Source organism: Solanum dulcamara, chromosome 2 (genome assembly GCF_947179165.1).
Source record: "Solanum dulcamara chromosome 2, daSolDulc1.2, whole genome shotgun sequence".
NCBI lineage: Eukaryota > Viridiplantae > Streptophyta > Magnoliopsida > Solanales > Solanaceae > Solanum > Solanum dulcamara.
Window position 1 is genome coordinate 26250380 of NC_077238.1, and position 72089 is coordinate 26322468.

General features: G+C 35.6%; 3 protein-coding genes across 5 annotated transcripts; 2 read left to right on the forward strand and 1 right to left on the reverse strand.

Moving 5' to 3' along the window:
• Nucleotides 1-26326: 26326 nt before the first annotated feature.
• On the forward strand, nucleotides 26327-33318 carry LOC129880472 (uncharacterized). Of its 2 annotated transcripts, XM_055954513.1 has the most exons (9): nucleotides 26327-26580; nucleotides 26879-27534; nucleotides 28166-29322; nucleotides 30064-30349; nucleotides 30461-30685; nucleotides 31044-31217; nucleotides 32047-32235; nucleotides 32315-32428; nucleotides 32810-33318. In XM_055954513.1, the coding sequence occupies exons 2-9, from the start codon at nucleotides 26881-26883 to the stop codon at nucleotides 33143-33145; spliced, it is 3135 nt and encodes a 1044-aa protein (XP_055810488.1). In that variant the 5' UTR covers nucleotides 26327-26580; nucleotides 26879-26880; the 3' UTR covers nucleotides 33146-33318. The 2 variants fall into 2 exon arrangements, with proteins under 2 accessions (XP_055810488.1, XP_055810487.1); XM_055954512.1 differs by having other exon boundaries at nucleotides 26327-27534.
• An 8354-nt stretch (nucleotides 33319-41672) lies between these two features.
• Nucleotides 41673-43706, forward strand: LOC129880474 (AAA-ATPase At3g50940-like). The gene is made up of 2 exons (XM_055954516.1): nucleotides 41673-42781; nucleotides 42864-43706. The coding sequence occupies exons 1-2, from the start codon at nucleotides 41798-41800 to the stop codon at nucleotides 43353-43355; spliced, it is 1476 nt and encodes a 491-aa protein (XP_055810491.1). The 5' UTR covers nucleotides 41673-41797; the 3' UTR covers nucleotides 43356-43706.
• A 66-nt stretch (nucleotides 43707-43772) lies between these two features.
• Nucleotides 43773-49315, reverse strand: LOC129880473 (U-box domain-containing protein 45-like). Of its 2 annotated transcripts, none has more exons than XM_055954514.1 (6): nucleotides 49122-49315; nucleotides 48264-48352; nucleotides 47788-47973; nucleotides 47153-47260; nucleotides 45737-46908; nucleotides 43773-44867 (listed from the first exon to the last, which is right to left on the reverse strand). In XM_055954514.1, exons 2-6 carry the CDS (start codon nucleotides 48321-48323, stop codon nucleotides 44081-44083), a joined length of 2313 nt encoding a protein of 770 aa, XP_055810489.1. In that variant the 5' UTR covers nucleotides 48324-48352; nucleotides 49122-49315; the 3' UTR covers nucleotides 43773-44080. The 2 variants fall into 2 exon arrangements, with proteins under 2 accessions (XP_055810489.1, XP_055810490.1); XM_055954515.1 differs by lacking the exon at nucleotides 49122-49315 and adding an exon at nucleotides 48782-49029.
• Between the last annotated feature and the right edge of the window lie 22774 nt (nucleotides 49316-72089).

Below are 72089 nucleotides of genomic sequence, written 5' to 3' on the forward strand. Positions count from 1 at the left end.
TTCAAATAGTATTTAGACATGTTTGTGATTGTATTTATAAACGACATACTGATTTATTTGAGGAGTAAGGAGGAGCATGCTAATCATCTCAGAATTTTCCTATAGACTCTTAACGATAGAGAGTTGTATGCTAAGTTTTCAAAGTGTGAATTTCTTGTTGCTTCTGTGGAATTTTTAGGCCATCTCATATCTAGCAAGGGTATATGAGTCGATTCTCAAAAGATTGAATCAGTTAAGAAGTAGCCAATACCCATATCCCAAATTGACATATGAAGTTTTTTGGGTTTGGCCGGCTACTACTGTAGATTTTTTGAAGGGTTGTCATCTATATCTTCACCATTGACTAAGATAACTCAAAACAAAGCTAAATTTCAATGGTCAAATGCTTGTGAGAAGAGTTTTCAAGAGTTGAAAACAAGGTTGACTACTGCTCCAATGCAATCCCTACCCGAGGGAATAGATGGTTTTATTATTTATTGTGATGTGTCCAGAGTAGGACTGGATTGTGTGTTAATGCAGATGGGTAAGGTTATTGTATATGCTTTCAGACACCTTAAGATTCATGAGAGGAACTACCCGACTCACGACCTTGAGTTGGCAACTATATTATTCACTTTGAAGATTTGGAGTCACTATATTTACTGTGTATATGTTGATGTGTTCACCGACCATAATTGCTAAGAAGGAGCTAAACTTGAGGCAGAGAAGATGGATAGAGTTGCTCAAAGATTCTGATATGAGCATTCTCTACCACCTAGATAAAGAAAATATTGTTGTTGATGCTCTTAGCAGATTATCTATGAAGAGCATTGCCCACATAGAAGAGGGAAAGAAAGAATTGGCTAAAGAGGTGCATAGAATTGTATGTTTGGGAGTTTAACTTATTTACTTGAATGAGTATGGTACTATCATTCGAAATAGGGATGAATCATCTCTAGTTGCAGAGGTGAAGGAAAACAAAGATCAAGATCCCATTATACTCCAATTAAAGGATGACATTAACAAATAAAAGTTAATGGCTTTTGCCAAAGGGGGAGATGGAGTGTTAAGGTATCAAGGGTGATTGTAAGTTCCAAGCGTTTATGGTATTTGAGAGAGGATCATGGAAGGGGCCTATAAGTACAAGTACTCCATCCATCTAGGTTCTATAAAGAAGTACCATGACTTGAGGGAGGTATATTGGTGGAGTGGAATAAAGAGGAATATAGCCGAGTTTGTGTCCAAGTGCACAAACTGCCAACGAGTCAAAGTTTAGCACTAAAGGTCTTGTGGAGTAGCTCAGAATATAGAAATTTCAGAATGGAATTGGGATATGATAAATATGAACTTTATTAAAAGTCTATCGCAATCCCACAGACAACATGACTCTATTTGGGTGATTATGTATAGGATGACCAAAGCAGCCTATTTCTTGACAGTTAAGACTACGGACACCGCCAAGGATTATGCCAGACTGTATCTTCCAAAGATTATTAGACTGCATGGAGTTCCTTTGTCTATAATTTCTAATATAGGAGCTTAATTCACTTCCTAATTTTGGAAGTTTTTTTAGAGAGGTTTGGGTTCAAGAATGAACCTTAGCACTGCTTTCCATCCGCAGACAAATGGTCAGGCAGAGCGTATAATACAAAATTCGGAGGATATGTTGAGAGCCCGTGTTATTGACTTCAAAGGTAATTAGGATTATCAGTTACCTCTTATTGAGTTTGCATACGATAATAGCTTTCATTCGAGTATTCAAATAGCTCTTTATGAAGCTATATATGGGATGGGATGTAGATCACCAATTGGTTGGTTTGAAGTTGGAGAAGATGAGTTGATTGGGCCAGACTTGGTTCACCAAGCCATGGAGAAGGTGATGATCATCTAAGATAGGTTAAGAACTGCTCAGAGTCACTAGAAATCCTACACTGATGTTAGGAAGAGAGGTTTGGAGTTCAAAGTATATATACTTGAAGATTTCATCCATGAAGGGTGTAATAAGATTTAGAAAAAAAAAGGAATCTTATTCCCTGCTACCTTGGTCCTTATTAGATTGTGAGGAGGGTTGGTAATGTAGCCTATGAAATAGAGTTTCCACCAGAGTTAGCAGCCATTCACCCAGTGTTTCACATCTTTGTGCTTAAGATGTGTTTGGGAGATCCTTTGCTTTTGTATCGACTGAGAACATTGGGGTGAAAGAGAGTTTGAGTTATTAAGAGATTCCAATTCAGATTCATGATCGTAAGGTTCGCAAATTGAAAACCAAGGAGGTAGCATCGGTCAAAACTCTATGGTGAAATCAGTTTGTTGAAGAGGCTACATGGGAAGCTGAAGATGATATGAAAGCTAGATAGCCACATCTATTCATGCCTCCAAATGATGATTTTGATGGAAATATTCCGTTTTCCTATCTCTGAGTTGATGTTCATTGCGAGTTTGAGTATTTGATGTTTATTCTTGAATTCGAGTAGTGATTGTTTTATTGATTGAGTATTTGAGTCTCGATTGTATTCGTGCCTTGAATAAACCCTTAGCTTGTGCTTCATTTGAGGATGAATGATCCCAAGAGGGAGATATTGTAACACCTTGTGTTGTATTAGCCTAGATAGAGTCCGAAAACCCTGAGAAAAGTTGAAATAAATTGAATAGTGGACCAAAAGGTCTACCTACTATTGGTAGACAGTTCTACAAGTCATAAATTTGACTCATAGACCTCCTCAACATTTGGTAAATTTCAGATCCTGAGACCCTCCCTATAATCTACCTTTATGATTTGTAATGGTTTTTATGAATCATCGAACTGAATCGTAGAACCCCTTGACACTTAGACAAAATCCATAACTTGAAGTCACTCCTACGAGTGGAGTTAACAAGTTGTCAACTAGACCATGAGTTGTATAAATGACTTGTAGAAGAGATTCAAAGACTCTATTTTCTCAGAGTTCCCATGACATAAAGGAAAAGTCGATTTTACGACTCATTGAGTGGTTTACGACTTATAGACCAGAGTCATAGACCCCTTCTCTTTTTCAGTCCAAGTTTATGAGTGGGTTTCTATGACCTGTAGAAGTTTCTAAGAGTCATAGAACTGACCTGTAGATGACCAGAGTCAATTTTTATGAAGGATATTTGTTTTTTTCCCACCCCTTTTATGTAAAAACCTCAAAATTTTGGGACTATTTTGAGTCTCTTAATAGTAACTGATATGCCAAAAGCCCTCATTAACATTTAAACTATTTTGAGAGCAAGGATTGGAGGAGAGATAGAGGGCTAGGGTTCAAGTTCTTCAAGTGAGATCTTCAAATTTTTTATTGTTCTTCGAGTCTAGATATGTAAGGCTGAACTAAAACATGGACGTTGTTCCTCCATGTGCCCATAATTGTTATAGATTGATTGTGAATGGATTGAGTCCCTAATTAAGAGGTTCTTTCTTAAAGTAACATGTTTTTATTGATTATTGATAAATATATGCTTCTCTATGGATCAGTTTCTTAAACAAATGATTTGAACTACGTGTTTTATAAACCCTAATAGCGTATTGATGAATATTGCATATAGACTCTTAAGAATTGAGTGTAGAGCCTTGAATTTGTGAATGCATGATTGTGATTAGGATGTGAGTATGATGATAATGTTATTGAACTTGATAGTCCTTAATATTTTCATAACTGAACCCAAGTGAATGGTCTCAACTGAATGTTATTATAAATGATTGTCCAAACTTCTCTTAAATAGATGATTGAGAATGATTGGGAAATTGATTAGTTGAACAACATGATTTGATAGAATTGGTGAACTGATAAGAGTCCACATGAGACTTACTGATTTGGTTTGATTTGGATTTATTTTCTTATGAGATTTGAGTATTGTGAGGAGTATCGAGCACTGAATTGGATAAGAGTAAGTAATAACCCAAACCCAATAACTATGTTACCAAACGTAAAAGAGGATTGAACCATTAAGTCCGATGTTTCCTAAATTATTATTCTGACATGATAGGACTCTATTGGTTTTGAATCCATGATTGGTTAATTTGTTTTTACCTTAGCAATATATTAAACAGATATGACAACAACGTCAGCTGGTTGTACTATCACTGGCTCATAAGTGATGGTTGTCGTATAAGAGAAACTCTCATATAGGTCTTGATAGTACTCTAATTGGATTGAATTGGATTGAATTGTATATTATTGGTTTCAGCCTACCTTATTCTTTTTTTAGACTTATGACATTCTGATTGAGTTACTTAAGTTGATGTTATTCTACCTTACACATGTTTTATTCTGCTATTTTATATACTCGTATATTCCATGTGATGACGTTCATTTAGGCCTGCATTGTTCATGATGTTGAGATAGGTGTGAGGGATAATCAATAGGCGCTCTGTTGAAGATCGACTTTTTTCTTCTGAGGGATCATGTTATTTTCATCTTTATTTTAAGTATTTTCTTTGGGTAGCCATGTAATGACACTTTTTTGATAGTGATAGAGGCTTCATAGATGGATAGTGATGGTGGTGAGTATGTGTTCTATTTTTCAAACTTGTTCTTGAAAAACTATTATTTAATATGGAGTTGATTGGGGATTTGTTTCTAAGTGAATGTCTTTTAAATTCATATTGAGTCTTCTGCTGAGTGATTAGATGTGTGATTGGACCAAGTGGTTCGCTTGAGGATCAACAATGGTCTTCAAGTGCAAACCATGCTTAAGGTACCCTCCCAGGGTGTACAACACCAGGCTTTGAATCACCCAAAATAGAGCTAAGAGAGAGGAGAAATTAAAGTTTGAAGTTCTTAGGACTTAGCTGATCGCGTATGGTCTTTTATATAAAAGACGTGACATAGTTTCTCATCGTGATAATAAAGGGAAAGGTCGTGATTACATTCCATTGAGAAAAAGACCCTCGCGATTGTAGAGGTTGGAATTTGTGATCGCTATGACCAAAAATATAGTCAATGCAGATCATCCCTTCTTCGCGAATGCGGGAGGAGGCTCCACGATTGTGGAAGGAAAGGAAACCATACCCTCGCAATCATAGCCAAGGGCCTCACAAATGTGAAGGGTACTGAGGTCTACAATATTAGTTGATGCAACATCTGTTTTTGGATGTTGCCAAGTCCCCGACAAGGTGCTTGGGATTCATTTGGAATCCCATGTGCGCAGACGAGATATGCTACCCCCACCATATTTGATTCTTCTGACTCAATGACACAATAAAAATTTCCATTCGAGGTCATTTTGACAAAAGTGGGTCCCACACCCAAGTATTACTTTTATCCAATTCCACAACAAGCCTCAAGATTAGATCAAAAGCCTCGAGAAGCACACAAAAGGTCATTCTAGACCAAACTCAATATTTTGAAACTAACTACGCTAACAAAATTTTCATCCAAGTGCGATTTCCAAGATTGTTTACTAAAATCAAACTTAGGCCAAATTTCAAAGGCTAAAATGCATAATAGTGCAAACTCACCCTGAATGCCTCGAAACTCATGCAGACCATGCTACTAGCCTGAAATGACCATTTCAAAGATGAAGGAATTATCAAAATTATATTCTGAGGTTATTTTCCTGACATTTTTACCAAAATCAATTTTTTAAGGTTTAAAAGCTCCCAAACAAAGACCGAGCAACCAAACAATCAGTTCTATTAAGTCACAAATGACTTGAGGTCACTATAGGAATGCTGTGAATGAAAAAAAGAATGCATTTACTCAAAAATGACCTGTCGCCGCTATAGCGAGATTGGGTTGCTATGGCAGGGTAAGTCACTAATAATGTATTAAATTCTCCAAAACTACCCATTATCATTCAAGAATGTTTTGGGGAAGTGCAAGGGAGACCTAGGGCAAGTTTCATTTATTTTACACCAAAACCATCTATAAAAGTAAGTAAACTACTCCCCTAACTTGGTATATTGATTCTTAGGCCTTTGAATTCGTAGTGGTGACTTAGGGGAGGTTTTGGCTTAATTTAATGGTGGAAAAATCCTTCTTTGGGTGGATTAATCATGAAACAATACTAGGGTTTGGGATTAGGATATAATCCAAATAGAATTACTCCATTTTTTCTAATTGTTTTGTTGCATTATTGTTATAGATCGAAAACAAGCTAGACTTCATAACAAGGGGAAGACTCAAGTTCAATAGAGGTTTCAAGATTGATTTAAGGTAGATGATGATTGCATTGTTTCTCATTTACATTATGTGTGCATGTTAACTATTTCATTAGTATTACTTGTACAATACGTGATTACAGAGTTAAAAAGGGATGAAACTGAAATGATATCTTGTTTTCAATCTCATGCAATGAACTTGTCTTATTTGCTTGTGGTTTTACAAATGTGATTGTATTCATTGTGAATGTGATTGTATGATGTGTGATTCTTAGTTGGCTCGAGTACCATGCCTGTTAAATATTATTAATTGGCTCGAGTACTACGTCTGGTATAGATTATCGATTGGTTTAGGTACCATTCTTGGTACATATTAAAAATTGGCTTGGATACCACACCTAGTACAGGTTCATATAGGTTGGCTAGGGTACCATATCTGATATATGTAATTATTTTCTGTGTGTTGTTTCTATGAGTGAACTTGGTTTATTTTATTACAATGTAGTTAGGCATATTTATTGTGGTTGTTATGTCAAGATGAGGACAGAGTGTCATGTTTATGTTATGAAATAAACTCTAGCTACTAGAAATTGACACTCTTCAAGGGCCCTCCTACGACCCCTATCTACGGACCGTAGGACCTTGTACGGTTTGTAGATCCCCGTCGTCTGCTGATCTGATACTTAGAAAAATTTTCAAACCTCAAGATCTCTCCTACGAGACCTTTCTATGGTCTATAAGACTTTCTATGGCCCGTAGGTGGCTCATGAGAACTGCACAATAAGCATTTTCTACAATATTTCCTTTTCGTTTTACTTTCCAACTTTAGAGGTCTAACAGTATCTCCCCCTTGGGAATATTCGTCCTTGAATGGGACTCAAGCTAGCATGAATAGAGTAAAGAAAGAGGTCTAATATCCCAATATGAATACAACAACACATTACAAACTAATAAACCAAGGAGTAATCAACCCCAAGCTAAAACATGACTTAAAAATCAATTCCATTAACATGCATGCATACAAATATATGAGAATGACTGAAACGTATGAATCTGAAAGAGTGAATAGGTGGAAACTAGATACCTCAAGCTGGAATGGAGGGAAAGAGATAAGGATAGTGCGACATCATATCGGCTTTGGCCTCCCAAGTAGCACCATCTACTAATTGGTTCTTCGAAAGGACTTTAATGGAAGTGACTTCCTTATTCTTCAACTTCCAGACTTGACAATCTAAAATATCGACCAGAACATCTTCATAAGATAGACTCTTCTTCACATCAACACTCTCCAATGGCACAATAGAAGCAGGTTCACCAATACACTTCTTCAACAAAGAGACATGAAACATTGGATGCACCGATGTCAATTCCAAAGGCAAATCTAACTCATAAGCTACTTTACTGAAATGTCTCAAAATCTTATATGGGATCATAGAATAGGGACTAATCTTCCCTTTCATCCCAAAATTCATCACACCCTCCATAGGTGAGATTTCAAATAAATCCAATCATCAACCTCAAACTCAAGCTCTCTTCTCCTCACATCTAAGTAGAACTATTATCAACTTTGGGCAATCTTCAACCTCTCTGATGAGTAAAAATTTCTTCATATCTTCACAAACCAACTCTCACCGTATCAACGCAACCTCACCAACCTCAAACTACCCAATATGATATCTACACCTCCTACCATAGAGATCTTCGAATTGAGCTATTTGGATACTTGATGATAACGGTTGTTATAGACAAACTCAATCAATGGAAAATGGTCATCCTAATTCCCTTTTAAGTCTACTACACAAGCCTCAACATATCCTTCAATGTTTGAATAGTTTGTTCATCTAGACCATCGTTCTGAGGTTGAAAGGCTATACTAAGCTTAACTTGAGTACAAAGACCCTTCTAAAACAATCACAAAAACTGAGATATGAATTAAGTACCTAGGTCTGAAATGATAGAAAACAAAACCCAATGAAGCTTAAATACCTCCCGAATATAAAGTCTAGCATAATTCTTGGCTGAATAGGAAGTTTTAACACGAAGAAAATGCACTGTCTTAGTTATTCGGTCCATAATAACTCAAAGCGAATCATGTTGCCTATGAATATGAGGCAATCCCATAACAAAGTTCATATTCAATTCTTCCCACTTCCAACTAGGAATCAAAATATCTTAAGCTAAACCTCTCAGTTTTTTATGCTCAACCTTCACTTCTTGACAATTGGGACACTTAGCCACAAATTCCACAATATCCTTTTTCATGTCATTCCACCAATACACTACCCTTATTTTGGTGGCTCCCAAGTGAATAGAATATCAAAAATTATGAGCTTTGGATAATATCATTTTCCTTAAGCCATCAACATCGAAAACACATAATCGACCAGTAACAAAGTACATCATCTCCCTCATGAGAGAATTCTTCAATAGCATTTTTGGAAACTGCTTTCTTCAATTCAACCAAAGTCAGATCATTATCTTATTTTTCCTTCACATATGGCACAATAGACCATTCTGAGCCATTTTGAACAACAACACCTTCATCCTCAGAATCAACTAAGTGAACAACCAAACAAGCTAGTCTATGAACATCACAAACCAACTCCTTCTTCTCGTACTCAATATGAGCCCTACTATTTATGGACTGCCTACTAAGAGTATCGACAACTACATTTTTCATTCCTGGATGATATAATACACTCATATCATAATCTTTCAACAACTCAAGTCATCCTCTTTGTCAAAGATTCATATCCTTATGTTTGAACACATATTGCAAACTCCTATGATCGGTGAATATATCCATATGAACATCAAAGAGATAGTGTCTCCATATCTTCAAAACAAACACCACCATTGCTAACTTTAAGTCAGGTAGTTCCTTTCATGAACCTTAAGTTGCCTAGATGCATAGGTTATCACCATACCATTTTGCATTAACACAACCAATACCAATTCTCGAGGCATGATAATACAACAAATCCATTGGATCCTTCTGGTAAAGTCAACATTAGGGCAGAAATAAGCTAATCTTTTAACTCTTGGAAACTCTTCTCATATGCTTTGGACCATCAGAATTTCACCTTCTTTTGAGTCAAAGTAGTCAAAGGTGAATCAATAGATAAAAATATCTTCTATAATAACCGGTCAAACCAAAGAAACTCCGAATATATATAGGAGAAAAAGGTCTTGGTTAATTCTTAACTGCCTCGATCTACTTAGGATTAACTTGAATACCATCACCAGATACAATATAGACAGGGAATATGACTGACCTCAACCAAAACTCATATTTGCTAAACTTGCAAAAGTTACGACCTTAAGAACTTGCAACACAATCCTGAAATGATCGGCATGCTCATCCTCACTCCGAGAATAGGGCAATATATCCTTAATTAACACAATGAAGAACATATCTAAATATTTCTTGAATACCTTGTTCATCTAATTCATAAAATCTGTGGGAGCATTTATTAGTCCAAAAGACAACCAAAAATTCAAAGTTCCAATATCGAGTTCTGAAAGCCCTCTTCGGAATGTCACATTTTCTCACTTGAAGTTGAAGATAACCCGATTGAAGATCAATCTTTGAGAAATAACTTTCACATTAAAGTTGATCGAATAATTCATCAATCCATGGGATGGGATACTTATTCTTGATTGTGACCTTGTTCAACTGTCAATAATCAATATACATGCGAAGAGAACCATCCCTCTTTTAAACCAAGAGAATTGAAGCACCCCACAGAGAGATACCTAGGCTTCGTCTCCTACAACTCATTCTTACAAGTCGTAATCTTCCTTATAAGTCATAACTCGACTCGTATGCTTTCTTCTATACTTTGTGAAATTTCCAACCTTAGCATCCATCCTAAGAGTCACTTCTATGATCCGTAGGAGTTTCTACGACTCGTAGGTCAAGTCATAAACTCTAGGATAGTCCATCTACTTAAAATTTTCTTTCATTTCAACTTTCCAACTTCTGGAGTCTCACACTATACCAGAAATATCATTGATAAACACTTTTGGAAACTTATTCACAACAAAACTGACTCAAGAGTAGGGGCTTCGAAATTCTTATCTCTAACCTTTACAAGATGATAGATGCAACCTTTAGAAATCATTTTTGAGCTTTAAGTCATGAGATAAACTATCCCTTAACCATGGAATTACTACCATTCTATTCTAGGACTGGCTCATTAGGAAATTGAAACTTAACCACATGGGTTCTACAATCAATAAAGGCATAACATGCATGAATCTAATCCATACCAAGAATACCATAGAAGTCAATCATATTAAGGTTTACAAGATTAAATGATGTGACTTTATGGAAAATAGAGATCAGGGAATTTCTATAGACCCATCTAGCTAAAACTGAGTCACCAACAGGAGTATAAACTGAAAAAAGGCTCTAACAATATTTTAGGACTGACATGGAACTTCATAACAATATAAGGAGTCATAAAAGAAATATTTTCTCTTGGATCTAACAAAGAATAAACATCTAATTGAAAGACTCATAACATACCAGTGACCACATCAGGAGAATCCTCAAGATTTTGTCGAGGTAGAAGAGCATAGAATCTGTTCTGGAGCTGACCACCACCAAAACTTGATAAAGTACCTTGCTGAGCCAGACGACAAAAAGTAGTAGTCTGAGTTTGAGGTTGACCAACTCCACCTCTACCAACACCCAAAGGACAATTTCTCACATGATGATCCATCTTGCTATATCCATAACATGCACCAGAACTCGCTAAGCACTTTCCACGATGGTTCCTCCCACATATGCTACATGTTGGAAAAGTTTGACCACTCAAAGTACTTCCTTAAGGATTAAGGTTAAGCATTCTATCCTTGTTGAATTTCAGAGATGGAGTACTAGAAGAATTTTGACTAGAGAACTTTGGGCGAAATTATGGATGGCCACCATAACTGGACTGATGAATGTGAAAAGTCACCACCATCATTCCTTTCCATCTTTGACTCCCCTAGTTTTATCCTTGATCTTTTCCTCCTTAATTTTCTTGGTATAATTCATTAAGCTTTAGATGTCAATCTCTTTAATCAATATAACGGTCTTACATTCTTTGACAACCAAATGCAAAACACTTGAAACAAACTTGCTCATACGAGCTCTAGAGTCGACAACCATGAATGGAGAACATATGGAAAATTGTATGACCTTCAAGGAATATTCTCTCACATTCGTGCAACCTTACTTCAAATTGATGAACTCTTGTATCTTAGCCTCCCTCAACTCAAGGGGAAAGAAATGATCAAGAAAAGCATCCTTGAATTCTTCTCAATCCTAAAGACCCATAGCCCTCGCTGTCTCTCTCTCTCCCTTCCATTGGTAGACCCAAATTTCATATACACTATTCAATTGATATGTGACCAAATTCATCTTTTCCAACTAACTAACTCCCATTATATCAATAATCTTGTGAATCCCTTCAATGAACTCTTATGGATCCTTATCCAAATTGGAACTATAAAATTCCAAAGGGTTCATCCGCATGAAGTCACGAACTTTAGTAGCCATCGTACCAAAATTTGGATTCACGAGAGATATCACCTCACAATATTCTTGTGCCGCCATAGCTTGAGAAAGCACTTGAAAAGTTGCCCTAAATTCGGCATGAGTCACTTGCTTGGTGAAAGGATCATTCGAGACTTGTGGATATTGTTGCTCCTCAGTCACATTTTCATTCATATTTCTTCTCACATAGGCTCTTCTTGGAGGCATGATTTTGTAACGCAAAGAACAAGAGTTAGAAGGAAAACCTTATATAGTTCAACTCTATTGCATGACTTAAGAGTGAAAAAAAAAGCGAAGTTTCTTAAATGCCTCATAGCCTCTAATTCATAAATATGGAGCCCTTCACACTCATGAAAAAGACTCTACTTAATGCAGCTTATCAAAAAACCTATGATACTTGAACCTTATGCTCTGATACCATGTTTTGTCATAATCTAAGCTAGATCCTAGATATGACACGATGAATAAGAACTTGAGAGACTCTAAACAAGCTTCTTAGCATACATAGCATGACATAAGATAACATGAAATCAAGAATAAATCTTAAATGCAGAAAATAAGTCTCAAAACATAGAAATCTCAATAAAAGGACAACGTAAACATATCACATGAAATGAAATAAAGACCATACTAGTCTAGTTCGTCAATACCTCTACAAACATACACGGGGACATAGGACAAACCATTTCTCACTCAAAGCATATGAAAGTGAAATAAGTCTAAAAATAAAGATGATATAGTGGTTGTTCCCTTGAATAATGATGACTCACTAATATAAAAGACACATACGAGAGCGACGTGGACTTTATTATAAAATAATATAGGCAATAGAGTATGCATTAGTACATGAAATATAATAAGCATGGATAATAAGTAATGTATTGACATAAATCATAACAATAAAATGATTAAGCTAAATATAGTGTAAAGCCTTTAAAAGCATCTTTTGAATCATAAGACATGTTCTATGCCAAAATTGTAAGAAATTCATAATCAAACATAGAATAAAAGAGCCATAAACTTTGTGAGAGATACCATTAACTGATATAAATTATGAGAGCTATATAATGGAATCGAGTATCTTCCCTACACCGAAAGGAGATTGTCCTACTTGCCAAGGTAAGGATATATGTGGATCCACTAGTTTAATCTTAGACTATCCATTTAGGACATCGTACGGTGGCACATAGTTATGGGATCTAGGTGATTGCTCCTAGTCCACTCGGTGGTAAGTAAACTCTCAACAAGTATATCAATCATAAGCATAACATGATCATGAAAATGGTGATGAGTTTATAAGACAAAATCCAACATAGAAAATTTTTAAAATCATAAGAATAGCTCTTTAAACCATATCATAAACCTCGACCCAATCAAGCCATAAGAGATAATTAAAAGCATCTAGATCATGATAAGCTTTTCATATAAAATCACATTTAACTTAAAGTGGCTAGATCATGAAAAACTTTCATGATGAGATTACTTTCCTTTCAAAGCAAATCTTAACTTTCATTAAAATCATATTTATACTTTATCAAAAAGCATCCTTAAAGACATAATTCATCAATTTATGATGCACGTAAATTATCAAATCATGGTTCATAGTCATAGATAGGCACAATTCATGGGTTCATGTAAACATTATTGAAATCATGTAATTAATATCAATTTATGCATAGTAAGATCATTGAATATGAGTAAAAGCATACTTAAATGAATCCAATGCTAAATCATCAAATCCTATAACCATTGGATTGAAATTTATGGAAAAAGGAGAGAATTCTTTGGGACTCCATGGATGAAATTTCCACATACCTCAACAAAACTTATCTTAGAACTTAATAGGAGACTTGACCTTCCTTGAAACCCTAGCTTATTGTAGAAAAAGATCCTTGGTAGAGAAAATCTTGATGCCTTAGATGATTTTGAGAGAAATATAGGGAATGGGGAAGGTTTGAAGGGTTAGGATAGCTATAAGACATCCAAATCATCCAAAATTAATATAGTTTAGGAGTTAAAAGAATGGAAAATGTTCAACATATCCTTGCCTTGAAAACTATTGAAGTGTCCTACAAATGGGACCTATGATCCATAGGACTTTCCACGATCCGTGGAAAGTATCCGTAGAACCTGTGTCTAAAATCAGTACCAGAATTGCACTAACATCCTATGACCCTTGTTATATAGGTCGTAGATAGTCCTACGAGTTGTGGAACACCTTCATAGAAGTCATGTACTAAAACAGTAGCTACTAAAAATGACCACCATTCCCACAACTCGAGTCTACGGGTCAAAAAACATCTTATGAGTCGTAGGCACCACTCATCATGCACAACTTTAAAATCCCAAAAATCCAACTCTTTTGAACCTCATTCTATGGGTCATCATATGACCCGTACAACTCTTCACGGGTCGTAGGACCTTATCATGGAAATTAACTCTAACTACTGCAAATTGAAACTCTTCAGGGTCCTTCTTATGACCCATATCCACAGACGGTAGGACTTTATATGATTCATAGAACCCCCTCATCCACTGATCTGACACTTAGCAAATTTTTCAAACCGCAAAACCTTTCCTACGAGACATTCCTATGATCTGTAAGACTTTCTACGGCCTCGTAGGTCAGCTCATGGGAATTGCACTAGAAGAATATTCTGCAATATTTACTTTCCATTTCACTTTCCAACTTACAAGGTCTTACAATAATATTTTATTTTTTGGATTGAGAAGACCAACGCTAAACATAGTTTTTCAATTGGTGAATAATTCAACTCATTTGGTGTCATTATTCTACTTAAGTAATAGAGGGAGTTTTCCTTTCCTTCACTATTTACTTGAGCCAATAGTTCTCCTACAGACCTTTCTTGTGCCGCGATTTAGAGTATCAATGGTTTTCCAGGTATAAAGGTGGCTAGAACTGGAGGTTTCACCTGATATTATTTGATACTTTCAAAGGTGGTGGGTACATGTTTGGTCCCACTTAAAAGGAGAATCCTTTTTCATGAGATGGTTGAATGGTTGGCATCTTCCAACTAGATTTGAGATTAACCACCTCAAGCAGGTTAGCTTTCCTTAAAGACATTTTAACTCATGAATGTTTTAAGGCTCGAGCATCTTTGAAATTGCATCAACTTTAGCATGATCGATCTCAATTCCTTGATGTCACACAATGAAGCCAAAAAAACTTGCCAGAAGTAACTCCAAAGGTATATTTTAACAAATTCATCATTAATTTGATATCTTCGGAGAAACTCAAACACCATTCTTAAGTCTTTCAAATGGTCGCTCCTCTTTCTCAACTTCCACACCTAGTCATCAACATAACATTCAACAATTTTATAGAGCAAGTGATAAGATATATTTTTCATAGTCCTTTGATATGTGGCACCAGCATTTTTTAAACCAAAAGGCATCACATTGAGCAATAAATACCTTTAGGCGTGCAAAATGCAGTGAGTTCTTCATCTTTAAGTGCTATACGGATTTGGTTATAGCTGGAAGAACCATCCATGAATGACATTTCCTCATAACCACTGGTAGCATCAATCATCAGCTCTGGAATAGGAAGCGGAAACTCATCTTTAAGGCATGTATTATTGAGATCTTTAAAGTCAACACAAACTCAAATTTGGAAATTATTCTTCCCCACAGGAATAATACTTGAAATCTATGTGGGGTATTTAACTCCACAAATAAAGCCTGCTTTAATGAATCTATTAACTTCATTTTCACTCAATGGAACCAAGTCTGGCCTAAAATGTCTTTGGGCCTACTTAAAGGCAATCATCATTCTTGACTGTCAACTGATGGACTGCTACTCTAGGATCTAAGCCATGAATTTCTTTAAAACTCCAAGCAAAGACATCCCTATATTCTCTAAGTATATCCATATAAAAGATTTCTTCATCAAATTCTAGAAAAGCACTTAGGTAAGTTGGTCTTAGGTCTTTATCAATGCCAAGGTTGACTTCATTTAAGGGATCTATTGTGGTCTTCACCCCTTCTTTAAGTTTTGGTGGAGCATCTCAAGCATCTTCTTCCTCTTTAGGATTATTTTCACTGACAGATATATGATAACTCCATGAAATATCTCCCAACTCTTCATCGACCTTCATTTGTGATAAGGCATCGTGCTCACTCTGAGTCATAATATGATATGAGAAACCTACACTTTTTTTATCTTCCTCTTTCTTTATAGTGTAACCCACAGTGTGAGTCTTTGCCTTCAGTACCGCATTACATGAAACCATAAGTTTTACATGTTACCTCATTCTAGAAGGAATCAAACTTTTGAAATCCTTCTAGATTATAGGTGAAGTAGGCATTATCACTTTTAGGTACCTTGATCGATGCTTGTTATTTTTTTTAATGGACCTAACCTCTTAAACACAGAAGTTCTCGTAGTAAATTTCCCAAGTTGATCAAACACGAAAGGCCTTTTTTTGTAGACTTATCTTTTACAATGATATAGTTGTTACTTGCCCTTCTTATGGAGATGCGAACTAGTGGTGGTTGGTTATAGCCTAAGCCTTCATATGCTTGCCTAGTGGTATCTTCTGATGGGAGTTTCTCTAACTTTAATGGCTCATTAGGGTTGTATCCAGCCTTTACAAATAACCTGTAAGTATTTGGATCAAAGCCTTCTCTTGTGCATCTTGTATGGAGTTCCATATCTCATGGTGGACTTTGAGGGGTCGACTTTCTTGTTAGCTTTGAAGATAAGTTTATTACATCAAACCATTTGATAGGAAGAGTTAGTCCTCTTAGTACATTTTCTTGGATGTCAGATAATTGACCTTCCACTTTTTTCACCTTTGGAACATAGCGATGTATAGAAACCAACTTTCTTTTTAGAATGATATTTTCTTCATTATTAATGGAAAAAGGTTCCTTAATGTCAACTTTGACTTTTTTGATAGCTATATCAAATCTTTTGCTTGTAAGCTTATCAGACTTGGTTGATTTGATGTCATCAAGTTTTGTCTCTCCTAAAACATAACTTTTTAGATAGAATTTTGCATCGGCAAACTGTGACTCAACTTTAGTGAAAGGATTAGCATTAGAAACTATTTTCCTTTCAATTCCATCTTCAAGATAATTCAAACATTGATAGTAAGAAGATGAGATAATTTCATTCTCATGTACCTCAGGTCTACCAAGTAATATATTGTATGAAGTCTTTGCATTGATCACTTGCATCTATGCGCTTGATTGCAAGTCTTCTACATGGATTTCTAACTTGAGAGAGCCTATGGATATCTGGCCTTTGATTTAATCCTTGTAGTAACAAACGACTTTCACTAGGTTCTTTAGTCGTGATGCCAAGTTCCTTCAATGTATGGATAGGTAGAATGTTAACTCTAGATCCTTTATCTATCAAGATTCTATTTATCTTCTTCTCTAGCATATAACCCACCATATATAAAGGAAAATTATTTAATGTTTCACCAAATAGAATATCAGCATATGTAAATGTGATTTTTGTATCACATGCATGTACTTTTTAGAAAGAGGGTTCCACGGGCTTTTTAGAAGATGAAGGAGACATTATTGATGAGATTTCACCCATTGCTTCTTCTTTGTCAGTAGGAGACACCAAAGGTGAGATTTCACTCATTATTTCTTCTTTGTCAGTATTGAAAATTGATACCTCAATGTTGCCTTGAGTAAACTTTGTACAGAACCAACTTGGTGAGAAGTCCCTTAAAGTCACAGGATGTCGTGGTTTCTGGTAGTGATGAACTTCTACTTTTTCCCTTTTCATATGCTTAAATTATACTTATTTAGTCTCCTCACCATCCTCCTTCTGATTGATTGCTCGGAGGATTCTTTATGTGAACTTATTTTGTTGTATTTCCGCCAATCCAAACTTTATCACTGTCCTCATTAATTTGGAATTTGTGTTGCTCCAATGACTCTTCTTCATGCTCTTCGAGGATACATATTTGAACTAGATCGAGTAAAAAAAAACATGATAGAGACTTGGTTAGAACTTGCCTTCTTATCATCAAGGACAATATTATATTTTGTTAGCCAATTGCATAACTCTATCTTTGAAGACAAAACACTTCCCAAGAGGGTGACCCATAAGCCTATGATACTTGCAATAGTTTGGGTCATTAGTTTTTCCAGCTTTATCGGGTCACTTCATCTCTGGAAACTCAATGAGCTTTAGCTCAACCAATTCATCAAAAATTGCAGGAATGTCAATATCTAGGAAGGGGTAATCCCTTTCCTGCATCTCCCTTAAGGTCTACTTTGACGCTCTTGAAAAGTCATCTTCACATTTTTCTTCTTGCTTTCCTTTGTAGTAAACTTCACTAGTGACACATTGAAATTTATGGATATTTTGTTGTCATTCTTGGATAAAACATTTCTCCATCTCTTGGGTTCCTGCTTGTCCTTTCCTTTGTGAGGATCATGGAGAGACATCACTTATTTTCCGGCAGAAGACATGCTCAACTTCATATCGGGAGTGCAAGTAGCTAGATATTCAAATGACTTTGTCTTTATTCCTTTTAAGATGTAGAGAATCTCCCATTGCATTCCTTGGATACATATTTCTATTGCAGAAACTTCATTAAGTCAATCTTTGTAATTTACTTGCGTTTTTCTATCAATTTATCAAGTCTATAACCAGTTCATCCTTATTTTGGCGAGTATTTATGAGTTCTACCATGCTCATCGTGTGCCTTGTGTAATAGAAGCGAGTAAGAAACTCGTGCTCTAGCTGCTCCCAACTATCGATACAATTAGGCTCGAGATTCGTGTACTATTCAAAGGCATTTCCTTTTAGAGAGTAGATGAAATGCTTGACAAGATAGTCTCTATAGATCTCAGCATTATTACATGTGTCTATAAAGTGTACAACATGTTCCTTTGGATTTCCTTTTGTAACACCTCAGAAGTTGGAAAGAAAAATTGCAAAAAAAATTCAGGTGCAAGTTCCCACGAAGCCACTTATGAACATACAAGGTCCTACAGCCCGTAGGAAGGAAGTCATAGGTAAGTCCTGGTATTTAGGATAATGTTGAGTTTCATAAGTTGGTGTACAAGCCGACCTATGGACCGTTCAAGGTCCTACGGTCCATAGAAAGACATTGTAGAAAGGATCCTAAAAGTTCAAAAAATATCAAGTCTTAGAAGATTTCATATGGACCAACAGGACGTTCCATAGATGAGTTGTATGGCCTGTAGGAGAGGTCGTAGAATGTTTTTTGGACTTCTAGAGGACGAGAGCACCTACGGCCCATGGAGAGGTCTATGGACCATAGGGTGGTTCGTGGTTTTTGTTTAAAAGTTGGGTCTTTGTAAGTGACCTACTGATGGTGAAGACGGTTCATAGGAGGACGTACGATCTGTAGGTGGGTCCGTAAGGTCACCCCGATAGTTATTTTTCGAGATATTTCAGTCATTTCTTACTCTTTTATCACCTAAACTATGTAGTTTTAAGAATATTCTTAAGTCCTATAAATACCTTTACCCTTCGAAATACCTCTATTACCTTTCATTCACTCAAAAACCCCAAAAGCTCTCAAGGTCTTCTTCTTCGCAAGCTAGGGTTCAAGGATTCAAGTCTCTTCTTCTAATTCTAAGGCTAGGGTTCTTCAATGTATGTGTGAATTTATCAATGGATCCTTTCCATCAATTGAGTCCCAAGGATTTTCCTACTTCTTCCATGATTTTCAAATCCAAGTTTCTAGGATTTTGCAAGTTTCTTATGGGTTCAATTGTTTATGAATAAATTAATCCTATTTGATCTTATTATATATGATCTAATCTTAATTACATATTTTGAAGAATTTTTACATGAATCCATACTATATGCGTATGTTGATGTTGAAATCAAGTTTTGAGACTTAAAGCATGCATCATGAATTGAAGAAACTATGATGTAAAGGATGCTTTTAGATAAAATATCAAGTATGTTTTATGAAAAGGATTTCCATGATTTTCTATGAAAGGCTTATCATGATTAGGATATTTTAGATAAATGTCTCTTATGAATTGATTATGTTAAAAATCATGATATGTTAAAGGAGCTAAGCATGTTATGATGAATTTGATATTACTAGATTATTACCATTTTTAAAAGACTATGATATGTTATGTATGATATTTTGTTGAGAGTTTACTAAGCACTGAGAGGACTTTCGGGTGAAGGCTCACACGTTAGTAGAGGAGAGTTCTTTAGAAGCAATCCCCTTGTCCCATAACTATGTGCCCCGGTAGGACTTAGTTTTAATTAACTCTAGCTAGTGGATCCACAACAGCTCATGTTCATGGTCCTTACCTTGGCAAGTAGGACAATCTCTTTTCGGTGTGGGAAAGATACTAGACTCCATGTTATAGCTCACATAATTTATGTCGATTAACGGTATCTCTCACAAGAACTTATGATTCTTACTTATGATATGACTATGATTCTTTTATGATTATTGCATTGACCATGTATTATTCTTTTTACTCAGATTATGTCATATTTTAGCTTGGTCATTGAATTATCATGTTTTCATCTTCATCATGTTATATTTCTCATGCTCATGTATCTTTTCTCATACTCAATACATTTCCAGTACTGACCGCATACTTTTAGCTATATTATCTTATAATATAAGTCACGATATTTCTTATTAGACTCGTGGTTAGTACAGACTCCTATCAGCTTTCACAGATTTGGTGAGTCCTCATGTTCCATAGACGTTTATATTAGACTATATTCAGACTTCTATTCAGTTTTCCATATGTTACAAATAGTTAGAGACATGTTCGAGCATCTCATCTATGATAAAGGCTTTCAGACATTATATGATTTTGTGTATGTTGAGTTGCACCTGATCTTCCTATTATGATATATCAGACTATCTTAAAACTTATCTTCTGCTTATTGAATAATTTGCTTATGTTGTTTATACTTAGAGTCATACTTTTTTCAAGTGGCTTGTTTAGGTCTTTTGGGATCTTATTCGCTATATCACGTCTAAGGGGTAGTTTGGGCTGTGACATCTTTTCCCTCAAACTATTGAAATTTAGGAGGTTGATAACCAACATATATCTTGAAGCTGTCAATTCTTGCAGTGTACGGCTTGGCATACATAATGGAACTTGGTAGAGACTTCATATTTATCTTTGATGGTCCCTTTGATTAACTCCTTCAATTGATCAAGTGGGATCATCTCTTTAGAAGAAACTAGCATCTTCTTAACAGGTGGTGTTGCTTCACGTTATTTTCAATCTCTTAAACTTCAATACCCTTTTGCATGGATGGATTCTCCATCTAGTAAGTCATCCATCTTGTCTATCAACTTATTGTCACGACCCAACCCCGTAGGCCGTGACCGGGTGCCCAAGCTAGACACCCACATATACACCTGTAAACCATAAGTAAGTCTATCTCCCAAGGGACCATGACTTATCATTTAGGCAACATAACACCTGAGCCGACGAGGCTATCATAGCATGTGGGGTCATCCCATTATATACATATACGCGAGCCGACAAGGCTTCCATGGCAAAGGGAACATCCCAAAACATAAATCATATGGGCATAATCAAACATACATACATACACAACCCACACACTTGTCTATAGACCTCTAAGAGTGTTAATGACTATATATGGCAAGACAGGGCCCCCGTCGTACCCCTGAATAAATAAATATATACATAGAAGGTTTGGTACCAAAACTTGGCTCCAAATCAATGGAGCTTCTTCCAACTTGCTGAGTGGAATCCTAAGCTGGCGGACTTCCAAAACCTGTGTCTGTACCTTCAGGCATGAAACGCATCCCCCCCCCGGAAAGAGGGGGTCAGTATGACATATGTACTGAGTATGTAAAGTATAAAACATCATAAAAAGGGCATAACTAACATAGGGATGTAGGAGACAAGCATAACATTCACAAAACTACAGTACTTGTATCTTATAAATTGAAGTTGTGTATACCCCCATCAACCCTGTACCCGGCCCACTAGGGGACTCGGTGTTACAAATACATTATCTAACATGATAGGCATATATATGCCATTAGCGCTGTGGAACGTACAGCTCAATCCATGTATATAGCAAGTATATGTCGAGAAGCATCGGATCGAGCCACATATCGTATAATAATGCCGAGGAATAATGGCCTGATCCATGTCTCATATAATAATGTCGAGGTACGACGGCCTGATCCGTATATTATATAATAATGCCGAGGTATGACGGCCCAATCCATATGTATACATATTATTTAATAATGCTGAGGAACGACGGCCCGATCCATGTATCCTATAATAATACATATACATGCACGTAAGACTTGGTAACATGTCAAACATCCCTCAGGTATCACCATAAAGTATGCCCAAGAGCCCCTAGGTATAGGAGCTTACACATCCCATCACTATTTAGCCTATAAAAGGCTCGAGGGTTATAGTTCAACTACTTTAAGACCCTTATCAGTCAAAAGTGAGTACAAGTCATGGGTCACATCCAGGACCTATAAATGGAACTGTCTCTAACTCATATCATACATTGTTTCACTTACATTAATCCATTTCAAGAAAAGGAAGAGATAGGCTTCACGTGTATTACTTTTTATCACGTAGAAGGCTTACAAGACCATAACTCAACCATCGTAGGAGTTCTAACATCAAGAAGTGAATAAGATTAACGAGTCATGCCCGGGGTTCTAAGAATGGAACTATCTTTACATTATATATACCAACTACTTATGGCTAAAACATGCCAAGAGAAAAGAAGAGTTAAGCTTTACATACTCATCCCTTCCTAACGTATGGAAGGCTTGAGAAACGCTAGTTCAATTACTGTAAGAGTTCCATCATCAAGAAGTAAATAAGAACTATGAATTACGCTTGGCATATATGAGTAGATTTACCCTCAAGCTCCTATAATTCATTACTTAACTTGAAGACATGCCAAAAGAAAGGAAAGATAGGCTTTACATACCTTTTATCAAGTAATCGTACCCACTCTTTCTTCGTCGCCTTTCGAACCTATTTAACATGAAGGTAATACTAACATTAATAACCTTCAATTATTCAACTTCTCAAACCATAACCAATCATCCATAGGAACCATTTCCTTATGTGCCTTTCTCAAGTAGTTTATTAATCGATTAAGAAGTTAACGAAAATCGGGCAGCACTTCCTCTATAACTTGCCCTATCCGAACTTTCAGTTACATACTTAATTACTACAGCCAACCAGCAACAACAATCATCAGCTTACATACAAGTAAACTACTTCAACATTACGCAACACAAGCTCCAACAACTCACTTAAAACTACGATACCAAAATAGGGTTTTCAATCATTAATTCGTAAAATCTTTAACCACGCGGAATAGAGGGTTAGTTGGATGAAACCAGAAGCACCCATACCTCTTTTGACCCACGTTCCAGCCCTGCAACACGCCATAAAACCATCTCCAAAGACAACGCCACAATCACAACAACACTATACAACCTTAACAACTTTAGCTCGGCTAGAACAACTTCAATTTAGTTTGTTTCTAACGCCAAGCATACTTATACATTTTGCCTACTTCCAACTTCATTTAACACATGTAATACACTCCATAACAACATTATTAACTCCACTTTGAAAGGGAAGACCTTACCTTGTCCAAAACTTGCCTCAAAAGCTTTCTAACGGGCTGAAAAGTAGTGGACTGCTCGTTACACTTCCTTGCTGACCCAAACTAGTAATTTACATTATTAAACACCGCTATATCACCGTAGGATACCTTAAATAATTAATTCATAGAGAAGAAATCAGATCCTTACCTCTCCTTGCTCAAACCCGTAGCTCCCCTTAGGTTAGTTCTAGGTTTTTCTTTCAACTTTTCTTTTAAGTTAAAGTGATAAAGGATGAGAATTTGATGAATTTTTCATCAATATACCTATATATATATCCTTTAAGAGGTGACACGTGTCATCCCCTAAGGGTGATACGTGTCCAACTCTCATAGGACCAACCAAGCCATGCCACCACTCCAAGGCTGCCATGTGGCCATGTGGGACCCACCCCAAGTAGGTGTGTCGCCTACTTGGTCCAAGTAAGTGCATCACCTACTTGGTCCAAGTTGGTACTATGCCTCCTTCTGCCTCTTCTGTGGGTTCGTAATCTCGTCTCACTTTAAGAACCTATGTAATCCTTGCAACGTGAGCTCTACATGTACTCCCGTAGCTTAAGTATGTAAGACATCCAAGTTGGTAGCTTACGCAAGTAAGTCGAGTCCCACGACTTGTTATTTTGGCCCCCAACTCATTTCAAATCCTTATAGCCCTATTTCCAACCTTCACTTTTATGGGGCATCACGCCCTCCCTTCCTTAGAGTTATTTGATAATATTATAGATAATCTGGGTCACAGGGCAACCTTTAAGAAGCTTAAGAAGACGTTCCGAAGTACAAAGGTACGGGGTATAACACTTATCAATTCGAGACTCTTGGTGGTGTATATTCTTTGTTGATCCTTCAATCATCTTTGCTAGATTTGCAAGTTGTTCTTCCATAGATGAATTATCAATTAATAGTTGCTTGCATGATTGTTGGGGACATCAGAGAGTAGCATGAGTTTTCACACAAGCATATCTTTAAAGGGCTCATATCACGCGATGTATGTGGAGAGGATTCATTGGTTGAATCATAGTTCTTCTTTGCAGTGGATTTCATAGAACCAGAAAGCTCAAGTAGAGCTAAAGCCTTCTTAATCTTTTTGTCAATAGTGCTTCATCCTTCTGAAGAATTTGTAGAGGACCTTGCTCTTTTGAGGGTAGAAGACCCAAATGCAGGAGTTGGTATGGACAACATTTGGAGTGTTTGTTGTCCCAGCATAGTGGCGTTGCTCCTCGTAATAGCTCTGACACTTCCAAAGGTAACACCAAGGATTCCTTCTACTTCAGTAGAGAAATTGGAGTCAACAGCTTTAGAGGAAGTTGATTGGGAGTTGATCTTCTTGGAAGTCACTTTGATGTTCTTTAATGATTGAAAAGTTGAGATGAGAGGTAGAGATTGTCCCACTAGGCGTGGCAGAATATGTAGACGATAAAATTCAAGTCAAGAAATTATAGCCAAGACCAAAAATTAGTGCAACAATCGTAGCATTTTATTTCAAATATGAGCGTTACAATCTTTATGAATCCTTTGTTTCGTTTTTTCAAATATAAATTCAAGGACTTGTAAGCTTGATCTTGAATCTTGATATTTGATCTTGACTTATAATTGAATTCAAGGTCTTTTGATCTTGTTCTTGAATCTGGCGGTCTTGATCTTTGACTTGTTCTTGAACTTGAATGCTTGAATTCTTAAACTTGTAGCTTGTAGAGAAATCTGTGGAATTTGATCCACGAACTCTCTCTAGTTTCTTATTAGAATTCTGGTGTGATTTCAGAATTATGAGAACCTCTATTTATAGTTGTAGAATGGAGGAGTTATGATGAGAATTGATTTCCCTTTGGCCAATCAGATTTATGTGACATGGCGGAGGCCAGAGGAGTAGTGATAAGACTATGTTTCCTTCGACCAATCACATTTAAGTGACATGACGATATTGATTGGTCGAAACACGTCACTTGTACACGTGGCACATTTTTATTAGCCTTTGATTGGGATAGGAATGTCACGTCATTTTGACACTTGTACTAATCCTATTGGCTTCTTTGTTTGTCTTGGCATGCCACATCATTTGACACGTGACACCAAACTAAGACTCTAGGATGAGATGACATTGGGCTTAGCAAAGTTGATTCATCATTTGTTGCCCAGATGAACGAAATTGATGTTTTAATTAAATCCACATTTATTGAACTTACATAATTAATCCAATTATATTAATTGATAATATTTATTTAGACTAATATATCTTGAATTTAATATAATATGAATCATTTTATAAATTCATATCTAATAAATTTTAAATGATTACACCAACCAAATTAAATTTATTTTAATTCAAATTAATTTTTTCCTCAAACAAAATAAACAAATTGAAACCAAAAAATACAAATGAAACCGAAAAATCAGGTGCACATCCTTACTTGTGAGATAAGGTTCAAACTCATTACAGACAAAAAAACAAATGTATACGTGTAACTTCATCTCTTTTTTGTTTGTATTAGTAGACAGTTTTTGAATGAATGTAGCGGTGAAGACAACAAATATCTGAAGATTTAAATTATTATAGAAAATTATATTTCACCTTTTCTTTAATTGAAAAAACAACTTTTCAGCTAATATAATTTATGTTCTTCTTTTACTCAAAAATAATTTTGCTCTTTAAATTGTCAGAAACATGGTTAGGTTTGCCTTATATTTCATCAAAATGACATTGCTCCTATTTCTTTTTGTGCATTTAAAAGAGGATTACAAGTCAAAACTTGGTAATATAATAATAAATAGTAAGAGTAGATAGTACTAATTACTTACTACTATTAAATAGTTTATATATATATATATATATATAACCGTCTAAATAGACAGTAAAAATCTCTGTCTTAAAATGCTAGATTCTTTATTGGTTTTTCCGCCTTTGGAATTCAACCAAGTAAATTTATACAAACATCTTAAATATATTTAGTGGGATAGCTACAGGTTGGTTTGTTATGAAAAAAAAAATTATACCAACATCTTAAATATATTTAGGGGGATAGCTAAAGATTGATTTGTTATGAAAAAAATTAGTGTCATAAATATAAAATGGGAAGAATATAAAAAAGGTTGATTGAAAGTGAGTGAAGTAGACTTGTAAACGTCTGGCATCTCTTTCTTCTTCATTGTTTCACAGATCTTTAGGTTTTGGGGCTTCCTTTTCCCATTGAAGTTTTCACCTTTACTTTCCTTACAAACATACCCACAAAGCTTAAAGCAACAAACAAGATCTTAAGATTTCATTTGAGTTGTCTACTTATTGTCCTCAAAGCGGCGCTGGTAACACACCATACCCTTTTCTCCTCTCATTTTGTTCTGGATCATACAATTGTGCTTCTTTAGATTGTTACTATCCAATTGTTGTTGTTGTTGTCGATTGAAAGGTTAGCTGAATGACTAAATAGGAACTATTCAGAACTGCATTTTAATTTGTTGCTGGTGATTTGAGAGTGAATATGTGTCTTATTTTCTGAAACAGATTGTGTTATATTTCTTGAATTTAAAGTAAGATTTTTGATGTTACTTCACTTTGAATTGATTCAATCTCCCACCAACACCCTTTTCATTTAAATTGAAGCAATGGTTCTTGGTCTGAGGTCAAAGCACAAAAAGGGTACTTCTGTTCAGGTAGAGTATGTCATTCAGGTAGATGAGATTAAACCTTGGCCTCCATCACAGTCCCTAAAGTCTGTTCAGTCTGTGTTGCTTCAATTTGAAAATGATGGTCAGACCTCTGGTTCTATTGTGTCTACTGTTGGTGATGACACCATTGAATTCAAGGAGTCGTTCACCCTTCCATTAACTTTGTGTCGCGAAAAGAAGGCTCATGAAAAATTCCAGAAGAATTTTTTGGACTTCTATTTGTATGAGCTTCGTAAGGATAAGACAACTAAAGGCCAACTCTTGGGGACATCGGTAATAAATCTTGCAGATTTTGGACTAATTGAGGAAGTTGTATCTATTTACACTCCACTCAGCTGCAAGAAGTGTTCTAAGAACTCTGAGCAACCTTCTCTGTTTGTTAATATACATCCTACGGAGAGGGGTAGCTCAAGTTCATCCCAAGTTAGCGGACCCATAGCAAGGGATGGACAAGAATCTATTGCAGATTCAGTGAATGGAAAAAATGAGGATGAGGATGGGATTGCATCTTTCACCGATGATGATGAATCGTCACATTCATCGCAAAATGTTGCTGAGGCTGCAAGGTCTTCACCATCTCAACAAGGAAAGGTATTTGTAACATTTGTATTCTGTTTGGTATTCTGAATCCAAGAGCTATCTTAATTAGTCATTGTTAAGAAATGCCTTGGGTTATCTCTTCTAATTTAATTGTCTTCTTTTATTTAATCAGTTTCAATAATAACTATTCGTGGTCAGTCATTGGAAGTGTTATGTCAAGCTGTTTCCGTAATCCAAACCAGAAAGTCCCTTATACTCATCCATTTGTCGATTGCCTCTAGAGACAACAGTGTAAATTTTCAGTTATGGAATTTTGGCAAAATTCTTGTAGTTGAAAATATTCCTTTCAATTTGAGTTTGAAACAGGTGCCTAATTCACTTATGGTGGCGGTTAGGAGATAATAGTTTGTTCTTCTATTTCCTTGACTGCCAGATGACTGATTTAGCAGGATCTTGAATTTCACGTTTCATATTGACAAAGAAGTGCATTGCTATATGCAGAAGTCTGTAGGGAAGTTGCTTGTCTACTAGTTACTCTCCTTTGATCATAGACTGTATGGTACTCTACCCAGGCGTTCTATGTTACGATTAAATGTTTTGTGGGTTGTATGGTGTGTTTCCCTACATATGCCTGTCTTTCATGGCAAGTTATTTACTAATTTTAAACCATGATTATGTTTAGGTTGCACATGAATCCATAACTGAGAACGTGCTGAGGGACAATCCAGAGACTGATATATTTTTGGGACTGGACTCTGAAGCAATGCTCATGGATTCTAACAGTAGAAGTTCTAGAAATGTGGCTCCAGGGTTGTCAAGCAGCTTATCTTTAAACAGAGAAAATTCTGTCAGCAACACCACTTCTTTGTCTAAATTTTCTGAAAGAAGTATGACATCAATACAGAAGAAGTCTGCTTCCCATGTAACAGGATCTTCTTCCTCATTACAAAGTTATGGAAATAAAAATGGGAAGTCAAGCAACCCTGTGACAGTCCTCCAACAGCAAAGTCTGATGTATGATGTTCAAGAAGATAATGCTGACAAGAAAGGTCTCCCCAAAGACGGTATCAAACTCTCTGCAGAAAATGGACATGTTCATAGATTTGCATCCAACATAAGCTATCTCGATGTATCTAATGAGAATAACTCTGACCCTGCCGATTCCTATAGCGATCGCTATCAAGACTCCCGAGATAAAGCAAAGGGCCACACTGGAAGTACAGTACTCAAAGATTTACATGTTGGTGTAGTGAATGGAAAAGAAATGGAGCTTCTAGAGATTGACCAGGATGAAGTGATCTTGAAAGAGATTCCTCATTTTTCAGAAGTCAAATTAGGCAGGAAACACAGCTTTTTGAAGGGTGACACTCTTAATTCAAATAAGATACTTGGATTGCAGGGATCTAGCATCACCAATGGTAAATTAAAGCATGCAAAGTCTCACCAGTTGAATGACTTAGCTAACAGAAGCGGACTTCCTGGTAACAGCCAGAATCCAGAGAAGTCTGCAAAACTGCATGTTTCGGAAGATGCTCGGTCTAATGGTAAGGGTAATAAACCAATGAATGTATCTCCTGACAGAAAAAATGAAGGGAAGTCTAGAATCGAGACACTTGAGGAAGAACTAAGGGAAGCGGCAGTTGTCGAGGTTGGCCTTTATTCTGTAGTGGCTGAGCATGGAAGCTCTGCACACAAGGTCCATGCTCCTGCTCGACGCCTTTCTCGATTTTATGTTCATGCTTGCAGAGCAAAATCCCAAGCTAAACAGGCAGGTGCTGCAAGAGCTGCTGTCTCAGGTTTAGTTTTGGTTTCAAAAGCTTGCGGAAATGATGTTCCAAGGTAAGTCATCTTTAAATACGTAAAGGAACTTGGTGCAAGCCTGCATTTTGGCTTTGTGAATCATATTTACAATCCGTTGTATTAGCCTGAAGACTACTTTTATCATCAATAGTAGTTTTGCATCCATAGGATAGAGGGGTGGGGTCATTATTCATCGAGTTTCAAACCGTGCACCAATAGCCTCGGTAAAAAAATTGTAGTTTCCCATTGAAGTAGTGGCTTAGAAGAAGCTAGCAGTAATGTAAGTCAATGTTATGGAGAAACGTTTTGATTGCTCAACAAAAAATCTGTGGTATGGGTGCTCATATGTTTTACTTTCTTATATGAAAAACTTCTGATGGGGCTAATTCCCCTATTTGGCTCATAGGACCTGACCACTTCTGATTTCTTTTGGAACTTTGGAGAAAGAATTCTAGAAGCCAAGACCTGATAGTCGAAATTCAGGTGTCTCATCATCCACAGATACAATTTATCAGTATTAGATATCAACTTCCTGCCTCTTAGAAGTTAAGATAGTAACATTAGTGATGGATTGGTTGTTCCCGCAATCATGTGGGTCGAAATTCAGGTGTCTCATCATCCTATCACACTGTTTATCATTAAAAATATTCGTTATTTTTGTCAGGGAAATAAAGATAGTATCATTAATGAGTTGCAATGGGCATAGAGGAATTAAAAAGAATAAAAGATTACCCTTTCTGTACCACAGAACATTTCAGCTGTCTGTTTCTTGATTTACAGGTTGACTTTTTGGTTGTCAAATTCAATCATGTTGAGAGCAATTGTTAGCCAGGCTTCTGGAGGAAGGAAAGAAAATGATAGACCATATGCGGAGAGCAATACGGGCAAAACTAGTTTAAATGGAAGATCCTTGAAAAAAAGGAATGAGGTTTCTTTCAATAAAGGTATCAACAATAGTCTAACAGAAGAACTTGGTGACTGGGAGGATATTGAAACCTTTATGGTTGCACTGGAACAAGTTGAAGCTTGGATTTTCTCCCGCATTGTTGAGTCTGTGTGGTGGCAGGTTGATCCTAAAAATCTGTTTCTGCTGCTCTCTCTCTTGTTTATTGATTCAATGAAAAATATTTCATTTTTACATCACTGCTGTGACTTATTTTGTTTTTATGGCATGCAGACTTTGACTCCACACATGCAAAATACAGCTGCAAACTCTGGTGGCAGATCAATGAGCTCAAGTGTTAAGAAAACCTATGGACACAGGTGTAGTTTAGGGTATCAAGAACAAGGTAATTGCTCCATTGAGCTTTGGAAGAAGGCTTTCAAGGATGCCTGTGAAAGGCTTTGCCCAGTTAGGGCAGGAGGACATGAGTGTGGCTGCTTGCCGTTGCCGGCTAGATTGGTAAGTTGATTGCACATTCATATCCCTGTTCAGCAGAATCAATTGTGTACTTCCTGGAAGAGCTGATTTGAACATAAACTAGAAACTGGCATGAGTTAGCATTATTCCACTGCATTGTTTCTTGCAGAAATAGCATTTTTCCTGTGTATGAAGGCATGCCCTCTGGTGTTATTTATGTTAATACAGAATTTCTGTTTCTGTGGCTAAATGAGAAGTTATACTTTTTGTCACCAGGACTACTTAAGTCTCTTCATGTGCATCATGACACCTGAACAACCTTGCATAACTGTTTTCTCAATTTTGCTGATTGAATTTAGTGGATTTAGGTGTCAAGTTCTTTGTTTATGGGTTAAAACAGGTAATGGAACAGTTGGTGAGTAGATTGGATGTGGCCATGTTCAATGCAATCCTTCGTGAATCGGCTGAAGAAATGCCAACAGATCCAGTATCAGATCCCATTTGTGATTCTAAGGTCCTCCCAATCCCTGCAGGGAAATCAAGCTTCGGCGCTGGTGCACAACTAAAAAATGCTGTGAGTAGTCAAACTACAGTGGTTTTTAGCTTAGTCTGTGATGCATTACTGATATGATCGCCAATATTATTCTTCTTACCCAATATGGGAGTTCTTCAGAGTTGGAAAAAGAATCTGCTTGTACTTCAAAATTAGTGGAATGTCTAGCATAGATTTATATTCCTTTTAGTTGCTTTAAACAAAACTCTCATTGAGAGATCTTGTTGATCTTGCAAATAGCTTCTCTCCAAGGCTGTTAAGAGATTTGTGTGCTTTCACCGAGAATGCAAGCCTCCATCAGCCAACATAAATAGAGCTCTATTTCATATTTAAGATGCAGTAACATTAGAATGTCAATGAAGTAATTACCATCTTCCAAGATGATATAATTCTTAATGTCATTCTTCGTACCCAATATAGGAGTTCTTCAAAGTTGGAAAAATCTCATAAAATTAACGATTTCTATAAATCTATGTTAGACTTCTATTTCAGCTAGACATGTTAAACAAGATTCTTAGAGATCTTAATGATAGGGAAAGAAGGTTCTCCGAAAATTTTATTACATTTTCTTGGCTACACTGAAAGGCGAAGTAAATCAGTTGAGCATCGGTAACATGCATCAGCTTCAGATAAAAGACTGGTTAAAGGAAGAATGTCTTTCCATTCCATAAATTATATGTTGGGACTTACAAAAAATAAATTAATTAAATAGCGGTGGAAGCATGTATTAGACCCCTTCTCTTGTATACTGCCAGAATTCTTAATAAAAGCTGGTAGATATTAATTATCAGCCTAATGTACTAATGATTTCGTATAGTGTATTAGAAAGTGACTTACTTCTTGTTGGCAGATTGGGGACTGGTCTAGATGGCTATCTACTCTCTTTGGAATTGAGGAAAATGATTCCTCAGGTGATACTGAAGATCATCTTCATGACAAGGCACCAGGTCCTGCCAAGCCTTTCCATCTGCTAAATGCTCTAAGTGATCTAATGATGCTTCCCTTTGAAATGCTCGCCGATCCTCAAACTAGGAAAGAGGTGAGTCTGTTGGCATTACGTCGCTTGATGCATTTCATCATGATGTATGCTAAATCTCTTCTTATTATGCTGCTTCAAGGTTTGTCCTATACTTGGCCCAACTTTGATCAGGAGGGTGCTCAATGGTTTTGTTCCAGATGAATTCTGTCCAATCCCAATTCCCCCAGAGGTCCTCAGGGCACTGGATTCTGAGGTTGGTAGTCAGTTCAAATTTGTTTAGTTGCCGTTTATTTGAAATTTTGGAGTTTATGAGTTTGCAAACTTAGTTTCTGAGTTTTGCAAATAGTGTTTGAACTTAATCTTGAAAAACATTAGATTTCCAATTCTTCAAAAACTCAAAACTAGTTTTGAAAGTTTTCTGAAACATTTGAAAAACTGAGTTGAAAATTTTCAAAAAATCTACTTTTTCTTTCAAGATTCAGCTCAAACAAACGCTTCAAGCTCTGCAAACTCAAAAACATCAAACAAATGGCACCTTAAACTGTATGCTCCATGCAATTTCAGTCGAAACTTTTCAAACTCCCAGTTCATTAAAAGATCTGTTTTGTCATGAACGCGTCATTTCTTAATCTAGGATGCTGAGGATACTCCTGAAGAATCTGTCTCGACTGCTCCGTTCACTGCGTCGCCTACAACATATTTACCTCCTTCAGTAAGGTCCATTAAAGCCTTTCTGGGAGAGACTGGAAACCAATCTCTACAAAGAAGCGGTTCATCGGTACTGAAGAAATCATACACCAGCGATGATGAGCTTGATGAATTGGACTCGCCCTTGACTTCGATTGTAGCTGATAGATTCCGGGGTTCTCCTAATCTAGCAAAGATCAACTTGATCGCCAAGGGGAAGGCTGATCGGAAAGTTGTTAGATATCAGCTACTCCGGCAAGTTTGGAGAACTGAAGAACACTAAAGAATGAACCACGGTGGTGTAAATATGTAAAGCCAGGGCTAAATTTTTTTGTTTATTTGCTTTCTTCAGTTGCTAAAGGCCCATATATAGATGAACTTCAAGACGGTTTCGACATGAAATTCAATGGTTCAGGTATCATATTTTCCAATAAAATATAATTGTTGAAGCTCTCAGTCTAGTAAAAACCTTAATTTGAGGATTTGTTGGTTTCACAAGACTACGAGGCATGCCCATGAGCCTTTTGATTCAATTTCTGGCTAGTCCTGTCTCACCAAACTAAGATCAGAGTTTCGCCAGTTGCATAGGGTGACCAGGATAGTGTTTCAAGAGATTGTTACCGTTATCAGGCCAAGCAGATGAACTTAAATTTAAGTGTGTTTAGTATGAAGAAAAATGCTTCTCCAGAAAATATTCTTTTCCCAGCAACATTTAGGTATAATTTGAGAAAATATCAAAACACCAGATCCGAAAATACTATAATAGAAAGTTGGGTCTCGAGTCCAGGTTTTATCTATAACTAAATATTAATCCAAATTAACATGAATCTCAATGACAATGACCAAGAATTGACAATTGGTAACTTATCAGGAGTCATGGTTTGGGAGTCAAACAATTGAGTGTCGGGTCAGGGTTGGGGTCGGAAGTTGGGTCCTTGGTTTGGATTGGGTTCGAGAGTTGTGTCCTGACCTCGACTTGACTCGGGACCCAATTTCTGATCGTGACTCGGTAATTCGAATCGAGACCCCGACCTACGACCCTACCACGACTCGAGACCCAACCCTAAATCAAGATTTGATCTTGACCCCATCGTATCAAAAGTTGGGGTCGTCCGGTGAGGTTGAAAGAAAGTTTTGGAAATGTTTTTCTTTGTGTAGGGAAAGTCATTTTTTTAATGATCTGTTTGAAAAGCTATCTAGGAATTAGAATTGGTGTAATTATTATATTAATTACATAATATTAATTATGATGTCATGTTTGTTTTTCAGAATGTAATTATTGTGTATTTACACTCGTATTATTTGGTTGCACAGTGTTATTACACGCTACGATTTACAACATACCTAGTGAAATGAAATTCCACAAATGGAGTTTGGGAGGATACAGTGCAAGAACTACAAAAATACAGTTAGTTCAACAACAAACCTGGACAAGCCTAGACCCTCAAATAGAAGACAACACTCCACTACATACTAACCTTCTACCTTAATGTGGGACCTTCACACCCTCTTATTTAAGGTCATGTCCTTAGTAGTCTAAAGTTGCATCAGGTCTTGTTTAATTACCTTTCCCCAATATTTTTTTGGTCTAACCCTACCTCTCCTTATACCAAATATATCCAACCTCTCGAACCTTTCAAGTAGGCGTCTGTGCATCTCCTCTTCATAGTAAGATTGATTTTTTAAAATAAAAATCAATTATTAAAAATGAAAAGTTAATATTTGACAAATATGTGTTGGCTTCATTGGGAGGCTCACGTAATTTGTTACGTCAGCTCTTAAAATTAAAAATGCACATTATGTAAGAACATCGTGAACTGTATATTTGACAAAGAGATCAAAATGATAAATATAATGCCATAAAATTGTTCAAATATTTAATAAAATAATCTATCAATTCTAACTGAAATGAATGGCATGAAATGTGAAGTAGCAAGTCAATACTACTAAAGCAAATAAATTGGAAAAAAAAATACAACTCAAATTTAAAATTCAAAAAAAAATTAACATAATAAAATTATGTCAAGTTCCGACATAACAAAAAATAAGTTTCAACATAACATAAGTAAATATAATTCAAAAGAAAACGAAAGCATAAGTTTATAACCTCATTCAACAATGAGTAGAGTTCTACTTTAATTCAAAAACTAGAATAATAACACAGCAATGCTAAATGAAGAAAAAAAAAATTAAAAAAGTACTAGCAATTGCATGGAACTACAAGAAGTAAAGATTGAGAAATGAGAAGAAAGAAAATGAAAGATAAATAACGTAAAATGTATTTTAAATAATAAAAAGTAAAATAAAAAAGAAATTAAAATAAAAACAAAAAGGAAGAATTCGGAAGTAACTAACTACACCGGGTAAATTATAGCAATCCCCCTTCCCCACCACACCCCATCCCCCGAGAAGAATTAGAAACTGTAATTATCTCCTCCCAATTTTATTTAATTCCTACTAATTAAGTATTTGATCAAATAAATATGTCAAACTGTATAATTACATTTAAATATACCAAAATTAGATTCTCATGTGACTTTTCAAACATGCCCTAAATTTGAGGAAAGTAAGTTCATTTAAAAAAGAGATAAGTGTCAAAAACATATCTGAACAATTTCTTTTTTTTGAGTTTCATACCTAAACTATTGGGAGTGTGAGTTTCATACTTAAACTATCACTTATTAGTTTGAGACATGACAAGAGCTTGTGCTCATGGAGCTATATTTTTCATTAGAGATTACAATCCGGAGCAAAATGAAGATAATGTATTGGCAAGAATTGAACTTAGTGCTCTATTTGATTTTGCTTGACTTTTGATTCAAAGGAAAAAAAGGTGTGGAGCTTAAATAACTCACTCAGAACGCTTTTTAAAAAATTATGTGATACAATTAGGTCGAATAAACCCTTCTGGAATAAGTATTCAGCTACTTGTGAACCTTCGGATACTGTTTTATTCAATGTTTGTTTAATTACTCTTTTACCTGCAAATGCAATGTAGGCATTGGGTTCGGCAAACACACCTCTCTCTTTTATTCCACTCTCATCATGGTGTGCGTACTACACTCTCTCTTTTATTTAAAAATATTTATCACATTACACTCCACATGAACAAAATATTCCATCTTAACAAAAATTAAAATAGAATTAGTTAAAATTAAGATTAAATAATACTATATCCCGCCCAAAAGAATATTATAAAATAAAATATAAATATATTTCTTACCTTATTCCACTCTTTTCTCTCACCTTCTCTCCCCCACAAATTATTTAGTTTTATTTTTATTTATTAAATTTCTTTTGTAAGAGTTTTTTTAGAAAATCTTACTTCATCTCCCCCCCCCCCCCCTCCGCTTCAAATAATAATTTAAATATTTTTATTTTAAAAAAAATTCTACCCCGCCCCCTCCTAACCCTCCACTTTCAATTTTTTCTCGTTTTGTGCTATATATATATATATATATATGATTTTAGAAAAGTATTTTTTACTTGCCGCAAGACTTTTATTAAAAGAAAATTTTTATTTCTGCTATATTCGGGTACACAAGTAGGAAACAATATTTTCCTAAAAATATATGTAATATTTTCCTAAAAATATATGTAAATATCTAACACAAAACGATAAAAATATTAAAAAAAAATTAAGAGCGGAGGGTTAGATGAAGTGGGTATAATTTTATTTTTTAAAAAAATAAAAATAATAACATTTTTTTAGAAAGGAGTGAGGGCAGGGTGTGAAGTATGAATTTTTTAAAAATATTTTATAAAATAAATTTAAAAAATTAAAAGTACGGGGATTAGTGGGGGGTAGGTGGTGGAGTGAGTGAGGTAAATATTTTAATTTTAAAAAAAAAATCTTTTTTTGGAATAAAAATACTTTAATCTTTAGCTTTTAACTAATATTAATCGTTTGTCTAATTTTGGTCAAAGTGAAATATTTTGTCCATATGGCAAGGTTTTTTTCAAAAAATAAAGAGAGTAGAGATAGTGTATTACACACACCACTGAGGTGTGTTTCTCAAACTAATAAATGATAATTTAGGTATGAAACTCATACTTTCAATAGTTTAGCTATGAAACTCAAATAAAGGGGATAGTTTAGGTGTGTTTTTGACACTTATCTCTTAAAATAATATCTTAAATATCTAAATCAATCAACTACCAAACATGAGAAAATTGAAAAATATTTTGGTGAATCCCAAACACAATCTACAACTACTTTAATTTACTCTAATTAAATAAGACTCAGATTTTGATCCGGGTAATTGAATAAAAATAATAATAAGAAGGATAAGAAAGCTTCTAAGTTGGCTTAAATATTTGCTCTCAGCTCCATTTTTCCATCTCATCAACATTGAATTGTGCCTTAAACGCCAACACTCCTAAGTTTCCAGCTCATTATAAATACTAGATACAAAAGTCCGTACAAGCACAGGTCTAAAATATATTATTTTATGTAAATTTTATCTAAATCTTATAGTGATTTTTTTTAATTACACTCTACCTCTACTATTTTAAAAATTACCTGAAATCTCTTTTTTTTTGTTCATTTCGGATATATAACGTATGTCCTGATACATCACGTAAAGTAATGTATCGGAACGTACGTCCTGATACATCGTGTAAAGTGATGTATCAGATCAATACATTGTGTACAGTGATGTATCCGAGTCCTGATGCATCACGTAAATGATGTATCCGACCGATACATAGTGTAAAGTGATGTATCTGACGTCCTAATACATCAGTAAAGTGATGTATCTGACTGATACATCGCGTAAGTGATGTATCAGAGAATAGGAGAGAGTAGGGATTTTTGTAATTTTTTCAAATGGTAGAAAATTTTAGAGAATATGGTAAAATAAGTGTGTATTTAGGTAATTTTTTCTTTTATTATTTTATTTATCTCATTTTATTTGGACACGAATAGAATTTGGAAAGTTAATCAAATTTCTATATAATTTTAAATATTACAGTACTTCTAACGTAATTTTTAAATAATATATGTTACTCATTTTGTCGTAATTTATGTGGCACATGTGAAACTTTGAGAGTCAACCAAATTTTTATATGCTTTTTAAATATTTTAAGTTATTAATTATTGTCATTTATAATACTCTTAATTAACATAATTTTCAAATAATATATGTTTCCCTCTCGCGCACGCACGTGGCACATGTGAAAATTTGTGCGTTAATCAAACTTAATATGTTTTTAAAATATTTTTAAGTTGTTAATTAATTATTGTGATTTATAATACTCTTAACATAATTTTCAAATAATATATGTTATTTTCCTATCCCAATCTATGTGGCACAGTTAAAATTTTAAAAGTTAATCAAAACGTAATTTTTCAATAATATATATTCTCCCTTTGTCCCAATTTATGTGGCACATGTGAAATTTGAGAGTTGATCAAATTTTCAATTTGTTTTTCAAATATTTTAGATTGTTAGTTATTGCGATATATATTACTCTTAACGTAATTACGTAATTTTTAAATAACATATTATAGTATTATTTTTTTTACAATTTTTAAATACATATCATAATAAAAAGAAAAGTAAGATAAATAAATTAAAATAAAATAAATATTAAGTATATAAATAGAAGGAATTAAAAGAGAAGGGCAAATCGGTCAATTGACCGACTGACCCTAAGCTCTTCAACATTCACTTCTGTATTATAGCAAATTTTTAATATGTTTTTCAAATATATTAAGTTTTTAGTAATTATGATATAGTACTCTTAATGTACAACAACAACTCAGTGAAATCCCACAACGAGGAGTCTGGGGAGGGTAAAGTGTACGCAGACCTTACTCCTATCAAGGTAGGATGGCTGTTTTCGAGAGACCCTCGGCTCAAAAGAAGCATAAAAAGAGGTCAGATAAGGCTAAGAAGTTCAAAGCGATATGGGAAAGCAAATAACGAATAACGCAAATAACGAAAGCGACACAGATAAAATAAAGTAATCAAGAAAGTAATAGAACGATAATAACAGAAGTCAGAGCACAAGAAATTATAGTGCGCTAATGAGCCTACTAATATGAAAGAATAACGAGACTATGTACTAGCCTTCTACCCTAATATGGGTCCTCCACACCCTCCTATCTAAGGTCATGTCCTCGTTAAGCTGTAATTGCAACATGTCCTGTTTAATCATCTCTCCCCAATATTTCTTCGGCCTACCCCTATCTTTTCTGAAACCATCCATAGCCAACCTCTCACACCTCCGCACTAGAGCATCTGTATCTCTCCTCTTCACATGCCCAAACTATCTCAGTCACATTTCCCGCATCTTGTCTTCCACCGAGGTCACTCCTACCTTGTCCCGAATAGCCTCATTTCTAATTCTGCCGCTCCTGGTATGCCCACACATCCATCTCAACATTCTCATCTCGGTCCATATAACATAGTCGGTCTAACCACAACTTTGTAGAACTTGCCCTTAAGTTGTGGTGGCACCTTCTTGTCACATAGCACACCGTAAGTGAGCCTCCATTTCATCCACCCTGCCCTAATACGATGTATGACATCATTGTCAATCTCCCCGCTGTCTTGCATGATAGACCCAAGGTACTTGAAACTACTTTTCTTTTGGATGGTCTGGTCATCAAGTCTAACTTCCGCGCCAACCTCCTGAGGTGTCTCACTGAACTTGCACTCTAAGTACTCTGTCTTGGTCCTACTCAGCTTAAACTCTTTAGACTCCAAGATATGTCTCCAATCCTCCAGCTTAGCGTTAACTCCGCTATGAGTCTCATCGATCAGGACTATGTCGTCCGCGAAAAGCATACACCATGACACCTCACCTTGAATTTGTCGCGTCAATCCATCCATCATCAAGGGAAATAAAAACGGACTAAGGGTTGATCCTTGATGCAACCCCATCACAACTGAGAAGTGCTCTGAGTCCCCTCCTACTATCCTTAATGTAATTACGTAATTTTTAAATAACATGTTATAGTACTATTTTTTTGTAAATTTTAAATACATAACATAATATAAAGAAAAAGTAAGATAACTAAGTTTATATAAAAGAAATATTAAGTTATAAATAGAAGAAATTAAAGGAGAAAGGCAAATTGGTCAAATGACTGACTGACCCTAAGCTCCTCTATTCGCTTCTATAATATAGAGCCCGTTTGGATGGGCTTAAAAAAAGTAACTTTTATGTATGAAGTGTTTTTAGAACTTTGAAGTGCTGAAAGTTATTTTTATAAATAAGCAGTTAAGTGTTTGGATAAAAGTGCTTATGTTGAAAATAAGCGTTTGAATTTTAGGGTTAAAAGAATAAAAGGGGTAGTTTGAAAATTTAGTTAAAATATAAGGGATATAAAAGTAATTTTCATGATCAAACAAAATGACTTTAAGCACTTAGAAAAAAAATTAGAAATTCTAACTTTTTATTTTCGACTGACTTTAAGAATTTTATGGCTTAAAGTTAGCATTAGGCAAACACGTTCAAAAGCTAAAAAGGGGCTTTAAGTTGGTTTTGACCAACTTAAAGCCCATCCAAACAGGCTCATAGTTAAAAATATTCACTTATGTTTGGTTTGTGTGGGTTTTATCAAATATTTAAATATTTGTGTTGATTTTATCACTATTCATAAGTAAAAGTTAATAAATAAAGGGTCGTTTGGTTTGCATACAAATTATGATGGGATTTGTTATGATGTGATAAGTTATGTTGGAATTGGTTATGATGAGATTAGTTATGCTAAGATTATTTCTTATTGAGTGTTTGAATTATTGTATTCAGATAATATACATTGCATAAATTTTAAAAATAGGTTGTTTGTTTACAAAAATACCCTTCACTTTATTTAGTTTTTTTTTTATATTTTCTTTGCGAGCTTTAGTTATTCAATATTCATTTTTAAAATAAAACTTTCATCTTCTTTAGCTTAAATATTTTTATGTGTGCATTTCCATGATGTCCATATGTATTTAAAAATAAAAGTTTCTTATTTAATTTTAAAATAAAATTTTCATTTTATGTTTGTTAAAGTAAAAAAAGATTTATGAGAAATTAAAATATAAATAAACATAAGAATTAGTCAAATAAATTTATAAATAAAAATTATATGATATAGTATAATTTTTTTAATAGAAAAAAATATAAAGAATTATCATAAAAATAAGGAGTGAAGGTTGTGAATATTTTTATATATGGTATTAAAAATACTGTAAATATATATATATATATATATATATATATATAAATGATTTAAAGGGATACCTTTGTCATTTACATATTTTATCTAGGAATAAATTATCGAGGAATTAGTATACCGGCCAAGAGGAGGGATAACTTATTCCAGTACTAATTATTAATCCCGAAATAAGTTGTCCCAAATTTGCCAACTAAACAACAAATTAAGTGTCATTATAAATTAATCCCAAAATTATTTTGTATTATCATTCACACTCAAACGATCCTAAGATGTAAAATATTTTATAACACTATAAAAGGCAGTCCGATACACTAAAGTTTCCGCTATGCACGGAGTCTGGAGAAGAGTCTATTGTACGCAGCCTTACCTTGCATTAATTTTGGCATGCAGTAATGTAATCGGGATTTCATCTCCTAAATTCTTTTTTCTATGAAAGCAAGAGGTGGAAAGTTGCTGTTTTCATATTTTATAACACTATCCTTGATTAAAATACAATATCATGACAGAGTAAGTCAGCAAAGACCCTTTCCAAGAATTGCTTGAGAACCTTTGTCCATTTACATATCTGACCCTATCATTTTCTACTTGTAAAACAAGCTTTTCGATTGAGTCAGTCACTTGCCTAATCAACAATATCTCAAAAAGCTTCACCTGAAAGTTTTCATTTTTTTAGCTGCTATAAAAGCCTCTTGTTGGCAAATTACTTGAAGCAATTCAAACACAAATTACTTTGCCTAAAACTTTAAAAAAATTGCAACCATGTTTTCTCCTCTTTCAAAAATGCCTTCAACAACATCAGTGCTATCAGCATATACAACTTTGACTGCTTCAGCAGTTCTAGTTAGAAGTTTAGTCTCTGAAGTTCAGAACATGACAAACCAACTTATACCCAAAAATCTCCAAGACAAAATCTTGTCTAAAGTTGGAATCTTTATGGGAAATATCTCTTCCCAAATTACCCTCATAATTGAGGAAAACAATGGTATCACTCCAAATGAAATCTTTGAAGCTTCTAAATTATACTTGGGCACTATAGTTTCAGTACAAAGGGTCAAAATTTCCAAGGCAGAGAAAGAAAAGAAATTTTCAGTCAACATTAGCAAAGATGAGAAAATGATTGATACATTTGAAGGAGTGGAACTCATTTGGGAGCTCAAAATTGTGGAAAGTCAGAAGACAAATTGTGATGGTGGCTACTTGTCTTTAGAAAATGTCGAACAAATATGGTATGAACTCAGTTTCCTTAGGAGTCACAAGGAAATGGTGTTGAAAACTTACTTGCCATTTGTTCTTGAAAGATCAAAATCCATAAAAGAGGAAAAGAAGGTGATAAAACTTTCTCCACTTGGTTATGGTTATGAAAGTGTGAATCTTGATCATCCGTCGACTTTTGATACACTAGCAATGGATCCTGAAGAGAAGAAGAAAGTGATGGATGATTTAGAAAGATTTGTTAGGAGAAGAGATTATTATAGAAGAGTTGGAAAGGCATGGAAAAGGGGATATTTGTTGTATGGACCACCAGGAACAGGCAAATCTAGCTTGATTGCAGCTATGGCTAATTATCTAAAATTTGACATATATGATATGGAACTTTCTAGCATGGGCGGTAACACTGATTTCAGAAGAATGTTAGTCTCTACCAACAACAGATCAATTATTGTTATTGAGGACATTGATTGTACCATTCAACTACACAACAGAAATGATGGTGCACACAATTACAATGATAGTGAGAGTCAGGTGCCTAGCTAAATATATTTATATGATATTTTTTGCTAATTCTCAGGTTAATAAACTTTTTTTCTATCTTTTGCATGGACAGGTTACACTTTCTGGATTGCTAAACTTCATTGATGGGCTATGGTCAAGTTGTGGAGATGAAAGAATAATTGTGTTCACTACCAACTTTAAAGAAAGACTAGACCCTGCATTGATAAGGCCAGGAAGAATGGACATGCACATTCACATGTCCTACTGCACTCCGAGTGGATTCAAGATCCTTGCTTCCAACTACCTTGGCCTTGAAAATCACTATAAATTCCACGAAATAGAAGAGCTTATAACTGAAGTGAATGTGACACCAGCAGAGATTGCAGAAGAGCTGATGAAAAGTGATGAAGCAGACATTGCACTTGATGGACTAATTAAGTTCATCAACAAGAAGAAAGAAGATTGCAAAGAGAAAATTGTTGTAGAAAATGAAGTTGATGAGAAAGGAGATGAAATGAACAAGGAAGAAATAGAGACCAAAGAGACGAGGAAGCGTAAGGGGAATTCAAGGAGGGGAGGAAGAAGCAAGCGTAAAATTTTCTAATCTTCATTTCTTTCTTTACAATTAATTTTGTCACTAGAAATTTACTTGTTCAATGTACTTTTCCATTCTCACACTCTTTTGTGATATATCCAATAATTTTTTAGTCATGTAACCTAGAATTGAAAATGTTCAATATCCTGTGTCTTCGTTAATTGTTGGTTTTAAGGCATATTCTAATTTTCACCTTATCACTGACTTAGCTATGTTTGCTTCATTAGGTAATTTTTCCTTCTCAAAATGCATAAAAGATGTTCAATCTTCGTTAATGTTTTATAATGATGGTGGGCAAACCAACTCACAATGCATCTCAATAATGATGGTGGGCAAACCAACTCACAATGCATCTCAAGTGTTTCACTGAGCGTATGTTACTTCCCACCAGCAAAGGTACACGATAACTATGTGACATAAAGAGCATGATTTGGTATCCCGGTCTCCTCCATTTTGGATTGGATAAAGAACCATCCAAGAAATAAGAGCTAGTATTGCTACATATATCTCAGGAAATAACAGCTTATATTCACATCCAATGGCTGCTTTCTTTTTCCTGTGAAGGATGGAGCTATAGCATTAACTCATGGATAAGCCCCTAGGTATCCTAAGGTGCCCAGACCTGTACATCTCTTCCACAAAAAAAAAAACTAAACTTACCCATTGGGATGGGACGGAAAATGAGAAAAGGGGTATAAATTAGAGATTTACATACTAGTGGAAATGACAAATAGTTAACACTGGTATACAGAAAAACTCTTGTTCTTCCACAAGAAATTCCATGCCTTGCCCAATTTTTTCCGCGAGGTTGACTTGCACAATGGCTTTGAATCTTCAGAAGGCATGGCAGACGTCTCAGTGTTTTCAATCCGTGGCAGAGTTTGAGCTGGTGAGGGTTCTCTCTGTCTCTGCTCACGAAACAACATCAAAAGCTTCTGAGCTTTCTGCTTTCCTCTCATAGTCCCATTTACTGATACCGACACCAATGAAGGTATCACTCCTTCTTGAAGGACCATTTGGCTGCATTTCTCATTTCCATTGCATAATATCAACATACAAGCAGCAGCTTGCTCCTGTTCTAAAGGCTCACCAACATCCAAAACGGTTGCAAGACTACTGATAAGACCAGGAGATGACACAATTTCATCCCTTGCAGATTTACTTAAAGATAGGTTTATAAGAACCGCTATACATTTTTCTGTCGTATGGTCATCCGTATATGACATAAGGGTTTTCAGGCCATCCAGAATGCCAGCTGACAGGAGGTAGGGTGTATTTGTTGGATTACTGGAGAGATTGAATAGTGCATGGAGGGCATCCAGCTTACATTGAGTATCGTTCTCGCGCTGAAGGACTCCAATCAAGAATGGAATGGCTTCACCAGAACCAATAATGGGCTTGGCTTCCTCGAGGCAGGAAAGATTCAGGTAAAGGGCTGTAGCTGCACTGATGGCACTAGAAGTAGCAACCATTCTTCCCAGCAAAGGAAGAACACCCGCCGCCAGCATCAACTCCTTGTTCCTGAAGTGCAAGTTGGAAAGATGTCAGAAATGTCGATACTTCTCATGAGGCATAGAAAAAATTGAAAGCACAGGTAAAATTTTGAACACCAAGCTAAACACATGCACCAAGATTATTTTAGGCATTAAAAAGTCAGGAAGCACTTCACCTAGGATGATAAATACTATAATAATTATTGAAATGACTATGCATCACCTATTTTAATGCTTAAAGAGGGCAACCACTAAGGGATATGAAAGAAATCATGCTACGCACAGCCCATCTAAGATATCCCGAAATAAATAATCAAGTTCTTGTTAACCTCTTCTTTTATTTATTAATTTGGTTTATTTCAAGTACTTGTTAACCTAGCTTCATCTCCTTTAAATGATTTCCATTCGACAAACAAGATTGTAGTTGTCTGAAATATCAACTTGTGTTATAAATAAGCAATATGAAATTGCAAATTCACATTAATTAATGAAGCCAATGTATATGAACATCCTACCTATAACCCACTAATCAAAAGAGTAGAATAATACCAAAACAAGTACCATGACAAGACAGTTTTAAGAATAAAGTAAGTAAAGTACCATAACAAATTGTTCTTAATTTAGAAGATGATATCTGGAGTAGTAAGACTGTAAAAAAGAGAACCCAATCTCTCCAGAAAGATGCAGTTGTTAAGGAAATAACTTGTGGACCAATGAGAGAAATTAAGAAATTCAAAGTTATTTGAGTTGTGCAATGCCAACGCAAGAAATTCATCAAAGGCAGCATAGATTATTTTGACAGCTGGACAAAATAAGTACTTTATTTCCTGAGCTAGAGGTTCTTAGGAAAAACTGATCTGTAACTCTACAACCATACAAAAACACAAGAGATCGCACCTGTTATTATTCACGCCAAGGTTGAAGAGAGCCATCGTTCCAATCTCTTGAGCAATCTCATTCCTGGTTTGTACAGCACACTCCAAAAACCCTAGTAATGCTTCAATAAAGCCATTTGCTCCCATATAAATCCTGATTTCTTCATCATCCTTTAGCAGATGTCTGGTCTGTTCTACCACTCTGCACTTTTTCCTGAAATCTTCCCCTTCATTTAAGATGGCTAAGAAGTCATCGTATCTTTCAAGAGAATTGACTTGAAGCTCATCTTCCTGCACAGAGTCATCTACTTCATTCCCTTCGGCCTCCTCAATAATACCACTATCTTCCAAAGGAACCACCTTGACACCTTTGAACTTGCAAGAAACGATACTTCCCGTAGATTTGGAGTTCGCAGACTCACTTTCAGACAAAGCCAGTCTCCAGTAGTTGAGATCAAGGGACTCAGGTGGGCCATCTGGAATCGGAACCCCATTCTGTTCGCACCAACTAGCAACCAGACCCTTCACACAATAATTAGGAGTTAAACCAAGATGAGGGAGCTCCTGCTGAGTCTTTGGGCATGTGTTATGCCCATCGCTGAACCACTTCTCAATGCAAATCCTTTCATATGTTTGCCCAGAAGCAATTATTACAGGGTTATACATTAACTGTAATGATATTGGACACCTCAACTCTTCAGGAGGAACAGGCATCTGGTCTGACCTCCTAAAGTTGGGTTTAAAATTAAAAGAACTAAGCTTCGAGAGTTGCCGGTCAAAGGCATGAATATTGCCTCCAGCTCCAATACCATACTCAAAGGATCCCTGAACTGTGGGTGAACAAGGTGTTGAACCCTGTGAATCGTTGTCATCTGACAATTCAGATCTAAACAACTTTGAGTATTTTCTAATGAGATGCAAAAGAAAAGCAACAATTGACTCTTTCCTTTTATCCTCTTCTGCTCTTGCTCGTTCAACAAGCTTTTTCAGAGCCCTTCTTTCTCTTAGAGCAGCTCTTGAAGAAGTTATACCGAGTCTTGAGGCAGCTTGGTGAAATGACTCAAGTTCATTGTTGTCATTACCATTGAACTTTCTCCCCTGCTGAAGCAATGTAATTATATCATCACCAACTTGCTTCTCCAGCAGATCGAGTGAGAACTCAATCCCCTGAAGTTCACTTAGAACTTCAGAGATCTGAAAGAAAAATAGAGGTTACCATCAGAATCAAAATGTGAAACAGCCAAGAGGTAATGACCCTTGAGAAATGATTTATGAGCAAAACTCCATTTAGTCAAATTAACCAATGGCACTAACACAAATCCCTCCCCAAAACAAAATGGAAGAAAAAAGAATCCACCATCACATTTGCACAAGAGCATAAACTTTACTAGAAAGAAATGAATTGACTTGGCATACTAAAGAAATAAGAGAATATTACCTGACAGCCAATACTTTGTGGTACTATATCTTCAACACGCTTTAGACTATCTTCAAGAGCACATCTTGCTCTCTCAAACTTTAGAACTATAGAGTCCCCTGTTATAGCCTGAAAACAGAGACATTTCTATAAATATAAATTGTCAAAACAGAAACTTTAGGCGGAGGTGAATGGAAGCGTCAAGGACATTGTAATCAATCAGTAGGCAAATATCGGGAGTGGCTCTTTTTACTACTTCTGTTTGGTAATAAACTTACTGCATGAGCAAATAAATTATAGTTATATCTTAAGAAATAACACTTCATATTGTTTAATTTTTCAGGCTAATCAAGTTTTCCATTTAGAAACTTTTGTAGGATTTTAACAACTACTACTACACCTCAACCCCAAGCAAGTTGGGGAGTGGTTAGAAAACATAATAAGAAAAGAAGGGCAAGTCATTTTATTCAAGAAAGAGTTGGCACCATAAACAGGAAATCTTGTTATGTAGGAGCCCAACTCAAGGTAAAGCACTAGAGGAACACAAAGGCACATTCATTTCCCTTTTAAGAAATAAATACTACAGTAGGTTTGAAGATTGCCAGAAAACCTTTTCTCAGTATTGACAATCAGAACTAAAAGAGTACCGTCATTACCAGGTAAAGTTTACTGCATTCAGCGCAATGTTGAAGAACATTCTTCGTTTTCTCAAGGGCTATGTGCAAAGCACATAATGCTTGAATACCAGAAGTGCTTCTTGGTCGTGCAGCTTCTAGTTCAGGAAATATTCCAAGCACTTTTGCGTATATAGCCGATAAGCTCTTGCACATTCCTCCATGTAACTAAATTGACACAAAACTTTATTACTTGCAGAACAATGATAAATGAACTTTAGAAACCCATATAAACATCAAAGTAATATAAATTCAGATGATATAGAAGAACAACTGAAACCATAAAGTCAACTGGATGAATTGAAAAGCAAATCAGTGCTGAGTCTGCAAAGTGTTTTTATTTCAAAAGCCAACTTTAAGAATTTTTGCCGAGTTGTAGGTCTACATAGATCCAATAAAATGTAAAATGATAACAACAATTAACCAACCATTTGTATAATAAGTGTTCATAAGCATACCTTAGGCTCACCGATAGATAACAAGTTTTCCTCAACCTCTGTATTCTCCATCATCAACATCGAATAGAATATTCAGCTTACTCAATCACCTGTATGTGAAAATCATCCCCCAATAATTTAAACAAGTGTAATTGCGAAACAACATGGAACACTCACCAATGCTTTAATAACATCAAGAAGTAGCAAATGGATTATTACCCCAACAACAATAATTATAAACAACAAATAATATCACGCATTTTTATTTCATCAAAAGGAAAAGTGAAAGACCAGATTTAACCAAGGATGTGGCCTATTTGTCATTGAAGTGGGTTGAAAACCATAGAACCATGAGATCTCAGATTCAAATACCAACAAACACAAAAACACTAGGTGATTCCTATCTGTCTGTCCTGACCTGACCTTGGTAGACGGAGTAGCCTGATACATGTTGTTAGCGGGAGGTATCATATGAAATTAGTTGAGGTGACCGAACACCACCGTTATATATAAAATACTAAAATAGAAAAGGTACAAACCCAGATTTGCAATGAGGGAACTGAGAGCAAGGTCATCAAATGATGGATAATTTAAACACATAAAAACCATAATATCAGAGCAGAACCAGGAAAACTTGAATCATTAGGGTTAGATTTGCAAATGAAGAAACAAAGCTTTTAAGATCAAGGTAGGATCCATAAATATTGACATCCGCAATCTCTAATAACACGATGAAGCTGGATTCAATTCCTCTCACAACTTCATCAATATACAACAGAAGAAGGGGAAAAAAACATATGCAACAGAAAAGAAAAAAAAACCAAAAGGGTTTGTTTTATATACAAGTTCATATTTGCAAAGAAAGGATTTTATACGTACAAAAAAATGAACCAAGGAGGCTTCATGAAAAGGTCTGCTGAAACTAAGAATAACAATACAATTGATGATTGAGGAGGCTTTATTGTATCCCAGAAGGAAATCTTGATTACTTTTTTATTATTATTTAGAGAGATGGAGAAAGAGAGAGGGGAATACACAGCTTTTTATTTAATACGATACGACTATACGAGTAACAAAAAAAATTTAGAGAGAAATGAATGAATCCATGTGACCAAGGACTACTTTATTTTATGTATCATAAAAAATCATTTTAATATAATTTCAGGAGTAACTTTTGTTTTCTAAAAATGAAGACATTAAATTCATGGCGGTAAAGCATGAAATTTTTTTATTTTTTTATTTAGTTGAATTTTGAAAAACATATTTGATCATAAAATTTAGGGCATTTTACTAAATCATGATTCTTCTCAATTAAATTCTATTCATTATCCAAAATCTCTTCTTTTTGTCAACTTTTAGATACATAAGTTCTTTTTATAATACATCGTTAGTTAATACAAACCAATTAATATAGTTAAGCTATTTAAGGAAAAAAAACATAAATATAATTAAGATTCCATCATTCACGCAATCACATAATTCAAATGGGTAATCAACCCCCTCCCTTCTCCTAACAACTTCATCAATTTCAAATATCAAATTCCTTCTACCATAGCATCGAATTTTTTTCAATGCTGAATTAAAATTTGGGATTTCCACCATGATAGTCTAGTTTTCTTCTTCAATTTCAATTTCTTAAAAAGGTAATAGAATTTCTCCATCTTCGTCTTCTTCTTCTTCAGTTTTTGATTGATTTTCTTCTTAAATTTTGTGTTTTTCATCTCTAATTTCTGATACATATGAATTATGTTCCGTCTTTTATTATTGATTTTACCCAAATAAATTCTCAACAACAAAATCTTGTTTCTCCGGGATCTGACTCAAGTGGTGATGGTTATGATGAAATTAGATCCAAACACTGCAATGATCCTTTAGTTATGGAAAAATTGCATGTAGAGTACATAGCGTTCAATTTGAAAAAAATTGAGCACGTTACAACACACACACCCTTCTCTATTCAAGGTATGCATTTTCTAATGTATCTTGTGATTTTTGATTTTAGATTTAATGGATAATTATTACATTATGTATTATGTTTACAAATCTTTCTTAATATATAACCCTAATTCATTGATACAAAATTGAGCATGTATCATGTTTGAATTAAAATTGTTGATACATAACTCACTGTCTTATTTATCTTCTTACTGGATGTATCATATCATGATACATATGTTTTCTTTTTATAATGTTAATTGTTGGTTCTGTTCATGATACATAAGGTGATATATATGATATGTGATGCTAAATGAGTGTATCTAATATTATGATACATAAGTATTATATGTATAATGTTCATGATTTGTGTTGTTCATGATAAATAAGTTCTTATATGTGGTATGTGGAGTTCAATCAATATATCTCATATCAAGATATATAACTATTTTTTGTATATTGTATAGTAAATATGCTTGGTCATGTTCATGATACATAAGTTCTGTAATGTATCATGGATAAATCTTATAGTTATTTGATACTTATGTTATGTCAATACTAATAAAAAAAACTCATTCTCACTCTTAGTTTGGTTATCAAACAATAATGTTTCAAACTACAAAAAGATGCCCGGAAGATCAAGAAAAGAAAGAAAAAAGAACTGTAATGAGAACCTAATTACGAGCACAAACTGTTATGGACGTTGTGAACATGAAGATCACAATAGAAGATCTTATAATTTTTTTTCCAAAGAGAAGTGATACATGCATTTTGAAGATACATTCAGCTTCAGCTGAATAAATTTTCATTATTTGTTTTTACATATCTCTATGTCAAGACAATGCGTTATTGCAAAATTTTCACATAGTAGTCCTTCTCTTTGTGATTTTTGACACATTTAATTTGAGTATTACTTGATTTAAATACTCGTGTTGTGTAATAGATTTATATGTTGAGTCCCGCTTTTATTAGTATAAATTACAGCTGATACATAGCTGGCTCAAAGTCATTAGAATGTGTATCGAATATATTAGGTTGTGTATCTTTGACTAAATGACAGATACATAATACCTATTTTTTGATATCTGATACATAACATAAATGCATTTTGTTTGCTAATGTATCATATACTTAATTGTAAAATGAGCAAATTTAGCACAAAATTTATGTAAGTGTAATTTGGATTTGATACATAAAAATGTGTATCACTGAAATGTGTCTGATACAAGATATATGTTATGTATCACATGCACAAAAATTCATGTGAAATAATAAAGAGGGACACATTGAAAGTATAACTTAAATTCAACAACAAGAAATAATTAACAGAACATAATCAAATTTAAAAATAGTAGAGATTCATACAAGTTTTCAAGAGTACTTGTCCAAAATATTAGCTAATAGATACAGAACTACTCTAAAATTCACTAGTAGTGATTGTCATTTTCACTAACATATTCTTCCTTTGCTTTTTCACTGCCAAATTTACATAAGAGAGATATGTATCTTGCACAAAGGTAATCAGCTTGGAGTCCTGTAGATGAAATCGAAATTTCATCACTAAGATATTCGACAAAAGCATCCATAAAAACAACGCAATTCATGTTTAAAAAATTATATTACATTAACACAGAAAAAAAAATAATGAATTCTTGATACATAATGACAAATACTTACAAGTTGTCACTTCCATGTTGAGCAATGCCTTAAACCTATTCAACCTGAAAAGGGTATTGTGGTCCAAGCAAACTGACGATTTACATGATACATAGTAAAATAGACAATTTGACATAATTATCAAATATATACCTATGAATATGATAAAAGAGCAGGGTTTTGTAAACTTATGTATCAAAAACAAAATAATTGACATGATACATAAAAACAATCTTATGTATCATGACATGTGATACATTATCACCAATTCATTAGAATGCATTCACCCACATGATACAACATAAACTAGCAAATTTTACATAATTATGTATTCAATATATACTCGTGAACATGATAAAAGATCAAAATTTTGTAAAGTTGTGTATCAAATAAAAAATAATGGATATGATACACAACAACAAACTTATGTATTAGGACATGAAACTAAAAAATAATATTCATCTTAATTATAACTGATACATAACAATATACTGATATATAAATATAACTGACTGAAACTACAAATTATCAGTCATGGTATGAGTGATACATTAGTATGAGAATGATACATTTGAATATAATTGATACATTAGAAGTGTCATGATACATCTTAATAAGTCTAGATACATTGTATTTAAAACAAATTTAAGAAGATTCATGATAAAATAGGTATTGATACATTGATTTGATGATGATACATTTGGTTATGAATCATAATAACAAAATAAATCTATTATTCAAGATACATTATATTTAAATTGAAAATAAATAGATACTTAACAAAAAATTGAACCTTTGAAGCTTTGGGCTTGTAGTTACAGATAAAGCTTTTCCCTCTTTTCTTAGAAGCCTTTTCAGAAGCTTCTTCAGCGTCCGACCCAGAATTCGAAGATTAATCATTCTTTCTCTTCGCCTATCGTTCCTCTGATTTAACCTATTTTTTTGAAGCCCATGCACATTAACATCAGAAACAAAGGATATTATAGCTAGATTATTTTAAAAAATTAGTTGGGTAAGTCCAATACTAAATGATAGATCAGTTTTCATAGGTATCAGAAAACTTAAGATGATTTTGAATCAAAAAATTTGAACAATAAATAATTAGAGAGAAAATGCAGTTGAGAATCGTTGAAAAACAAGACTTGAACCCTTTGATAACTAAAAACTATGAAAATAAAGAGAAAATACAGTTGTGAATCAAAATGAGATGATAGATTGTAACCTCTAAGACGTATGAGTGATTTTCGACGATAAATTAGAAATATGCTCAAAGATTTGCAAGTATTTTTGAATCTGAAATTGATAGAGACCGATAGAAAAGGATTTTAGAGGAGAGAGAGTATGAGAGAAAAGGGTTCCAGAGGAGAGAGAGTGATTGGGATTAAAAATAAGAAATTTTGGTAAATTTTTTAAATGGTTGGGACTTTTAGGAAATATGATAATTAATGGTGTGTAGTTTAGTAATTTTTCCTAAAATTTAATTTCAAGTTGAATTTTAGTATTTTTAAAAAATTGGAAAATAAGAAAAAGGTATTTTTATTCTTTTTACTTTATATTTACTTATAAAAAAAATAAAATCAACTTCAATTTGTATTAATTATCAAACAATATTTCAATATTATATTTTACTTTTAAAACAAAATTATTACGTACTATTTTTTTCAATTTTCACAAATGAAATATTTCAACGTCCACTTAAATAGATTGACTCTTACACATATCATCATTCTTTTATTATTACTATAAAAATTTGTATTAATCATCAAACAATATTTCAATTTTATATTTTACTTTTAAAACAAAATTATTACGTACTATTTTAAAAAAAAATTTACAATAAAATATGTCAGACGCCCACCTAAATAGATTGACTCTTGCACATATCATCATTCTTTTATTATTACTATAAAAAGGAAAACATGACGTGTAATTCATAGTGAAAAACATAGTCAAGGAATATTTGAAATAGTATTCAATTGTGAGGTGTGACATAATTTACATACACCCACTTGCAAAGTGGAACTTATTAATCAGTTAATTGTTCAAGGCATGACCCTTAATTTTGCATCATTCGGTATTACGATCTCTAACTTTATTACTATACAAATAGATATTTTAATTATTCAAAACTTAAACAAATAGAAACATTCATCTTATATGACTCTTTTGTGTCCTAGTGGCGTCTTATGTGTATTGTGCCACGTGCCACATATGTGTCTACTTATTTAATTTTAGAGATAATATATCAAAATCCCCCGAATTTAACAACATAATTTACTTTAATACTTTAACTACACGGGTATTTAAATGCCCACTTAACAATTTTGAAATGAATTAAATATCACCCTAATATCATAAAACCACTCTCATCTGTCACATCATCGCCATGTAAGCACCACATCACTTCCATGTCAACACCATATCATTAATTTTATTTTATTTTTTATTTATTTTTTAACACTTCTTAAATTAATTTATCCAAATTAATTAATTAAAAATATATATTTTTAAAAATTAAAATATAAAAATAACCCATTTTTATTTTTTCCCCAAACCCCACCCCCGCCCCCACCCCCACTTCCCCCTCACTTCTTTCTTCTTCCTTTTTCACCAACTTTATTCCTTCATTGTTCCATTTTTTTTCGTCTTCAGATTTTTAGCTCGTTTTTTCCCCTTCTTTCTTTAATTTCTCAAAATCACCATTAATAAATATTTTGTTGAGAAATTAAGATACATTAATGGTGCTTTATTTTTAGAGGAAAAAGCCTCCATTCTTATTTGCTTATCTCATTTTGAAAGAAAAGAAAGAAAGGAAAAGGATAAGCAAAAAAGAGAGGGAAAAAACGAGCCAAAAATCTGAAAGAGAAAAAAATAGAATAGTGGAGGAGTAAAAATGGTGAAAAAGGAAAAAGAAAGAAGTGAGGGGTAGGTAAGGGTGGGGGCGGGGTTTTGGATGAAAATGGGCCATATTTTATATTTTGATTTTTAAAAATATATATTTTTAATTAATCAATTAGGATAAATTAATTTAAGAAGTGTTAAAGAATAAATAATAATAAAAAAAATTAATGAAAGAATAAAGAAAGAAAAAGTTTTTTAAAAAATTGTGTCCAATAAGAAAATTTATATATTTTAATAAAATTTAATATATCAAAAAAATAATATTTAAAATATTAATTATATATTGCCCTATAAAAAAATGTCATGTGTATGATTTTATAATATTTTTTTTAAAATTTTGTCTTCACTCGCTTTAAGGAGAGTTCAGTCACTCTTTCTGCCACTTCATCCTTTAGGGTGGTATTTAATTCACTTGAAGTTGTTAATGGGTATTTAAATCCCCGTGAAGTTAAAGTATTAAAGTAAGTTTTGTTGCCAAGTTCAAAAAGATTTTGATGTATTACTTCTTAATTTATACAAATTTAAGTGTTTATTTCTTCACATTCAAAATTGAAGGACACAAATATGAAATGAGACCAAGTTAAAAAATATATTTATTTATTATATCATTATTTAATCATAAACGAGTTAGAAGTACTATTATTTACTTAACCAAGAGAAATAAATGAAATTATTTTTGTTTGTTTTTTTATAAATTAAATGACGATGTTGGCTCCTCGGCTCACTGGGCCGACAATGCCGACCTCCGAGTTTGTCGGTAAGCACACCTGTCATATGTTCTGTGGATTTTCCATTGTTACCCCTGCTTCATAATTTAATAATGTGCTTGGAATTTTACACGCCAAAAAATATCTTCATAATTTTAATTGGGTTAAACCTATTAATGGAAACTCAAATCCTTTTTCTTCCCCATATATAGAAAAAAAACAATTGTTAATGTAAGCCACAATTTTGAAAAAATTAGGATAAATTAATGAATGAATAGAAGTTCTAGTTCTAGGGAAAGCAACATAGGAAGGAAAAAACGATTTTTTGTTTTACCGTTTTATTATTTCATTCTTCTTTTAATTTACTTTCTGTTTGTTTTCTAAGTAACTAAACAGTGAGATGCTATTCATTTACTATTCTTTATATGCAAAAACTACTGTATAACACATAAAATAAAGTAATAGATTGCATAGTTTCAAAATAATATTCAATTAATAATTATATTTGTTATTTAAATTATTATTATTATTATTATATATAGTAAATTATAATTACTCCGGCGTATCCCATACCTCAAACTCGATCCTCCCTTGACTTTATGATTCCTTAAGAAGACAAATAAATAAATATATGGCAATATGATAAATTTTAATAGGACAACTTGTCAAACTGCTTTGCCTATTTTCATACTTGAAAAAAAATCAAACAAAGACTAGTGGTATTTCCCTTTTATTAATAGATAAAAATAAAAGTATGTGGAAGGTGAGTCAAATTTCAAACAAGGCAAAAGAGACAAACAGGTGTGATGTATGATACTCCCTACCAACAAAGAAAAGTTTAAGTAATATGAAAAAAGTTTGCAATGTTTTAAATCTATTTTTATGTGCTTTTGTTAGATAAATAGGTCTTACATGAATAAATAGTAATTATATCATTAATGTTTGCTAAATAAGAAAATTTATCCTTTTTTTGCGACTAATTAAAAAGGAAATTGTTATATAAATTGGACAATGGAGATAATTTTGCAAAGGTGAGGGTATTATTGTCATTACAGCACCGAACTTCAAGCTGCATCACCGGTTCCAAACGAGGAGTAAGGAATGAACCTACTAAATTTAAATTGTCAGATTACAGCTGGTCCAAGTGGTCATGTTTTTAACCATTGGTATAATTTCAACTAAATATCTTTGATCCGTAATTCACGGTTTTTATTACGGTTTCTGATTATTCTAGGGACATTTTGGTACTGTTTCTTTGATCACATCAATAATAATGTTACTAATATCAGCATATCCACAGTTGCTAGCTCTACACATCAATTCTCGAGTTCTGTTGTTATTTGCTCATTTAAATGCTGTTTCACATTGCTACTAAAAATAATTTTTTAGAAAAATATTCTTTTATGTTTGACTAATTAATTTAAGAAGTATTTTTTGATAAGCAGATTGTATTTGACTAAATTTTTTTAAAAAAAATACTTTTGAGAGTCAATTACGGAAAAGAACAAGTATCAATACACTTTTAATATAAATATTATTTTATAAAGAGAAGTTATTTTAAATATCTATTATAACTTTTTATTTTTATTAAATTGAAATGCACATATTCAAATTTTCAATCAATATTATACATAGATGAATAACCAAATAAAATTAAATATTGATATAATATTTACATGATGCTTAGATTGTAATTAAAAATATCACGAAAAAAATTAAAAAATCATTGCACAAATTAAATCACTACATACGAAAAATTCACCATACAACAACAACAACAACAACAACAACAAGCCCAGTATAGTCCCACCATGTGGGGTCTGGGGAGGATAGAGTGTACGCAGACCTAACCCCCACCTTGAAAGGTAGGACGACTGTTTCCGAAAGACCATCGGCTTAAGAGAGAAGAACAAGAGAGGAGAAAAATTCACCATAAAAAGAAATAACTATAAAAGATATATAATTATGTACATAGGGTAGGGATATTTTGGTTTTGAAATAAATAATTTTCTGCTTTTGCTTTTTTTAAGAAACTAATTTTTTTAACTTCTTCTCAACAACAACAAAAAATATTTTTTCTTTCATTTAAAAACAGTTTTACTAATTGACCAAACACCTTGATTTTTCAAAAAGTATTTTTTCTCAAATTAAGTGTTTTTGGCCTCTAAACAGCAATGACAACAGACTCTTAAGTTAAATATATATTTTTTAATCTTCAGAAGCTAAGTTTGACCTCTTACAAGTCTTAGTTCTGTTCTCTGAATGCAAAAAGATGAACAAAAAAGAATTTTGAAAAAAATGTGGTTTTGTTTCATATCTAAGAGCCCTTTTGTATAGGAAAAAAAATAAATCTAAGGAAAGAAGTGAACATACAACGAAACGTGACGAAATTGAACTCAAAGGAACATTCATAGACGTTTTGAGGAGAATGAAGAAGATTGTCCCCAATATAACGTGAAGAACCTTGAATGTCACCACGAGTAACATTGGCACATAATCGGGCATCCACAAGAGACTTCACTCGAAGAAGACCACTTTATAGTTGGAGGCAATCATAATGACCCTCGGGAGCTCAATATTCAATCTCAAGTCGCACACCCACCTACCCTAATCAGCTTCAAGCGAGGCATTAGAATGTAGGCACGTGCTATGAGATGGTTTTTTAGTGTCCAAGTGTGTCGTCGTTTCACACTGATGCAACAGTTCAATTTTTGTGGACTATAAAAGGAGGCTTTACAAAGAATAGAAGGCATCAGAAAATCTCAGGCAACTTTACATTACTATCTCATTCTTCTGCATTTAGTATGTTTTATGAAAGAGGCCTTAAAACCTCTCTCTCACTTATACTATCATTTTTTTAGAAGATTATTTATCGATAAGAAATCACGACCTTAGTATTTTAGCCCAAAGTAAATTAACTTGATCAGCTGTAACCACTTTCTTTTAACCCTTTTTTAGAAATTCTACTGTTAATCAAAATGACAATTTTGTCGATAAATAATTTGGTGTCGCCTATGGAGATAGATAATTATGATGTTATTTTGAGCTATTGTTCTTCCCCCTTGTTGGACCATCAAGGCCTACCTTCTATAGAGATGTCACTAAATTTGTACTTAACATGACGAACTTCGGTCTATACCCAACATAACATCCCTCCGCCTACGAGTATTCTGTGGGCAACGAAATGTATGGACATATCATGATCGGAACACCCTCAAGGACGAGGATCAGGCCAAGAAAGAGATGAGGATGGGAATAAGAATGGAAATGAGAACGAGAATATGTCCCATGTCTTGTGCTGAAATCTAAATGAATAAAAATAAGAGCCTGAGTGACTCCAAAGACAATGGAGTCTAAGAAAGTTCTTGTAATAATATGTTAAGAAAGATCCATATCTCCACAGTACCTAATTTGAAATAATTAGGGGACTCCTAGGAGTATTGGAAGTCTCTCGAGACATAAGCCATGAAGATGAAGTCGATCAAGGCCCTATGCCTAGATACTAGGAAAAATGTTGTGGCAGAAGTTGGAGCTGGGAACAAACTAAGTTCCTGCACTATGAAAGCCAAAAGTTTCTCAGTATTCACCGACCAAAGTATATGAATGTCATTTAGACAGATTATCACGTTGACAAGTACCTGGTATACCATATAAAACTCTCGGGTAGAGGCACTGGCTCTTCCAAAAGTTCATGCAGTTGATGTGAAGGTTAAATAGTCCCAACTTTTAAGCCTCAAATGATGAACCACTTCCCTAGAACCTTGTCGTGCGAGTACTCTAAGCAACAGAATCTCAGGTTGAAAGACATTATGCTCCCCAACTGATTTCTAATTATAGAAGTCTATGTTAGGTCACCAATATGTTGAAGGGGGGATAGGTTCTTAGACGTAGTAAGCATTAAGCTACCTAAAATGATGAGACAATAATTGTTAGTTCTCAGAACATGTTGATTCATGATGCTCAAACATTTAAACCAAGCGAATATAAGAATAAGAGACAAAGTACATACACTAGGACCATTAATTGTTCATCATAGTCATGACACTGATAGTTCCTTACTAGTCGTGGACCTAATAACCCTACATGGGCTACTAACAACAAATGATGATGATAACATTCAACGAAGAAAGCACGATGGTTAAGATAAAACCTACACCTTGGGATCTATAAAAGATTTTTCAAGCCAGGATAAAATAAATAATAGCAAGAACAAAAATCAAGCGACTGGACTTCATTAAGAGATGGGGGACTACACGGACAAATAATACGCTCGAGGTCAGCCTCAAGGAAAATATGTTGCCATAAGCACTCAGTGCGACCAGGATCAAGAAAAATTGCAAAAAGTCTTAGGCATTTGGGTATCAGCTCGCAGCCGAAGACATCGAGACTAGCCTTACAATAACCACTTTATGTATTATAAGAATTGTTTGTCCCATTTTATGTATTTCTAGGATTATTTGCCCTGATCTGTCCAATAAATTCTTTGATTTGTCTAAATTAATCAATAATTCCTACACTTTGGTGCATTAATATCGTCTACCGTATGATATAGTCTTCAGAATCAAAACCATAAAAACTACCGCCATACAATACAAGTTTTAGAGTCAAAATCATAAAAGCTTCCGTAAAAATGATGCAGCCTTTAAAGCCTATTGTAAAAAGGTTCAAAACTAAATCTTTTGCCTAAAAATAAGGTGAAGAAATCCTCTCCGAAGAACTATAACCAAACAAAGAGTCCTTATTTGCAAAGAAACGAGGTCACATTCGTGTCCTTCTTTACTATGACTAGGATGATCATTTACAAGGCATAATATATGGTCAACGCCGAGCACACAAATTTAGTCAAGAAACCTAAATCTCAAAGTAAGGGAAGGTATTTTTCTAAATCCAAAAGTATATTTCCCAACCATTCTAATAAAGAACATAGTTTATAGAGAAATTGTGGTGGCTGATCCTGGTGGCTTTCTTCTATGTAGATCAAGTAGTTATTGTAACAACCCTTTCTGTTGTTATGGATGAGCTAATGGTGAAATAATTTGAAGGAAAAAACTTTCGGGTTTGGGGAGTTAGAAGTATCAGGCTAGGCTAGGTTCGAACGAATTTTGAGTGAGGTAAAGTCTAGGAAAATCCAAGAAAGAATTGGGTATGATATCTAAGTTTGGGTTGAATTTTCCATTAGCTAAGGCGTTAAGGAGTTCATAGGACTTTTCAGAAGTGAATTCGGGTAAGTAGAACTCTTGATATTGAAGGTGTTGGTACGGGACATCAATGTTTGAAGGTGTTGGTTCGGGACATCAATGTTTAAAGGTGTGTTGTGAAATAGAAACTTTTTGGGAGATTTTTGAGGTCGTTTTTTGTGTCAGCCACTATAGCAGTTGACACACTGCTATAATGATCAAGGAAATTCCCACTATAATGAGAATTTTTGCTATGGTGGTGTCGTTATACCGAGATTAGGCCGCTACAGCGGGGTTAGTCGTTTGGTCTATCGCGCTAGAAACATACCTCAGTAGTTTGGTCTCTGGCACGGTGCGCCACTACGAGGTGTGCAAGTTTTAGGCGTAATCGACCTAGCGCTGCAATGGCGCGATGCGCCACTATCGCGCCAGGTGCATTTTTAGCCTATTTTCAGAACATTTGAGGAGGGGTAATTTGGGAACTTACCCAAGTTATATATGTATCATCCTTGGCCAATTTGGGGACATATTTTTAGCCCCCACTCTCTCTCTAGAAAAGCCCTAGAAATCTCTCCCTCTCTCTTCTTCTTCTTCTTCTCTATTTCCAACAAGAAGAGTTCCAAGAGCTTCAAGACTTCAAGCTTTCCATTGAAGATCCAACAACAAGATTTCTTCAAGAGTCTATTCTAAGGTATGTAAGGCTATCCAAAACATAGGTTGAGTCCACCCATGTGCCCCACTCTTGCTTTGAGGTTAGATGTCCATGAAAATGGAGTTTCTTGGTATGGTTTATGGTTGAATTAGTTTTGTCCCCAATTTATTTGATTCTATATGTGTTGATGTTGTTGAGCTAGGAAGTTCCTAAAATGAGCCCTTATGTGAGTATGAGTTGATGGAAATGAGTTGTTAAAATATGTTTTATTGATCTTCTTAACTATGTGGATTATGATAAAAGATGTTATTTTCTTAAGAAGTGTTGCCTATTTTAAAGTGTGATTTAAAGTCTTGAAGTTGTGATAAGTCTCAAGGATTTCTCAAATGGATGGAGTAAATGATTGGTTATGTCTATATGTTACTATAAATGTGCTTTTAAATTTCTTTTGAAAGATATGATTGAGATTGATCGGATAGTATGATTGAGAGAGATTTGATCATGATAGAGTTGATGAGTTGACAAGGTTGTAATGAGACTTGTCGATGTGATTTAATTGAGTTGATTGGATGGAGTTTTATGAGCATTGAGTCTTGGGAGGAGTATCGAGCACCGAATTGGGCAAGAGTATAGTCCATACTCGAACCTAATAACTACGTCACCAAACGTAGGGGGGATTGAACTGTTAAAGTCAGATGTTTCCCCGAGATGTTTGTCCTGACATTATAGGACTTGGTTGGATTGGATCCATGATTAGTTGATTCGTTCATACCCTGGCAAAGTATGAACGGACGCGGCAACAATGTCGGTTTGTTGTACTTTCACTGGCTCATAAGTGATGGTTGTCGGGTAAGAGAAACTCCCAAAAGGCCTTGCTAGTATTCTGAGTCTGATTGAGTTGAATTGTATGTGATTGGTCCCGTCTAAATCATATCCTTGTTTAGACTTAGGACATGCGATTGAGTTGTTATCTCTTTTGAGTTGGGATTCCAAGTTGATTGATTCTTCCTTGATGTTCGTTGCATTCGGCCATTTTACATACTCGTACATTCCATGTACTGACGCCATTTGGCCTGCATCGTTTAATGATGCAGAGACAGGTACTAGAGATCATTAACCGGCGCTTTGTTGAAGATCCACATATACTCCCAGATAGTTGGTGAGTCCTCCTAGTTTCCGAAGGATGTTGAGCTTTCTTGTATAGTGTGTTGTTGTTCCTTTTATTTTGATTATTGGTAGCCATGGACTTGTCATTGGCACCTCTTAGACTTTGATAGAGGCTTCATAGACTGGAGTATGGGGAGGTCAAACTGTTATTTTGAGGAGCCTTATTATATTGATTTGTTGGGTTGAAAATACTTGTCCTTCGGCCCCCCTATATATATGAACAGTATTTCATTAATTGAGATTTCCGCTAAGAGAACATGATTGAATGAATGTGTGACTGGACCAGGTGGTTCGCTCGGAGGTCAAAAATGGCCTTCGAGTGCCAGCCACGCCTAGGGTACCCTCTCGAGGAGTGACAAACATGATATTAGAGCCCAGAGTTCAAGAGTCCTAAGGAGTCTATGAAGCCGTGTCTAGTAGAGTCTTGCTTATGGGCGTGTTGTGCACCATACTTATAAGCAGGAGGCTATAGGACATTAGATATTGTTTCACTTCTTTCATACTCTGAATTCGTGCGATGGAGTTAAACTCTATGAAACTTCCCTTCTAATTCGTGCATTTATACGTTACGGATAATGCCTCCAAAATGTACTGCCAGCCAGAGAAATGCCGAAAATGTAGAGATGCCTCAGTCTGAGGTACGCCCAGCAAGGGCTAGAGGTCGACCTGCGAGGTATGCGGAGGCGCCTCAAGTGCCTGCTACCCCGCCTGCACCCACATCAGAGGCGGAATTTTGAGGGGCGATTGCCATGCTCACTCAATTAATAGCTGCCTGAAATGGTAACCAGAGTTCGCCCACTCTTAGCTCTAGTCCCCAAGAGCCGTCTGCTGCCGCCAGAATTCGAGACTTTCTGAGAATGAATCCGCCAGCATTCATGGGTTCAAAGGTTGATGAGGACCCCCAAAATTTTATTGATGAGATGTGGAAAATTTTGAAAGCTATGCATTCTACGGAAATTGAGAGGGTTGAGTTGGTGTCTTATCAACTCAAGGATATGGCAAACATCTGGTATAACCAATGGGAGCAAGGTAGGGGTGAGGATGCTGAACCTGCTCGGTGGGATGAATTTGAGGGAGCCTTTCTTGACCACTTCTTCCCCCAAGAATTGAGGGAAGCGAAAGTGGAGGAATTTATAAATCTGAGACAGGAGGGTATGACTGTTAAGGAGTATGGCCTGAAGTTCATCCAGCTGTCCAGGTATGCTCTAGAAATGATCCCAGATATGAGGTCAAAGATGAGGAAGTTCGTCTCCAGATTAGGAAGGCATATGAAGAAGGAGTGCAAAACAGCATTGTTGATCTCGGATATGGATATTTCCAGATTAATGGTGTATGCTCAACATGTAGAGGATGATAAAAGAAGAGACAGAGAAGAGCACCTGAGCAAGAAGGTAAAATTAGTGGGCCATGAGAGTGAACAGAGGTAAAACAAGGGCAACAGGTCCTTTTTCCAGAAGAGGCCTTCCAACTATGCCTCATCTACCGCCAGTGCACATATGCCGCAGAATAGGTACGATCGGCAGGGTCAGAGTCGCCAGAATTTCAGACCCCAGGGTTCTCAATCACAAGCTAGCGTGGGTCAAGGTTCACAAGGGAATCCACCATGCGTCAAGTGTTGTAAGCTTCACTTGGGAGAGTGCAGAGCGGGAAGGATGGGTTGTTATAAATGCGGCCAAATAGACCATTTTCAGAAGAAGTGTCTAGCATAGGGGAACAGAGCCCAGTTCTCTACCACCGCACCACCAGCTAGGGGTAATTAGAGGGGCACTACTTCAGGTACGAGTGGAGGTACAAACCGCCTATATGCCATGGGTAGTCGCCAAGATCAGGAGAACTCTCCGAACGTTGTGACAGGTATGATTCAAGTCTCTTCTCTTGACTGTTATGTATTGATGGATCCGGGTGCCACATTATCTTTTGTAACTCCTTATGTGGCTAGCAAATTCAATAAAATTCCTAAATGTCTTCTTGAGCCTTTCAGTGTAACCAATCGTGTGGGTGATTCCGTCTTAGCTGAGAGAGTCTATAGAGATTACACTGTGTCAATTCATCATGGGGATACCTTGGCTGACTTGGTTGAGTTAGACATGGTTGATTTCGATGTGATCCTTGGCTTGGACTGAATTTATGTCTGTTATGCCTCTATTGATTGTAGGACTCAGGTGGTTAAGTTCAAATTTCCAAACGAAGCTGTCATAGAGTAGAGAGGTAGTCTCGTATGCCTAAGGGTAAGTTTATTTCTTACCTTAGGGACAGGAAGCTAATCTCGAAAGGGTGTATCTATCACATTGTTCGAGTGAAAGATGGCAATGTTGAGTCTCCATCTCTCGAGTCGGTCCCGATTGTCAATGAGTTTCCCGATGTCTTTACCGAAGATCTTCTTGGAGTCCCTCCTGATAGGGAGATCGACTTCGGGATTGATGTTCTTCCTGACACCCAGCCTATCTCAATCCCTCCATATAGAATGGCTCCAACCAAGTTGAAGGAGTTGAAAGAACAGTTGAAGGACTTGTTAGATAAGGGATTCATTAGGCCGAGTGTCTCACTATGGGGTACTCCCATCCTATTTGTGCGAAACAAAGATAGGTCCCTTAGAATATGTATTGACTACAGAAAACTCAACAAGGTCACCATAAAGAACAAATACCCTCTCCCCAAAATAGATGATTTATTTGATCAACTTCAGGATGCCACGTGTTTCTCAAAGATAGACTTGAGATCCGGCTACCACCAGTTGAAGGTGAGAGAATGTGATATTCCGAAGACTTCTTTTTGGACTCGTTATGGCCACTTTGAATTTTTGGTCATGTCGTTTGGGTTGACAAATGCCCCCGCAGCTTTCATGGATCTCATGAATCGGGTGTTTAAACCGTATCTTGATATGTTTGTGATTGTATTTATAGATGATATTTTGGTCTACTGCAAGAATAAAGAGGAGCACACCTATCATCTTAGAGTTATTTTACAAACCTTGAGAGACCAGGTATTGTATGCAAAGTTCTCTAAATGTGAATTTTGGCTTGCATCAGTGGCCTTTTTAGGCCATATTGTGTCTGGAGATGGTATTCAGGTCGAGGCCCAGAAGATTGAAGCTGTGAAGAATTGGCCCAAACCCACATCCCCCACAGAGATAAGAAGCTTCTTGGGTTTGGCTGGCTATTATCGAAGGTTTGTAGATGGATTCTCATCCATATCATCACCATTGACTAAGCTGACTCAAAAGAAGGCTAAATTCCAATGGTCCGATGCTTGTGAGGAGAGTTTCCAGAAATTAAAGACCAAGCTAACCACTGCTCCTGTCCTGACCTTGCCCGATGGAACAGAGGGCTTTGTGGTCTACTGTGATGCATCCAGAAGTGGTTTGGGTTGTGTGTTGATGCAAAGGGGGAAGGTGATAGCCTATGCTTCAATAAAACTTAAGGTCCATGAGAGGAACTACCCAACTCATGACCTCGAGCTGGCAGCTGTGGTGTTTGCTCTTAAAATCTAGCGCCACTACTTGTATGGAGTGCATGTTGATGTATTCACCGATCACAAGAGCTTACAATATGTCTTCAGCCAGAAAAAACTCAACCCGAGGCAAAGGCGATGGCTTGAGCTACTCAAGGACTACGACATGAGCATCCTCTACCATCCAGGTAAAGCTAATGTTGTTGCTGATACTCTTAGCAGGTTGTCAATGGGTAGCACTGCCCATGTGGAGGAGGGAAGGAGGGGATTAGCGAAGGAAGTACATAGATTAGCCCGATTGGGAGTTCGTCTGGAAGGGAACAACGAAGGCGGAGTTACTATTCAGGATGGGTCTACGTCCTCACTTGTAGAAGAGGTAAATGAGAAACAAGATCAGGATCCCATCCTCCTCTGGTTGAAAGAAGTTATTCACAAACAAGGGGTGATGGTTTTCACCAAAGGGGGAGATGGTGTGTTGAGGTACCAAAGTAGATTGTGTGTACCTGATGTCGATGATGTTCGAGAGAGGATTATGGCCGAAGCGCATAGTTCCAGATACTCTATTCATCCAGGCTCCACAAAAATGTACCATGACTTGAGGGAAATCTATTGGTGGAGTGGAATGAAGAGGGATATTGCGAAATTTGTTTCCAAGTGCCCGAATTGTCAACAGATGAAGGTTGAGCATCAAAGGCCATGTGGTTTATCCCAAAACATAGAAATTCCATAATGGAAGTGGGAGATGATCAACATGGACTTTATTACAGGCTTGCCGAAGTCCCGAAAGCAACACAATTCCATTTGGGTGATTGTGGATAGAATGACGAAATTAGCTCACTTCTTGGCGGTTAAGACTACTGACACCGCAGAAGATTATGCAAAGTTGTACATTCTGGAGATCATTAGGTTGCATGGGGTCCCTTTGTCTATCATCTCAGACAGAGGAGCTTAATTCACTTACTAATTTTGGAAATCCTTTCAGAAGGGACTGGGTTCGAGGGTGAACTTGAGTACAGCCTTCCATCCCCAAATAGATGGCCAGGCAGAGCGCACCATCCAGACATTAGAAGATATGTTGAGGGCATGTGTGCTTGACTTCAAGGGAAATTGGGATGACCACTTACCTCTCATAGAGTTTGCGTACAATAATAGCTATCATGTAAGCATCCAAATGGCTCCATGAAGCTTTGTATGGGAGGAGGTATAGATTGCCTATTGGGTGGTTTGAAGTTGGTGAGATTGAGTTGATTGGGCCTGACTTTGTTCACCAAGCCATGGAGAAGGTGAGAGTTATCCAAGATAGGCTAAAGACAGCCCAAAGCCGCCAAAAATCTTACACCGATGTGAGGAGGAGAGACTTGGAGTTTGAGGTGGGTGATTGGGTGTATTTGAAAGTATCACCCATGAAGGGTGTCATTAGGTTTGGAAGGAAAGGGAAGCTCAGTCCTCGATATATTGGTCCTTACCAGATTTTGAGGCGGATTGGGAGTGTTGCCTATGAGTTGGAGTTACCTTTAGAGCTAGCCTCTATTCATCCGGTGTTCTACGTTTCGATGTTGAAGAAGTGCTTGGGCGATCCCTCATTGGTAGTCCCCATTGATAGCATTGGAATTAAGGATAGCTTGTCTTATGAAGAGGTTCTGGTCCAAATTCTTGATCACTAAATTCGCAAGTTGAGGAACAAAGAGATCGCCCCAGTCAAAGTCCTGTGGAGAAACCAATTTGTTGAGGAAGCCACATGGGAAGCGGAGGAAGCCATGAAATCTAAATATCCACATCTATTCGTGCCTACCAACGAGAATGTTGAAGGTAATGCCCATTTCCTTGACTTAAATTCATTTGTGCATTTTGAGTCTTGATTGATAATTGTTTAAGAATTTGATTGATTGAATGATTGAATTCTTGATTGTGATTTGCACCCCGAGTCGATTCTTGGTTACTCATCATTCGAGGATGAATGATTCCAAGGGGGAGATAATATAACACCCCACAAAATTTTTCCCTAAGATTCAGACCTTTTTTGTATTCGGGTAGGGTCGAACTCAAGTATTGTGGAGCATTTGCAGGAGTTAAGATAAGTCCTTGAGAAATTGAGAAGTGCTAGAGGTGATGTGGGGTTATGAAGGACCCCTAAGACCAAGCTAAGTCCAAAAGATTTGTCGTGGCTAAGTTTTAGGATGAGTTCATATGAGGGGTCGACTTCTAACGATCCTATCTTTTGAAAAATAATAATCTCGGTGGCCCATGACCCATCAAAAAGGTCGTCGAGTCTTCTTTCCAATGCCACCAAGAATGTAATTTTTGGAGTTCGAAGTCAAAAGATATGACGATCCTAAGATGAACTAGCACAACAGGGATTTTCAGGCCCAGGGTTCAACTACTGGAAATCTGGGCTTGGCACCGCAGTGGCGCGATGTGCCACTATCGCACCAGGAACATGCCTCAATAGTTTGGTCCTTAGCGCGATGCGCCACTAAAAGTTGTGTAGGGTTTTTCAAGCCTAATTTTCAGAACCAAGGAACAATGGCCTTGGCACTATAAGGGCGCGACGCGCCACTATCGCGCTAGAAACATACCTTAGTAGTTTGGTCTCTGGCGCAGCGCGCCACTACGAGGTGTGCAAGTTTTAGGCGTAATCGGCCTAGCGCTGCAATGGCGCGATGCGCCACTATCGCGCCAGGTGCATTTTTAGCCTATTTTTAGAACTTTTGAGGAGGGGTAATTTGGGAACTTACCCAAGTTATATATGTATCATCCTTGGCCAATTTGGGGACATATTTTCAGCCCCCACTCTCTCTCTAGAAAAGCCCTAGAAATCTCTCCCTCTCTCTTCTTCTTCTTCTTCTCTATTTCCAACAAGAAGAGTTCCAAGAGCTTCAAGACTTCAAGCTTTCCATTGAAGACCCAACAACAAGGTTTCTTCAAGAGTCTGTTCTAAGGTATGTAAGGCTATCCAAAACATAGGTTGAGTCCACCCATGTGCCTTACTCTTGCTTTGAGGTTAGATGTCCATGAAAATGGAGTTTCTTGGTATGGTTTATGGTTGAATTAGTTTTGTCCCCAATTTATTTGATTCTATATGTGTTGATATTGTTGAGCTAGGAAGTTCCTAAAATGAGCCCTTATGTGAGTATTAGTTGATGGAAATGAGTTGTTAAAATATGTTTTATTGATCTTCTTAACTATGTGGATTATGATAAAAGAGGTTATTTTCTTAAGAAGTATTGCCTATTTTAAAGTGTGATGTAAAGTCTTGAAGTTGTGATGAGTCTCAAGGATTTCTCAAATGGATGGAGTAAATGATTGGTTATGTCTATATGTTGCTATAAATGTGCTTTTAAATTTCTTTTAAAATATATGATTGAGATTGATCGGATAGTATGATTGAGAGAGATTTGATCATGATAGAGTTGATGAGTTGATAAGGTTGTAATGAGACTTGTCGATGTGATTTAATTGAGTTGATTGGATGGAGTTTTATGAGCATTGAGTCTTAGAAGGAGTATCGAGCACCGAATTGAGCAAGAGTATAGTCCATACTCGAACCCAATAACTACGTCGCCAAACGTAGGGGGGATTGAACCGTTAAAGTTGAATGTTTCCCCAAGATGTTTGTCCTGACATTATAGGACTTGGTTGGATTGGATCCATGATTGGTTGATTCATTCATACCCTGACAAAGTATGAACGGACGCGGCAACAACGTCGGTTTGTTGTACTTTCACTGACTCATAAGTGATGGTTGTCGGGTAAGAGAAACTCCCAAATAGGCCTTGCTAGTATTCTGAGTCAGATTGAGTTGAATTGTATGTGATTGGTCCCGTCTAAATCATATCCTTGTTTAGACTTAGGACATGTGATTGAGTTGTTATCCCTTTTGAGTTGGGATTCCGAGTTGATTGATTCTTCCTTGATGTTCGTTGCATTCGGCCATTTTACATACTCGTACATTCCATGTACTGACGCCATTTGGCCTGCATCATTTAATGATACAGAGACAGGTACTAGAGATCATCAACCGGCGCTCTGTTGAAGATCCACATACACTCTCAAATAGTTGGTGAGTCCTTCTAGTTTACAGAGGATGTTGAGCTTTCTTGTATAGTGTGTTGTCGTTCCCTTTATTTTGATTATTGGTAGCCATAGACTTGTCATTGGCACCTCTTAGACTTTGATAGAGACTTCATAGACTGGAGTGTGGGGAGGTCGAACTGTTATTTTAAGGAGCCTTATTATATTATTTTGTTTGGTTGAAAATGCTTGGTCTTCGGCCCCCTATATATATGAACAGTATTTCATTAATTGAGTTTTCCGCTAAGAGAACATGATTGAATGAATGTTTGACTGGACCGGGTGGTTCGCTCGGAAGTCAGAAATGGCCTTCGAGTGTCGGCAACGCCTAGGGTACCCTCCCGGGGCGTGACAGTTTGACTTATTCTATGATAAGAAAATCTGGGTTGATGAGGATTTTGGGGTTGGTATTTATAAAAATATTTTGTTCTTTATTTATTTATCATTATTCACTAGTGTAATCATGGAATTGATAGTTCTAGGTGAACCATTGATGGGAAAGCCCTAGATTGGGTAGAAAGAACATGAAAATGGCATGGGGTTTGTGATTAGGATATAATCTGGGAATATTTAGGACATTTGGGTTTGATTTTGTACTTATGTTTTTATTTTAGACCAAGATCAAGGCAAGGCATCACTAAAGGGGAAGGGGAAGGCTCAGGTTCAATAGAGCACTCAGCCTTGATTTGAGGTAGGTAATGGTTGATTATTTCCCATATTGCGTAATGTGTGCGTGATATTTGTTTCTATAGTATTACTTGTACAATGCATGTTTAGGGAATATAAGGAGTGGATGTGAAATGATCTTTTGTTGTCAATCTCATGCAATGAACTTATCTTAATTGCTTGTGGCCTTTACAAGTGTTGTTGTTTCATTGTGATTGTGATTTGGTGATATCTCTGATTCATTATTTGGCTCAGGTATCATGGTTGGTATAGATTATCGGTTGGCTTGGGTACTATGCCTGGTACGGGATACTATTAGTTGGCTTAGGTACCATGCCTAGTACAGGTTTTATTATCTGTTGGCTCAAATACCACGCCTAGTAGAGGTTACTATATGGTTAACTCGGGTACCATGTCTAGTACATGTTTCATTGTGCTTTTGTATGTTGGTCAAAAAGTGGTCAAATTATTGCATTTGAATATTGTATTGGTTTTTTGTAGATTGAAATTGCATGTTAAACACTGTAGACGATGTCTTAGGGACCCTCAGGTGGTCTGGGTTACTTGAAGGGTGTGTGGAATCATTCATATTGTTGTTGTTGCGATGCTAGACATGCCTCATGTGATTGTTAAGTCAGGATTGGTAATCCTGACTGACTGTTGTATTGATGACTTGGTTGATACATGTATTGTCTCGTGTTTACTATGTTCTAGTTATATGTTTACATTCGTATCTTTGGAGTAGGTCGATGATCCTACTAGTACACTATGATTTGTGTACTAGTACTCCACTTGATTTTTCTTTGTTGATTATAGGGCATAGTTTGGTGCCTGCTACACACCTGAACTGTGAAAACCATATTCTCTGAATCCAAGGGTGAGCTACTTCTTCCAGGCTATTGTGGATTTATCTTTATCTCTTATTCCATTTATTCTGACTCAGACTTTTTTTTAGGATTGCACTCCTATATTCTAGACTATGTAGAGCTTTGGTACATGACTTTCAGGTTCTAGGGAGGGATTATTTCTGCAAAATTTTCTTTTAATTATGAATCTCGGGTACAGATTTATGAAATGCTTTTCTTATTTTTTTAATGAGTTAAGTGTTGGTTGGTAATTGGTTCTCCTATCAGGGGTTTGTGTAGGTGTCTCTCATGGCGGGTTAGGTCATGAAAAAGATGGTATCAGAGCCCTAGATTCTTTCATCTCATCATACCAAAATGGGCTTATTAAAGTCATGTGGAATGGTACTAAGACATTTGTACTTTTCTTTGAGAGTCTACGCGATTTCAGGAAATTCTCTTCTTTTTTTTCATGCTATAACTTGATTTCAATTGGTATTTAACTTCCTTCACTCTTTTGTCCGCAGATGGTTGACACTAGGCATAATAGGGTCAGTGCAGTAGTTCCAACTATGGAGCTGGTAGCACAAGGGCGAGGTAGAGGCAGAGGCAAAGAAAGGGTT

Bases quoted from the DNA above. Each gene is read 5' to 3' on its own strand.
- LOC129880472 (XM_055954512.1), top strand. From the start codon at position 26,881: ATGGTTCTTGGTCTGAGGTCAAAGCACAAAAAGGGTACTTCTGTTCAG. The intron at 27,535-28,165 runs GTATTTGTAACA...GATTATGTTTAG, and splicing joins CACCATCTCAACAAGGAAAG to GTTGCACATGAATCCATAAC. The intron at 31,218-32,046 runs GTGAGTAGTCAA...TCTTGTTGGCAG, and splicing joins GTGCACAACTAAAAAATGCT to ATTGGGGACTGGTCTAGATG.
- LOC129880474 (XM_055954516.1), top strand. From the start codon at position 41,798: ATGTTTTCTCCTCTTTCAAAAATGCCTTCAACAACATCAGTGCTATCA. The intron at 42,782-42,863 runs GTGCCTAGCTAA...TTGCATGGACAG, and splicing joins ACAATGATAGTGAGAGTCAG to GTTACACTTTCTGGATTGCT.
- LOC129880473 (XM_055954514.1), bottom strand. From the start codon at position 48,323: ATGTTGATGATGGAGAATACAGAGGTTGAGGAAAACTTGTTATCTATC. The intron at 47,974-48,263 runs GTATGCTTATGA...GTGTCAATTTAG, and splicing joins TATCTATCGGTGAGCCTAAG to TTACATGGAGGAATGTGCAA. The intron at 44,868-45,736 runs GTGCGATCTCTT...CTTGCACTTCAG, and splicing joins CTTGGCGTGAATAATAACAG to GAACAAGGAGTTGATGCTGG.